The sequence below is a fragment of the Schistocerca americana genome, chromosome 11 (assembly GCF_021461395.2).
Source record: "Schistocerca americana isolate TAMUIC-IGC-003095 chromosome 11, iqSchAmer2.1, whole genome shotgun sequence".
Taxonomy (NCBI): Eukaryota; Metazoa; Arthropoda; class Insecta; order Orthoptera; family Acrididae; genus Schistocerca; species Schistocerca americana.
In genome coordinates this window covers 60,186,575-60,258,663 of record NC_060129.1, presented here as the reverse complement: position 1 = coordinate 60,258,663, position 72,089 = coordinate 60,186,575, and positions in this window count along the sequence as shown.

Genomic DNA, 72,089 nt, shown 5'->3' with positions numbered 1-72,089 from the left:
GGTGCTTTGTTAGTGAGAGTCCACTTGCCTCTCACATGTTGGGGTGCTTCATTAGTGTGAGTCCACTTGCCTCTCACATGTTGGGGTGCTTCATTAGTGTGAGTCCCCTTGCCTCTCACATGTTGGGATGCTTCATTAGTGTGAGTCCACTTGCCTCTCATATGTTGGGGTGTTTCATTAGTGTGAGTCCCCCTGCCTCTCACGTGTTGCGGTGCTTCATTAGTGTGACTCCACTTGCCTCTCACATGTTGGGGTGCTTTGTTAGTGAGAGTCCACTTGCCTCTCACATGTTGGGGTGCTTCATTAGTGTGAGTCCACTTGCCTCTCACATGTTGGGGTGCTTCATTAGTGTGAGTCCCCTTGCCTCTCACATGTTGGGATGCTTCATTAGTGTGAGTCCACTTGCCTCTCATATGTTGGGGTGTTTCATTAGTGTGAGTCCCCCTGCCTCTCACGTGTTGCGGTGCTTCATTAGTGTGACTCCACTTGCCTCTCACATGTTGGGGTGCTTTGTTAGTGAGAGTCCACTTGCCTCTCACATGTTGGGGTGCTTCATTAGTGTGAGTCCACTTGCCTCTCACATGTTGGGGTGCTTCATTAGTGTGAGTCCCCTTGCCTCTCACATGTTGGGATGCTTCATTAGTGTGAGTCCACTTGCCTCTCATATGTTGGGGTGTTTCATTAGTGTGAGTCCCCCTGCCTCTCACGTGTTGCGGTGCTTCATTAGTGTGACTCCACTTGCCTCTCACATGTTGGGGTGCTTTGTTAGTGAGAGTCCACTTGCCTCTCACATGTTGGGGTGCTTCATTAGTGTGAGTCCACTTGCCTCTCACATGTTGCGGTGCTTCATTAGTGTGACTCCACTTGCCTCTCACATGTTGGGGTGCTTCGTTAGTGAGAGTCCCCTTGCCTCTCACATGTTGGGGTGCTTCATTAGTGTGAGTCCACTTGCCTCTCACATGTTGGGGTACTTCATTAGTGTGAGTCCCCTTGCTTCTCACATGTTGGGGTGCTTCATTAGTGTGAATCCCCTTGCCTCTCACAATTTCAGGTGCTTAATTAATGAAATTAGCCATGAACAAATTGTGCAAAATCATCCCCATTTGCTCCAAAGAATAAACGCAATTGTCTGCGAAAGTTGTCCACAGTTGTGAGCAGCACATCCCATGGTATGACTGTACACTATCTTTGAATGCGTTGCTCCATATCGTTCCGGGTTGTAGGCTGTCTTTCATAAACAATATTTCTTTAATAACCCCACGAGAAAAAATCAGGAGATGTTAGGTCTGGTGAACGTGGAGGCCACTGAATTGGTCTGCCACGTCCTATCCACTGACCAGGGTGCCATAAATTTAAAACGTTCCTCACATTTTTAGCATAATGATGAACTTCTCCATCCTGTTGGAACTACATTCGTTGCCTAGTTTCTAAATCAACATCTTCCATTAGCTCCAACAAATCATTATGGAGAAGTTTTAAATAAGATCCCCCAGTAACATTTCGGTAAAAAAAATAGATTCCTATCAAGTACCGGTAACCGTTTAAAATTCCGCACCAGACCATTAACGACCTTTTGTGTTGATTGTCAATGGGTCTGAGCCAGTGTGTATTGACAGGGGACCAATAATGACAATCATGACGATTTAATTCGCCAATGTTTTTGGATGTGGCTTCATTGGTGAACATAACGCAACTAAAAAAACCATATCCACCTCTCATCATCTCCAAAGCCCATTGGCAGAAATTCGCGAGCATTTGCATATGTTTTGGTGTTAACGCCTGTGTCAGTGTGATATGACACGCATGATATGTATGTGCCTTCAAAACCCTCAAAACAATTGATTTCGGTATTCTTGTTTGTCTCTGAAGCTTTGAGTTTACGAACTTTTCTTACCCACTATTTTTACCTGATGTATAGTTTTCGAGATAATCTCATAGGCAACATCAGTTGGACCACCCTGTTTACAACGCAAGCCACCGTGCATGGAAGGGGGTATCCTGTACCACTGCCATCGTTTCCTCTCTTGTTCCAGTCTCAGAGAGAGAGAGAGAGAGAGAGAGAGAGAGAGAGAGAGAGAGAGAGTAAGAGTAAAACGAATGTCTATATGCGTCCACATGAGCCCTAATTTCACATATCTTCGTGTTGGCGGCAGTAGTATCGTTTGGCAGCCAGCTTCAAATACCGGTTCTATAATTTTCTCAATTGTGCTCCTCGAAATGAAGGTCACCTTCCGTTCAGAGTATCTCACTTGTATTCCGGAAGTATGTCAGTAAAACTTACGTGTTGCGCAAAACCTACCAGTAACAAATCTAGCAGCCCGCCTCTGAACTGCTTCGATATCTTTCTTCAGTCCCACCTGTTACGAATCCCAAACACTCGACGAGTACTCAAGAACAGGTCGCACCAGCGTCCTATAAGCCGTCTCCTTTGCAGGTGAACCACTCTTTCCTAAAATTCTTTCAATAAACCTAAGTCGGCCAATCACCTTCCCTGTCACAGTTCTCACATGCTAAGCGCAGATATCTAAACGACGCTAGTAATACTGTATGCGAACACTACAGGTTTGGTCTTCCTACTCATGGGCATCAACTTACATTTTCCCACATTTAGGGTTAGCTGCCATTCATCACGCCAACTGGAAATTTTGTCTAGGTCGTCTCGTATCTTCCTACAGCCACTCAATTTCGACACCTTACCGTACACCATGGCATCATCAACAAACAACGACAGATTGCTGCCCACCCTGTTCGCTGCCCTATCATAGTTGTGTTCAGCACTGATATTGTAAGGTGTCTAAAATTTCGCACCTTACAAGCACTCATTCACCTACTTTGCCGTGAACAACAACCACAATTAGGTTGGTTCAAATGGCTCTGAGCACTATGGGACTCAACTGCTGAGGTCATTAGTCCCCTAGAACTTAGAACTAGTTAAACCTAACTAACCTAAGGAGATCACAAACATCCATGCCCGAGGCAGGATTCGAACCTGCGACCGTAGCGGTCTTGCGGTTCCAGACTGCAGCGCCTTTAACCGCACGGCCACTTCGGCCGGCCACAATTAGGTATGATTTGATAGGTTGTACATCGTATATATGAATATTTGAAGGACACTGACATTGTCATGTAAGCCTTGTAAATAATTGTTAACGACTATTGCATGATAGGTGACTGATTGTCTTTATTATCAGAATGGCGTAATGAATGATTGCGTATACTAGTAGAGGTTGGAACGCCAGTGGAGATGAAACGGTAGGCGGAACTCAAGCTCTGGGTTGAAGGCCTGCACAGGTGTGTGTGTCGGTCCTGCTTAAACACAGGAAGTAGCAAGACAGTCGTCGTGGCACCTGAGCTCTGGAGCACAATAGGGTGACGGCCGGCCGCTATTCTAGTAGGATAATACTTCCGAACGCTGAAAATCTTGGACGCAGGTGAGAGGAACGAAGAAGCGGCACCTCCGAAACCACCCAAGCTGAGTTATTTCCAAGGATTTTTACTCACAAGGGAACCTCCCCATCGCACCCTCCTCAGATTTAGTTATAAGTTGGCACAGTGGATAGGCCTTGAAAAACTGAACACAGATCAATTGAGAAAACAGGAAGAAGTTGTGTGGAACTGTGAAAAAATAAGCAAAATATACAAACTGAGTAGTTCATGGCAGGATAGGCAACATCAAGGACACTGGGACCGCAGGAGCGCCGTGGTTTCGTGGTAACGTGAGTAGCTGCGGAACGAAAGGTCCTTGGTTCAAATCTTCCATCGAGTGAAAAGTTTAATTTTTTATTTTCAGTTTATGTGACAAACTCTTATGTTTTCATCACTTTTTTGGGAGTGATTATCACATCCACAAGAAAACCTAAATCGGGCAAGGTAGAAGAATCTTTTTACCCATTCACCAAGTGTACAAGTTAGGTGGGTCGACAACATATTCCTGTCATGTGGTGCACATGCCGTCACCAGTGTCGTATAGAATATATCAGATGTGTTTTCCTGTGGAGGAATCGGTTGCCCTATGACCTTGCGATCAAATGTTTTCGGTTCCCATTGGAGAGGCACGTCCTTTCGTCTACTAATCGCACGGTTTTGCGATGCGGTCGCAAAACACAGTCACTAACCTTATTACAGTGAACAGAGACATCAATGAACGAACGGACAGATAATAACTATGCAAAAATAAAGAATGTAAAACTTTCACTCGAGGGAAGATTTGAACCAAGGACCTCTCGTTCTGCAGCTGCTCACGCTACCACGGGACCACGGCGCTCCTGAGCTTACAGTGTCCATGATGTTGCCTATGTCGCCCATGGACTACTCAGTTTGTATATTTTGCTTATTTTTTCGCAGTTCCACACAACTTCTTCCTGTTTTCTCAATTGATCTGTGTTCAGTTTATCAAGGCCTGTCCACTGTGCCAACTTATAACTAAATCTGAGGGGGGTGCGATGGGGAGGTTCCCTTGTCAGAAGCGTACCATTGTAAGAGTATAGGTTCTTCCTCGCAAACTTTCCGCGCTGGACGAGAAAAGACTAAAATATGGTTGGTCGGCGTTCGGAAGAATCTGTAGAGAGGGAGAATATTCCGGGGTTTCGGGAATATGATTCGTTTTCGGAATTGCGAGGGTGGGTAGAGCCGAGCCTTGGTGGGAAGCCAATAGTGGAGAGACGAGAAGTCTTCCGTTGTGAGCGCCCGTGTGTGACGGTCGCTCGGTATCAGCTTTGTTGGTACGGACGGACATGCTGACTTTGGTCTCAGCAGAGTTTATAGTTAGAACAGTTAGGAACTGTAATGTTGCGAACCTATACGATTCTGGACTTCACCGCCGGGGTTGGAAGTCGTCGTTCAGTACGCAGCGTTCAGTAATTGAGAGCACTTCTTCTGCCTGTACTTACGTTGAGACCTTATCTGAACTCCGTCTTTGTGGCTGGGAGTTTGCGTTTCTCGTCCGTAGAACACAGAGAGAAGAAGACAGTATTAGAGTATATTAGTCACAGGACGGCCTTCTGCCATCCTAGTGTTTGAAAGAGTTAATTTGTGGCTGGAGTTCTTCCATCGTCACAGACGAGCATGAGAACCATCACTTAGACGCACCGGACGCAGTACATACGGTGATATCGCAAATTGCTTCAGATCATTGGGGCTATAAACCTTAACAGCTGTGATCACGTTAGTTTATTTCCACTGAGGTTCCACACCGGCGTGTGTGTTCTAGTGTTTGGTACGTAGATGACGTCAGTCATTTAGCGTTAGTGATATTAGATCGCGAAGTCATAATAAGGGGCAGTGTTTGGTTATTGATTAATAATTTTAGTTAGGAAATACAGACAATTACACTTAAAGGGTTAATTTTAATCTATAATAAATATATATTGAACAACAACGTTTATCATTGAAAGGTCTCTGTTGGATTCCTTTCATGTTAATTTTTTAAATCTGTTGTCATTTACGGCATAAATTCCTCTTCTAAATTTACTGTGGTGTTTCTGACTATCTGGGAGGAGACTGAGCAGTGAAACGTGTCACGCTACTACACTTTAAAACACAGTTTATATGTAATTCATGTCACACAGTCTCATACGGAACCTACATCCGCTTTCTTTTATATACTGTATATGATAAGATACTGTCATCCCCCTTCTGAGTGAGAGGATGAATGAGCAAATGTATTTCTAGTTGCATGCTGGATGGTAGCAGACAAGCCTGTCTGCTAGAGAACAGTAGGACCAACGTCGGAACAGGTAGCTACGCTTTCTAAAAGCAAAGAGGTTTCTATACTTAGTGTGGTCCTGTCCGTCCCTTGTCATGTTGGTATAGGAAGCTGCCTCTCTGGTCACTTCCGTTTTGTATACCGAAGCACCCTTGGTAGGAGCCCAGGTCAGTCTGTCCGCGGCGAGCGTCTGAAGTGGTAAGATCTTCGGCTAAGCGCGTGTCTGCTAATTCCATAGGACAATGGATTTCTTAAGTTCAGCCTAACTGAAAATTTAATCACCTTTATTTCAGGTTTAGCTCTAAAATATCTAATGTTATCTTAAATTGCACCACAATGTAATTCGCGTGTGAAGTTCAGAATATATTCCGGTAGTTGCTTTGTCACTACTTTGTGAGTAAAGTGGAACCACGTGTTGATCAGTAACTCTAACTAAGATCATCAATCTTAAATGTGAATGTGCGTGAGATTATAACGCCTCGTCTTGACAATATTTTTCAATATAGCAACTTTTCTTTATGTTCAACCCACGTGGGGTGTACTTTGTGAGACCAGTACCACGTGCTTATACAATTGTTTGACCCATCAGGTTAATAGTAAGAGGACAGTACCCAGTTCGAGGTTTTTCTTTTGTAAATTGCGTTTCGATGTAATCTATTTTAATTATCAAAATTATTGTGCAGTTACACTCTTTGTGTAAACCAAGTTGACCACGTGAAACATGTGGTGTAAGCATCAAAGTAGCCCTCAGCTATTCTCTTCAGGAAGATTTCACAGAGAGTTAGTATGAATTTAGTATACCAGTGTGTGGTAATCTCATGACGGACAGGATTGCGCTACGAACGTAACTTCTTTGGGTGAAAATTGAATCGGTTGGTTGTGGTTAATTTCGTCTTGCATATGTTTCAATGTTCTTCGTGTGTTATTTTAAGAATGCAGTGTTGTATGCAGTCTCCCAATCCTGGCTCCATATTTGATGTGTTCCGTAAGATTACAATCTCACATTTTCACAATCCTAAATAAGGCACCAGTTTAGTTAGGAATCAAGTTTAATATGCTGAAATTTCAATGATCAATGTTAAAATAAATTTCCAAATATAAACTGATTTATTTCTTTTTATTTAAATTCTCTTTATATATATATATATATATATATATATATATATATATATATATATATATCACAGGTTGTCGTATGACTATTAAAAGATTATAATTAATGTTAGTCTGGTTGGGAATTTGGTAAGCTAGACTGGATACCTGGTGAAACAGTTGCTCCGTAATGCAAGGTTAACTTCCCCACATAGCTCACAGCTTTTAACCCACTTTTATGGTCTTGAATATCAGCAAAGCTTTCAGAATAAATTAAGGCAACAACATTACATCATTTATTAGTATTACTTGCCTTCATCAGTCATTTATGTTTAGATTGTAATTTATATGTAAAAAGAGCGTTAATAGATGCTAAGATTTGCTTCAGTGGGTAGTCAGACAGGGCCAAATCATCATTTTAGAGTTTATTATTTTCCGTTGCGCACACTCATTTTTACATGTGCCTGGAGTAGCATCTTGGAATATAATAGCCCATGCAACTGTGACACTTGATCGACGTCATTTCCTTCACTGTGCTTTTTGCAGTCATTCACACTGCTATGAGTACTTCATTGAAAGTCACCAGTTCCGTTTGTATTTAACATATGCGCATTGCACAGCCTTCAACAGCGACATCTAGAGCACGCTTGCAGAGTCTTGGCCGGCCGGGATGGCCGAGCGGTTCTAGGCGCTACAGTCTGAAACTGCGCGACCGCTGCGGTCGCAGGTTCGAATCCAGCCTCGCGCATGGATGTGTGTGATGTCCTTAGGTTGGTTAGGTTTAAGTAGTTCTAAGTTCTAGGGGACTGATGACCACAGATGTTAAGTCCCATAGTGCTCAGAGCCATTTGAACCATTTTGCAGAGTCTTGCAGAAAAACAGCACTCACCAACACACTGAAAGGCACGTAATGGTCTTGCAACCAAAATTTCGTATGGAAACGTTCGTTCGAACGCAGATACTTTCCTTGCACCATAACTAAATTGTGACCACTCGTACTATCCTTCTCTGTGTACTTACAATGTCCCCTGTTAGTTCTGTTTGATACTCGTCCCAAGCGCTTGAGAAATAGTACAGCATGGATCAAAAGAGCTATCCCCTTTTCACACTCCCAAGATTTCCCTAGTATTCTACCAATGGGCAGAAGTCTGCTACTTGATTTACCTGCGAGTGAGCATACCTGACCACTCCATTTCATATCTTTTTGCAAAGTTGCACTTGCATATTTGAATGAGTTGATTAATGTTAGCAGTGCCTTATATATATTGTAGCCACAGCACATTACTTTTGTGCATTTTGTGAAGTGAACAATTTTACACTTGTGCATACTTAACCCTACCGTTATTCAGGTCAACGTGATACAGAAGGGAGGCAGTTCTTCTATATCGTTTTTGGATTTAAACGCTGGCGTTCACTAGTTGATCCCTTCGCTTTCTTTTACTTTCTGCATAGTTAATCCTCAAATAAAAAAAATAGACTCCCCCCCCCAACTCCCTTCCCTCAATTCCCCCCACCCCGGTCTTATAGCTTAATTTGATGGATTTGTGTCCCTTGGGTGTAGTATATATTACATGGATGTTTAAAAATTCATAACATATAGAAATGTCGGTAGCAAATGATAAGCTAGCATCTGTTTCTTCTGTGGGAATAGCGGGTACAAATGTAGCCTTAGACGAGCAATTGGTGGCTTTCTGCGAACGTTGTTCACTAAAGCGATAAATACCAAGTAGAGCCTGAAATAGGGAATACAAGCATGGATATCGTGCGCTAGTGCTAATTCTTGCTTCTGACAGCACAAATCCATACAACAAAGTCATCTGGCCAAAAACCTGGGAGAGAGGAGACGGATGTGACACATGAGCTAACAGGACAAAATGTCACATATCACAGCTTCCTCACATTCTATGCCTTGGGTGAATGACTTCTTGATGAGTTACAAATACCCCTACTCACGTGTTACCTGAAAGCAATAAGAAAGCTGCCACGAAACGAGCAATCAGCGATTATTCTTGGAAGCACGCAAACAGGAAGTTCTTCAGCAATGGTTCAAAGGGCTCTGAGCACTATGGGACTTAACATCTGAGGTCATCAGTCCCCTAGAACTTTTTTTTTTTTTGGTCATCAGTCTACTGACTGGTTTGATGCGGCCCGCCACAAATTCCTTTCCTGTACTAAATTCTTCATCTCAGAGTAGCACTTGCAACCTACGTCCTCAATTATTTGCTTGACATATTCCAATCTCTGTCTTCCTCTACAGTTTTTGCCCTCTACAGCTCCCTCTAGTACCATGGAAGTCATTCCCTCATTTCATAGCAGATGTCCTATCATCCTGTCCCTTCTCCTTATCAGTGTTTTCCACATATTCCTTTCCTCTCCGATTCTGCGTAGAACCTCCCCATTCCTTACCTTATCAGTCCACCTAATTTTCAACATTCTTCTATAGCACCACATCTCAAATGCTTCGATTCTCTTCTGTTCCGGTTTTCCCACAGTCCCATGTTTCACTACCATACAATGCTGTACTCCAGACGTACATCCTCAGAAGTTTCTTCCTCAAATTAAGGCCGGTATTTGATATTAGTAGACTTCTCTTGGCCAGAAATGCCTTTTTTGCCATAGCGAGTCTGCTTTTGAAGTCCTCCTTGCTCAGTCCATCATTGGTTATTTTACTGCCTAGGTAGCAGAATTCCTTCATTGACTTCGTGACCATCAATCCTGATGTTAAGTTTCTCGCTGTTCTCATTTCTACTACTTCTCATTACCTTCGTCTTTCTCCGATTTACTCTCAAACCATACTGTGTACTCATTAGACTGTTCATTCCGTTCAGCAGATCATTTAATTCTTCTTCACTTTCACTCAGGATAGCAATATCATCAGCGAATCGTATCATTAATATCCTTTCACCTTGTATTTTAATTCCACTCCTGAACCTTTCTTTTATTTCCATCATTGCTTCCTCGATGTACAGATTGAAGAGTAGGGGCGAAAGACTACAGCCTTGTCTTACACCCTTCTTAATACGAGCACTTCTTTCTTGATCGTCCACTCTTATTATTTCCTCTTGGTTGTTGTACATATTGTATATGACCCGTCTCTCCCTATAGCTTACCCCTACTTTTTTCAGGATCTCGAACAGCTTGCACCATTTTATATTGTCGAACGCTTTTTCCAGGTCGACAAATCCTATGAACGTGTCTTGATTTTTCTTTAGCCTTGCTTCCATTACTAGCCGTAACGTCAGAATTGCCTCTCTCGTCCCTTTACTTTTCCTAAAGCCAAACTGATCGTCACCTAGCGCATTCTCAATTTTCTTTTCCATTCTTCTGTATATTATTCTTGTAAGCAGCTTCGATGCATGAGCTATTAAGCTGATTGTGCGATAATTCTCGCAGGTCTCAGCTCTTGCCGTCTTCGGAATTATGTGGATGATGCTTTTCCGAAAGTCAGATGATATATCGCCAGAGTCATATATTTTACACACCGACGTGAATAGTCGTTTTGTTGCCACTTCCCCCCAATGATTTTAGAAATTCTGATGGAATGCTATCTATCCCTTCTGCCTTATTTGACCGTAAGTCCTCCAAAGCTCTTTTAAATTCCGATTCTAATACTGGATCGCTTATCTTTTCTAAATCGACTCCTGTCTCTTCTTCTATCACATCAGACAAATCTTCCCCCTCATAGAGGCTTTCAATGTATTCTTTCCACCTATCTGCTCTCTCGTCTGCATTTAACAGTGGAATTCCCGTTGCACTCTTAACTTTACCACCGTTACTTTTAATGTCACCAAAGGTTGTTTTGACTTTCCTGTATGCTGAGTCTGTCCTTCCGACAATCATATCTTTTTCGATATCTTCACATTTTTCCTGCAGCCATTTCGTCTTAGCTTCCCTGCACTTCCTATTTATTTCATTCCTCAGCGACTTGTATTTCTGTATTCCTGATTTTCCCGGAACATGTTTGTACTTCCTCCTTTCATCAATCAACTGAAGTATTTCTTCTGTTACCCATGGTTTCTTCGCAGCTGCCTTCTTTGTACCTATGTTTTCCTTCCCAACTTCTGTGATGGCCCTTTTTAGAGATGTCCATTCCTCTTCAACTGTACTGCCTACTGCGCTATTCCTTATTGCTGTATCTATAGCGTTAGAGAACTTCAAACGTATCTCGTCATTCCAAAGTACTTCCGTATCCCACTTCTTTGCGTACTGATTCTTCCTGGCTAATGTCTTGAATTTCAGCCTACTCTTCATCACTACTATATTGTGATCTGAGTCTATATCTGCTCCTGGGTACGCCTTACAATCCAGTATCTGATTTCGGAATCTCTGTCTGACCATGATGTAATCTAATTGAAATCTTCCCGTATCTCCCGGTCTTTTCCAAGTATACCTCCTCCTCTTGTGATTCTTGAACGGGGTATTCGCAATTACTAGCTGAAACTTGTTACAGAACTCAATTAGTCTTTCTCCTCTTTCATTCCTTGTCCCAAGCCCATATTCTCCTGTAACCTTTTCTTCTACTCCTTCCCCTACAACTGCATTCCAGTCGCCCATGACTATTAGATTTTCGTCCCCCTTTACATACTGCAATACCCTTTCAATATCCTCATACACTTTCTCTATCTGTTCATCTTCAGCTTGCGACGTCGGCATGTATACCTGAACTATCGTTATCGGTGTTGGTCTGCTGTCGATTCTGATTAGAACAACCTGGTCACTGAACTGTTCACAGTAACACACCCTCTGCCCTACCTTCCTATTCATAACGAATCCTACACCTGTTATACAATTTTCTGCTGCTGTTGATATTACCCGATACTCATCTGACCAGAAATCCTTGTCTTCCTTCCACTTCACTTCACTGACCCCTACTATATCACGGATTCAGCCATTGCATTTCCCTTTTCAGATTTTCTAGTTTCTCTACCACGTCCCCTACCCCGACTGGTAGAACGTTATCCTTTCGTTGATTATTCAATCTTTTTCTCATGGTAACCTCCCCCTGGGCAGTCCCCTCCCAGAGATCCGAATGGGGGACTATTCCGGAATCTTTTGCCAATGGAGAGATCATCATGACACCTCTTCAGTTACAGGCCACATGTCCTGTGGATACACGTTACGTGTCTTTAATGCAGTGGTTTCCATTGCCTTCTGCATCCTCATGTCTTTGATCATTGGTGATTCTTCCGCCTTTAGGGGTAATTTCCCACTCCTAGGACAAGAGAGTGCCTTGAACCTCCATCCGCTCCTCCGCCCTCTTTGACAAGGCCGTTGGCAGAATGAGGCTGACTTCTTATGCCGGAAGTCTTCGGCCGCCAATGCCGATTATTTATCAAAATTTAGGCAGTGGCGGGATTCGAACCCGGGACCGAAGACGTTTTGATTATGAATCGAAGACGCTACCCCTAGACTTGATTATGAGTCAAAGACTTAGAATTACTTAAACCTAACCAACCTAAGGACATCACACACATCTGTGCCCGAGGCAGGATTCGAACCTGCGACCGTAGCGGTCGCGCAGTTCCAGACTGTAGCGCCTAGAACCGCTCGGCCACCCCGGCCGGCGGGAAATTCTTCAACACGATGTTCCAGTGGCCCGAATCTTAACTCCAAATGTGCCACATGCAAATTCTTTCCATTCTGTTGTGACGACAGAATCAGTATGATCTGCTCAAACTGTGAGGAACGAGATTGTAAGAAGATCTAGATTTCGTCTAAAACGTAGTCGTTATCGGTGCTAAAACACAAAAACAGATAGAATCGAGAATAGGTAGAGCTCATTTTACGAACCACTTGCGGCGGCGCGGTTCCTTTCTTGCTTTTTTCGTGCACCTAACCGCGAACTCGTTCAGCAGATCGCCGATAGGAAAGCCGAGCAGAAACCTACCGTACTGCAACTCGCACCAAGCTGCATAAACATAAGTACTCCAAGAAACTGGAAAAGGTGTTAATTTTGAATGAGAGGTGAAAATTCTGGCTAAACTTCGGTATATTCTGATCCTTGAGATGTAAATTTCCACTGCCAAGCCCGTGCTAATCTTAAAACAGTGATGCACAAACCCTTTCATTCACATTATCAAGTTGATAGTAACGTATTTCCCGAAATCTGAACAGTTAGTAAGCACAGAGTGTTCTTAAATGAAAATACTCGCCTTAGTATTAAGTTTATCGGCGTCTAATGCACTCGAGTTTTTAGTCAACAATCTTCTCAACATGCCACGCGGAATTACTGTCTCTTCTCGTACACAAAATTACTTTAAAAATCCATACTTCCTAAAAGACACTCTGGAATTAGTATGCCTCCACTTTAAAACACTTTCGGAACATGTAGCACAACTAAAACCGGCAAACTATAACTTCCTTCGGAGCTCATACTACACACGACCGTACCATTGAAAGGCTGGACTCTGACCGCTTTAGACTACTGTAAGCATTCTCTGTCTCCAAGACAGAATACGCACCAACAATACTCCGCTCTGATTGTTCAGATTTCTTTAAAGCCAATAGAAAAATATCATTCTCCCGCGTTAGTCAGCGGTTTTCGCGACTAATCATTCAACAAATAACACACTTTCGAACTGTACTTTTTCCCGAAATAAATATTTAACATTCTGATATCTTGTTTATACTTTACGTCATTAATTATTACCATAAACTTCGTTAACATATTATGATACAAAATTCCCCGTCGTCTGCATTCACACCGTCTCAAAACTTTCTCACACTATTTCGTACAGCCTTCATCAGTGGAACAATAATCTACATAGTTACTTTAGATGATATTCACGCATCATTCACACTACTAAAACCATATAAAAAACTGTACGAACATTAATAAACAGAAAAGCCTTCAAAAAATAAACAGAATAAAAAAAAATGGTTCAAATGGCTCTGAGCATTATGTGACGTAACTTCTGAGGTAATTAGTCCCCTAGGACACAGAACTACTTAAACCTAACTAACCTAAGGACATCACACACATCCATGCCCGAGGCAGGATTCGAACCTGCGACCGTAGCGGTCGCTCGGTTCCAGACTGTAGCGCCTAGGACCGCACGGCCACTCCGGCCGGCTAAGCAGAATAATTTACAAAAACATTCTGTTGATCTGTTTCTTGAATGTCTCTGTGCGCTATGGTCCTCTAGACGATGAAAATTAGAAGTACTTACACACTCGGGGGATGCCGCTTCAGACCATCTGTCACTGTACGCGCATGAGCCATTCTCTCGATACACCGGCTCCAGGCAGAAGCGATATAGCCCGCCACGCCGACACTGTTCACATTGAGGAATGACAGTCTGTACTAATGGTTAGTTGAGGCCGCTAAGAATTTGCATATTATAGCTGTTGCAGTTTCCCATCTTACTGGCAGCTTCTAATTGGTTCATTCTCAAAATTAGTACACGAAAACTCTGTTTTACACCTTTGATATGATTATTACATTCTTCCTGTAATATCTATTTATGCCATATAATTTCCTAATTACATTTACACTAGTACACGATGCTGAATTATCGTAATTGTAATTTTCACCATAAGTTAGTCGACAATTTTGTGTTTCCTTCCTCTTCGAACTAAGCTAAACTCAATGTTGCTACGTCCCATTGGCCTTCAGAGCCCTTCGATTACCCGAACGACGAGAATATTTGCTTTTTTTCTTTGTACACGAGTGACTACTTCTAATGCTGAAAAACTGTGTAAGTAGGCTGTTTAGGGTTTTGTGCTGGTAACGCCATGTAGCGCTCTGTATGACAATCACTGACTGCTATGAGCAGTCTGTGGCTGGTTGCCTTTGTAGGAATATTCGCTATTGTAGTGTTGGGCAGTTGGCTGTTAACAGCGCGTAGCGTTGTGCAGTTGGAGGTAGAGTTGGGCAACACGCTTCTTTTTCCCGATTCGATTCCTACGATTCAATCTCACATTGTGAATCGATTCCTACGATTCGTTCACGATTCTTTCACGATTCATTCTAGTCTGTGATGGCACGATTCTTACGGAATGCAAAAAGTTCTATATCTTACTCACAGATGGCAGGATATGTCTGAAATTTTCAATGGGGTTAGAATCGAACTGTGTCTTGATAAGATATGCCAGAAATAGTTTATTTATGAGTAAACATGCATATAACGTTACAAGTGTGATTCTCGATTTATACGTGTAATGCCTTAATTGATGAAAGGTCACGTTTGATTTGATTGCATCTATTGTTTTATTTCAGTATGCCAGGAAAGAGATTTGTGCGAAAGGTGGTGCAAAATTGCTTCCTTTGTTCACACGCATCCTCCACTTGACTGCCATCTGGCGGTCGTAATCATTCGGCATGATTCGGAAGTTGCCTTCGAAGCATATAGCGTACTAAGAATCGATGAATCGTTGGAACTTGGAATCGTCACGACTCGGAAACACGCAATCGTTCTTACGATTCTTTTGAACGACGATTCGTCCGTATCACGATTCGATTCTTGCGATTCTTTATTTAGAGTCGTTCAAATGAACGACTCATTCACGAATCGACACAACTCTAGTTGGAGGTGAGCCGCCAGCTGTGGTGAGAGAGATGGCAGAGATTTGAGCGTACGATCTGGACCTGTGTCCGTTAGAAAATGGAAATTTGTTTAATTGGATGTCACAAAATATATATATATATATATATATATATATATATATATATATATATATATATATATATATGACTGGTAAATACATTGTTTGTTCTCTATTAAAATCTTTCATTTGCTAACTATGCCTATCAGTAGTTAGTGCCTTCAGTAGTTTGAATCTTTTATTTAGCTGGCAGTATTTTGGCTCTCTGTATTGCAGTAGTTCGAGTGACGAAGATTTTTGTGAGGTAAGTGATTCATGAAAGGTATAGGTTATTGTTAGTCAGGGCCATTCTTTTGTAGGGATTATTGAAAGTCGTATTGCGTTGCGCTAAAAATATTGTGTGTCAGTCTAGTGATGATCAGAGTAAGTAAAGAGGGAACTGTCTGAGTACGTTCAGTTCTGCTCAGCTGTCTTCGTATCTTTAATAACTTAGAAGTTTACCAGCACAGTCATTCGTAATTTATGTAAGGGGACTTTTCAACTGTTTGTTTGGTCCGCGAGGCTCAATAGTTTCGTCAACGACTTTCTCCATTACACGTCGCGTATGAGAAGTGGATCATAGCATAGTTTCGAAACTTGGTTTCGCAGTGTAGTTTCACTTCGTAAACAAAATTTTTGTCACAAGTTACGCTTCCGTTACTTGTATTCTCGTGACTGCTTCGGACGAGTTCTGACGCAAGCCACTGGGCGTATCTATGGAGATGCTAACTAAATGAGACTCATACCGAGTACGCCAACAGAAAGATGCCCCAGATGCTGCTAGCGTATATTGCTCCATTGTGGGCGACGCTTTTAGAGAAATGTGCTGAAGGAAAGGCGTGGGCCGAAGAAATGAAAAATACGCGCGTCACTGGTCGTAACAGCAGATGTGACAATATTGCAGGCCAGAGAAATGAGATGCGTTTTCTGCAGGAGACGGCTGACTTCATTTGACTGCATACTCTTTCACCTCCACTGCCGCTATTGCCATAAGACTGAACCGTAATATCGAAAAATGTCATCTCGTAGCGTGCCCTGCGTCATGTTATTTTGTGTGACCTCGAGGGAGAGTCGCACGTCGATGCTAAGTTTCGTCTCTGTCGCGCACCATCCATTCTCTCCATTTCAGTACAACTCCTGTCTCCCATCACACTTCTGTGTTACTAAATGAATAGAATGGTCCACCGATCACCGTTGCACGATGCCTATCTAACGGATTCCAAGAGCACCACGTACTTTATTTTCTATCTACATGAATAAAAGTGTAAATGTTCGTTTGTTGAAAATCGTAAATTACGAAAGTTCTTCACCGATTGCTTCGAAAGTTTCGCACAACGAAATTCGAATACGCACGTTTTCGTATACCTGCTCGAGAGTCACATAAAACATATAAATACATGTGTAATAATTATAGGCGAAATCAATATGGTCCGAATGGCTCTGAGCACTATGGGACTTAACAACTGAGCTCATCAGAACAACTTAAACCTAACTAATCTAAGGACATCACACACATGCATGCCCGAAGCAGGATTCGAACTTGCGACTACAGCAGCAGCGCGGTTCCGGACTGAAGCGCCTAGAACCGGTCGGCCACAATGACCGGCGGAAATCAATAAAAATGTAAATGATCGTTTGTACAAAATCGTAAAACTCCGAATGTTCTTCACCGATTGCTTCTAAATTTTGACACGACATTGTATTCGAATATGAGCCTGTTTTTATATACGTGGTAGAGGGCCACATATACTATACAAGTACGTAATTTAATAATTATAGGCGAAATCAATAAAAATATGTATGTTCGTTTGCACAAAATGGTTCTTCTCCAGAATTCTTCACCAATTACTTTGAAATTGTGACAACGTTGCATTTAATATACGCGTCTTCTTACATGCCTATTTTGTAAATATATGTATAGAATATGAAAATAAATATGTAGTATGTAGAGGGGGAAACTTTATTACAAAAACTCTCTAAAAGTTCGTGACTTACTTACTTTTAATTTTTTCACAATACTCAAATGAAGATTCAGACAGGTAAAGTGTATATAAACACTGAAACGTTGTTAGCAAACAGGAAAGTTGTATTTATAGCTTATTGGTCCATGGTTAGAATACTATTAGAGAATATGAATATGCAATAACAGTAAACAAGGCTCAAGGCCAGAGAGAGTGACGAAGAGGAGATGGGCAGAGGGGTAGGAGGAAATTGAGATAGAAAGCGGTAATTAGGAGATGCACAGAGAGAGAGAGGGCAGGAGAAGATGGACATAGAAAGGGGGAAGAGTTGATGGACAAACAGAGGATTAGTGAGAGGGGGCAGGAGAAGATGGAGAAAGAGGAGGCAGGAGAAAGTGAGGATGGGGTGGTGCACAGGCAGAGAGATGGGGGAGAGAGGAGCAGGAGAAGATGGAGAGAGGAAAGAGGAAGGAGAATACGGATGGAGGGAGAGCGGGAGGTGACGGACGGGGAGAGAGGAGGAGGAGGAGAGAGAGGGGATAGGAGAACACGGAGAGAGACAGGGGGGGGGGGGGGGGTGAAGGACGCATATCCAATTCCCATACATATTACAATTTCTTTTCTATTAAAGCAGACTGAGTCACAGCAACATGTGGCAGGTAAGAGCTAGTATTCCTCATAATTACAGAATGAATATAAAAATTTACTCTCATAATCTACCCACTTCAAGCAACAATCTTACGTTAAAAGTTTAACACAATAAGTCAAATCTTAAAGGTAGAAAGTGTGTATATGTGTTGAGACAGTGGAATTGATGACGTGCAAATTACCCACACTATACCCCTGAAGATGGCATAGTAACTCGCCGAAACTGGTAGCCTAATGAAAAATAACAGTTTGGAAATTAGGCGCCTGAAATGTGTTTGATTTGATATCCTGTACTGAACAGACGAGTGCCGCAATCATCTCTGAAAAGATGGATATACAGAGACTATTCGTGCAATGTTTCATATAATGAGAGCAGTTAGAAATTTCCAACAAACTGTACACCTACTCCCAAACATCATCCAAATTTTCCTCGCTAACACACCCTTCAAAATAACAGAAGTAAAACAGCTTATCGTTTGCTTCATATCGTAGAATTAAGCATGGTAGGGTTAGTTCTGACAGTTTCATTATTCTATGGGTGATTGATCCGAAACTAATAAAAGCGAAATAACTACAAATTATCTACCTCAACCCCAAAGGTTTTATGTATTTAACATCTAATATTTAACATAGCACTCATTTGCAAAGTAGTCAGATAGTTGGAGCTGTCTTATATATGGCAGCTCTATCTGAGGAGTTTGGGTGGAAGGGTGGGGAGGATTAATGGTTGTATACGATCTGCCTTATACAGAACCAGTCAACCAAATCTTACTCTCCCCTCTGATTTCTGAAAAATTCGAGAAATAGAAACAATATTTGCGGCAAATGAAATCACATAATTTTGTTGCATATTTAATTCGTTTAGCTCTCAAACAAGTACCGAGGCAACTTTACTTTCTTCATGTCGAACTATATAATTTTTAATTGTATTAGAAAGCTCTTGAAAAATAATGTATCGGTTGTTAATGTTGATGTGTCCGGCCCGGTAGCTGAGTGGTCAGTGCGGCGGTCTCTCACGCTAAGGGGCTCGGGTTCGATTCCCGGCTGGGTCAAAGATTTTCTCCGTTTAGGGACTGGGTGTTGTGTTGTCCTCATTATCATTTCATCATCATCAGTCGAAGGCAACGGGAAACCACCACTGGAACCACTTCCCTAGACGCTCATGCGGTGGACCTCTCTGACGAGGCTTCCCCCATCACAAGGCCTGTCGTACGGCAGGACACAAAGTTTACGTTTAAATGTTGATGTTGAACGTTTTCGCAAAAATATCTTTGGCAACCAATAGCACCGTTGCTAAAGTGGAGATAGTCAGCGACATTCTGTTATGGCTCCTCTAGCGACGTGCAACGGTATTGCAGCGTGGGTTTTTCAGTGCGTACCAGGCCAGCATGCATCTACCTGCCAACAAACATAAGATTAATTACGTATGTTGTCTTTTACGAGTTGACAGCTTAAACCATATGAACATTTGTAATTACGTATGTTGTCTTTTACGTGTTGACAGCTTAAACCATATGAACATTTGGTATTCACGGTGTCATACCAGCCTGTATGAAGGTGATGAGTGACGTTGCTTGTATATATACTGACGGAAAGAAATCGCAACAGCAAGAATGAGCGATATAAAGAGAAACTGGTAGGCGTGTTTCTACAACTGAAAGATGATGTGTAGTTAGATTTCACCCCAATCCAATAATACACTCATAAATTAAGGATACTTGCTGAATGTGATGCCACACTACGTGGCACTACATAAAACTGGCGCTAATAGCATAGGCACATAGGGAGCACACACGGCACAGATCTGTAAGTCCACGGTATTGGTGATAAGTTGAGAAAACTGTCCCGAAACACATTTGCTACAAAACGCCACTGTTTCCCGCTCATGTACCCCGACATCAGTACGGGATATGATCACCATGCACACGTACACAGGCCGCACAACGGGTTGTCATACTCTGGATCAGGTGGTCAAGCAGCTGCTGGGGTATAGCCTCCCATTCTGGCCCCAGTGGCTGTCGGAGCTCCTGTAGTGTCGTAGGGGTTTGAAGACGTGCAGCGATACGTCGACCGAGAGCATCCCAGACGTGCTGGATGGGGCTTAGGTCTGGAGAACAGGCAGGCCACGCCTTTCGCCTGATATCTTGTTTCGGGGTACTCAACGATGGCAGCTCGGTGGGGCCGTGCATTGTCATGCATCACGAGGAAGGTGGGACCCACTGCACCCCTGAAAAGGCGGAAATATTGGTGCAAAATGACAGCTCGATACACCTGACCTGTTGCAGTTCTTCTGTCAAAGACATGCAGGGGTGTACGTGCACCAATCATAATCCCACCACACACCGTCAAACCACGACCTCCGTACAGGTCCCTTTCAAGGCCATTAAGGAGTTGGTATCTGGTTCCTAGTTCACGCCAGATGAAAACCCGGCGAGAATCACTGTTCAGACTATACTTGGACTCGTCCGTGAACATAACCTGAGACCACTGTTCCAATGACCATGTACTGTGTTCTTGACACCAGGCTTTACGGGCTCTCCTGTGACCAGGGGTCAGTGGAATGCACCTTTCCGATTTCCGGGCGAATAAAGCGTGTCTGTCGACTGTGTGTCTGGAGACAACTGTTCCGGTGGCTGCGGTAAGGTCCCGAGCGAGGCTACCTGCAGTACTCCGTTACCGTCTGCGGGCAGTGATGGTGAGATATCGGTCTTCTTGTGGTGTTGTACACTGTGGACGTCCCGTACTGTAGCGCCTGGACACGTTTCCTGTCTGCTGGAATCGTTGCCATAGTCTTGAGATGTGGGAGGGCTCGTGCTACAGCCTGCTGTGTTTGGACAGCCTCCACTCGCCCTAGTATTCTGCCCCTCATAACGTCATCAATATGTGTTCTTTGAGCCATTAGCACGTCTGAAAACGCCTGCACACTTCCTCGCTGCACCGTACTCTGACATGCACCAACACACCTCTACGTATGTGGACTGCTGCCAGCGCCACCGTGCGACGACCGCAGGTCAAATCCACCGCATGGTCATACCCCGAGGTGATTTAAACCCGCAAACCGACCACCAGAGCGTTGTTTTACCATGTATCAACTTTATCCTTAATTTATGAGCACGAGTGTAGTTGCGCTAGTAGCACCACTGTGTGAATGTAGATCAGGTTTGCTTTAAATACAAGCTGCAACAGTCGTGAGCGTTAGTTATCTTTGAGATTGGACGCGGTAACTTGAAGTTAGTCAAGAATGGCTTTAAGGCGACTAAGACGGCGTTATCAACATCTCACTGAGTCTGAACGAGGTCGTGCAATAGGGCTACGAGAAGCTGGATGTTCGTTCTGCAATACTACAGTCAGACCTGGCATGAACGTAGCCACTGTACATGATTGCTGGCAGCGGTGGTCACGGGAATGTACGGTCGCAAGAAGACCGGGCTGTGAATGGCCACGTGGCGGTACCGAGAGGGTTGGTTCAAATGGCTCTGAGCACTATGGAACTCAACTTCTGAGGTCATAAGTCTTCTACAACTTAGACATCACACACATCCATGCCCGAGGCAGGATTCGAACCTGCGACCGCAGCTGTCGCGCGGTTCCATACTGAAGCGCCTACAACCGCTCGGCCACAGCGGCCGGCTACCGAGAGGGAAGATCATCGTGTTCGGCGTATCGCTCTGGCGCATCATACAGCATCTCCAGCAGTAGTTTAAGAGGAGACAGCAGGCAAGTGGGCTTCAAAAATTCGATTTTTAAATTTTAGCATATTTGAAGTGCCTGGTCTCTCCTGTGTGAAACGGTTTTTGTTTTATATAAGTACAACAATTTTTTCGTGAGGCATGATGGTTTTCCTTACGCTGTGTGTAATCTGGCATTTAAAGGCCATGCCTGCCTTTTTGCAGCATGCAAAGATAGTGCACAGCATTCTTTTACTCCTTGTATATTATTTCATGCTTCTATTGTTTTATCGCTTCAGTGTTTCCTACCCTGTATCTACTATCGATATACTTGTCTGTTAGCACTCACAACTTTGCTCAAACGTCGCTGCTCTCGATCGTTAAGTCCAGGCCGTTGTTCTGGTGAGAGGTAATGCCTGTAACTTGGTATCCTCGGCTTGGCCGTGAGAAGAAATGTAGGGATTTAGAAAATATCAAAAAATCTGTATGGACTATATTTTTCCATAAGCTTTCCACAACTGAAAATCCAGAGCACGGTCTTTGCCCGAATGATCGTGACACTTGGTGCAAGTACAGGAGAAGTGCCAGATATGACCGCAAACATTCTTTACCTGCATCAGTAATGAATGAAATTAAACCCATACTTAGAGACATTTGTAAAGTTACCTTGTTGATGAAATGTCTTCATGGGAAAACCCAAAATTTAAATGAATCTTTGAATTCTACCGAAAACTGTATTTGTTCAGCTTACAACCCTCAAATTTGGTGTTTATGATGCTATTTTATCCTACAATGATTGTGTAATTAGAAAACTGGATGTTTTGGAATTATTGGGCTTAAAATCTGCTGGAAATACTGCAAAATCCTCAGTGCAAACAGATAAAGAGAGAATCCGCAAAGCAGATATTGCAAATTTGAAATGCACTAAAGAAGCCAGACAGAAAAGAAGAGGCGCCAAGAGAAGAAAAGGAGATCAGTATGATTCAGATGATGCTCAGTATGGTGCAGGAAAATATTAGTGGTAAGTAATGCTCATCAGTAGCTATACTAGAATTGCAATATTAAACTTTAAATGAATTTTTCTTAAAAGTACTTTCAGGTAACATTATTTGATAAAATAATGCGGTTAGAAACATGAAATTTGGTCAATTTGTACTGTTGTTGTTGTTGTGGTCTTCAGTCCAGAGACTGGTTTGATGCAGCTCTCCATGCTACTCCATCCTGTGCAAGCTTCTTCATCTCCCAGTACCTACTGCAGCCTACATCCTTCTGAATCTGCTTAGTGTATTCATCTCTTGCTCTCCCTCTACGATTTTTACCCTCCACGCTGCCCTCCAATGTTAAATTTGTGATTACCCTCCACGCTGCCCTCCAATGCTAAATACCCTCCACGCTGCCCTCCAATGCTAAATTTGCGATTCCTTGATGCCTCAGAACATGTCCTACCAACCGGTTCCTTCTTTTTGTCAAGTTGTGCCACAAACTCCTCTTCTCCCCAATTCTACTCAATACCTCCTCATTAGTTATGTGATCTACCCATCTAATCTTCAGCATTCTTCTGTAGCACCACATTTCGAAAGCTTCTATTCTCTTCTGTCTAAACTATTTATCGTCTACGTTTCACTTCCATACATGGCGACACTCCATACAAATAGTTTCAGAAACGACTTCCTGACACTTACATCTATACTCGATGTTAACAAATTTCTCTTCTTCAGAAACGCTTTCCTTGCCATTGCCAGTCTACAGTTTATATCCTCCCTACTTTGACCATCATCAGTTATTTTACTCCGCAAATAGCAAAACTCCTTTACTACTTTAAGTGTCTCATTTCCTAATCTAATTCCCTCAGCATCACCCGATTTAATTCGACTACATTCCATTATCCTCGTTTTGCTTTTGTTGATGTTCATCTTATATCCTACTTTCAAGACACTGTCAATTCCGTTCAACTGCTCTTCCAAGTTCTTTTCTGTGTCTTACAGAATTGCAATGTCATCGGCGAACCTCAAAAGTTTTTATTTCTTCTCCATGCTTTTAATACCTACTCCGAACTTCTCATTTGTTTCCTTTTTTGCTTGCTCAATATACAAATTCAATTTGTACTGCGGATGGTAATACGTTATTACAAGTAAACTGAGAACCACCAAACAATCAGAAACTGTTTTACAATAATTAATGTTCAATTTTACTAGTGAAAGAATAAATTTTTTTCTTCAAAACCACAAGAGGTGTTATGTTAATTTTACTTGTAAATTGAATCATAGATGATATGTATGCAGAATAAATTACATTGTTTTATCACTTATAGTTCTTTTGAAAAGTGTACCTATTGAAGGGGTAGAACAGCATTGGCAGAATAGGGTAAAAATTGCCTTCCGTCTCCCCTTAAGCATCAGTTGGCACCACAGTGACACAACTAACTTGTTACAAATAGGTTTCTTCGAGGGCAGCTCCGAGCCTCTAGCGCGCATTCGACTGACCCCAAACCACCACCATTTCCGCCATCAGTGGTGTTAAGCGAGAGCCCGTTGGAGGGCAGTGTGAAGGTCCGTTTCGATTTCTCACGAAAGCTGGTTCTACCTCGGTGCCAGCGATGGCCGTGTGTTGGTTAGGAAGAGGCCAGTCGAGAGCCTGCAAACAACTAGCCAGCGTGCTGTACACCCTGGACCTACACCTGGAGATATGGTGTGGGGTGCGATTTCACATGACAGCAGGAGCACGCTCATGAATATCCCACGCACCCTGACTGCAAATCTGAACCTCAGTCTGGTGAAGCGACCTGTCGTGCTGCCATTCATGAACAGCATTCCAGGATTCACTTCCAACAGGATAACGCTCGCCCACATACCGCTTCTGTAACGCAACACACTGTACAGAGTGTCGACATGTTGCCCCGGCCAGCTCGATCACCAGATCTCTCTCCAGTCGAGCACACATGGCATATCATCGGACGAGAACTCCAACGTCATTCACAAACAGCATTAAGCGTCCCTGTATTGACCGACTAACTGACGTGCGGCATCTGTACAGCCGAACGCCTGCATGGCAGCATGCTCACATTCAACATTCAGGTGGCTAAGCATTTCACATGTGCAGTGGTTTATTTTGCGCTTACATTAACATCTTGCAATGTTAATCACTCAATTATGTTACCTAGACAAATGTTTATTTCCCAAATTTCCTTATTATACATTTACCATTTGTTCGAACATTATAAATTATCTCGAAAGAACTGACACACAGCCAACATGGGTTTAGAAAACATCGTTCTTCTGAAACACAACTAGCACTTTATTCACATGAACTACTGAGTGCTATTGACAAGGGATTTCAGATCGATTCCGTGTTTCTGGATTTACGGAACGCTTTTGACACTATACCACACAAGCGGCTTGTAGTGAAATTGCGTGCTTATGGAATATCGTCTCAGTTAAATGACTGGACTTCTGATTTCCGGCCGGCCGCGGTGGTCTAGCGGTTCTAGGCGCGCAGTCCGGAACCGCGCGACTGCTACGGTCGCAGGTTCGAATCCTGCCTCGGGCATGGATGTGTGTGATGTCCTTACGTTAGTTAGGTTTAAGTAGTTCTACGTTCTAGGGGACTGATGACCACAGATGTTAAGTCCCATAGTGCTCAGAACCATTTGAACCATTTTTTTCTGATTTCCTGTCAGAGAGGTTCGTAGTAATTGACGGAAAGTCATCCAGTAAAACAGAAGTGCTTTCCGGCGTTCCCCAAGGGAGTGTTTTACGTCCTTTGCTGTTTCTTATGTATATAAACGATTTGGGAGACAATCTGAGCAGCCGTCTTCGGTTGTTTGCAGATGACGCTGTTGTTAATCGACTAATAGTCATCAGATCAAAACAAACAGGAAAACGATTTAGAAAAAATATCTGAATGGTGCGAAAAGTGGCAGTTGACCCTAAATAACGAAAAGTGTGAGGTCATCCACAAGAGTGCTAAAATGAACTAGTTAAACTTCGGTTACACAATAAATCAGTATAATCTAAATGCCGTAAATTCAACTAAATACCTAGGTATTACAATTACGAACAACTTAAATTGGAAGGAACGCACAGAAAATGTTATGGGGAAGGCTAACGAAAGGCTGCGTTTTATTGGCAGGACACTTAGAAAATGTAACAGACCTACTAAGGAGACTGCCTACACTACGCTTGTCCGTCCTCTTTTAGAATACTGCAGCGCGGTGTGGGATCCTTACCAGGTAGGACTGACGGAGTACATTGAAAAAGTTCAAAGAAAGGCAGCACATTTTGTATTATCGCGAAATATGAGAGAGAGTGTCACAGAAATGATACAGGATTTGGGCTGCAAATCATTAAAAGAAAGGCGTTTTCCTTTGCGACGGAATGTTCTCATGAAATTCCAATCACCAACTTTCTCCTCCGAATGCGAAAATATTTTGTTGACACCGACCTACATAGGGCGGAACGATCAACACGATAAAATAAGGGAAATCAGAGCTCGTACGGAAAGATATAGGTGTTCATTCTTTCAGAGCGCTATACGAGTTTGGAATAATAGAGAATTGTGAAGGTGGTTCGATGAACGCTCTGCCAGGCACTTAAACGTGATTTGCAGAGTATCCATGTAGATGTAGATGTAGATGTTGGTGTTGTGATGTCTTTTCTTTCAGTGTACATATACGGGGTATTCAAAAAGTCTCTCTGCAGTGCCGTCGGATTGTTAGCCGCGCGTGCCGTACGGCGCAGTGAATATACCGAAACCAAACTCAGTGAAATACAAGTTATTAATTTATTGAATATTCATTTTTACTTATAAATTTTAACATTAAATGTTGAAAGTGTGTCCCCTACCCCCTGTTGTTGAATACACAATTCAATTCGTCTAATCATGTTTCCAAACACAAGCAGTCACATTTCTTCTGCAACAGAATCAGTGAAAGTCGATATTGCAGTTTTCAATTCATCGATGGATTTTGGATGGTTTTTATAGACAGTTGCTTTCGCTGCACTCCAGAAGAAAAGTCAGGTGGTGTTAGGTGAGGCGATCGTGGAGGCCAAACAAAGTCCCTGTGAAATTATGCGATCACCAAAAACATCAGCAAGCAGTGACATTGAAACGCGAGCTGTATGCGCATGAAGTTGTTCCTCATGAGTACACAATGGATTTGCAGTGCTCCACGTACGAGAATTTTGCGAGTTCATGTACCCGGATAAATGAAAGCACGCCTCATTAGTGAGAAATGTTTCATTAAGAATATCCCTTCCATTTTGATGAACGAAATTTTTGAACCATTGACAATAATGCAGTCTCTTGCCGTGATCAGTATTTTTCAGTTCTTGCACGGATGTCACTTTGTACGGGAAAAGTTCTAATTTTTTTCCTTACAGCTGTGCAGGCCGTTCCGACACTAACATCGATTTCCTGCGCGAGTTTTCTTACTGGCTTGTTCGGAATCGTGGACATTTTATCGGAAATATCGAGTAGTTTATCCTCGGACAAAACGCTAGGACGACCACATCTCGGTGCATCTGTCACTGAACCCGTACTTCGAAATTTGTTAGTCAAATCTTGCACAGTATCACGATGTGGGAGTGTTGTCTCCGGTAAAAGTGAATTAAATGTTTGACGAACTGAAACTGTGTATTTACCGCCAGCTTTGAACACTTGTTCGACTAAAAACACAAGTTCTTCAATGGTTACCATTTTAACAGTGACAAAAACGAAACAAACGAACAAAGGAACTAAACCTAAACGTTCACGTCAACTCGTAACGACACACACCAACGATACTACCGACTCTGGCTGAGATAAACGAAACAGTGGAATGTTGGGAGAAGGGGAGTAACCCAGGCAGGCGAACAGTCATACGGCACGCGCGGCTAACAATCATGCGGCACTGCGGAGACACTTCCTGAGAGCGTTACAGATATACTAAGGTGACCAAACGTCCCGGAAAACCGGGATTGTCCCGATTTTCATCCCTGTGTTCCGGTGTCCCGAAAATTTGTTTCGGGACGCTCAAAAGTCCCGGAATTCAGTTTTTAAATACATTTCGTGAAACTTTCTCAAATTTTTGGGATTTCGCTATATTAAAGGAAATACAACACAAGAAATTAATATATTTTAGCTGGTATGCCGAAACGTGCCTGCAAGTTCAGTGACTGTTATTCCAAGGAATGGAATTTCATTAAGAAAGGTCGTTTTGATTACGAAGCAGAGTGTTCCGTATGTAACTGTTTTATTAGTATAAGTCATGGTGGACGTTCCGACATAGTTGATCACATCAGGTCAAAGAAACTCATTAACAGATACAGTGCACCGAGCTGCAGTAAAACTCTACAAAATTATTTTGTGAAACATCAGTCAAGTGAAGGAAAGTTCGAGCAGCCGAGCTTACACTAGCCTACCACACGGTAAAACATCACCAAACTTTAGATCTAGTGATTGTACTAATAAGCTTAACAACATTATGTTTGATGATTCTTCCATTGCAAAAAAGTTTAGTTCAGCAAGAACTAAAGTGTCAGCTTTAGTGAAAGGAGTTATTGCTCCCCAGAGTGTAAAGGAAAGCCTTGAATACATCAAAAAGTGTTCTTTCTACGGGATATCCACTGATGCCAGCAATCATAAGGCCGCTAAAATATTTTCGTTTGTTGTTCAGTTTTTCGATATTAATCAGGGAATTCAGACCAAATTGTTGAAGGTGAGTTCCCTACCGAATGAAACATCTGACGAAATTTCAAGATTTTGTATGAATACTATCGAAATGTTTGATGTTGAGAAAACAAAATGTGTGGCATTTTGTGGAGACAACACCAACACAAACTTTGCTGGTTTAATAAGACAAGGCAAATGCAACGTATTAACCAAATTAAAGGCGACATTGCATGAAAACATTGAAGGCGTAGGGTGCCCTGCACATGTTTTACACAATACCGTGCAGACATCTGCTGACAGTTTAAGCTGTGATGTTGAAACTACCGTCATGAAGGTATACTCTCACTTTTACATATATACTGCCAGAACAGACAGGCTTAAGGAGTTCTGTGATTATGTGGGAACTGAATATATGAATGTAATGTGTCACTCGAAAACCCGCTGGTTATCACTGTTTCCAGCAGTTGAAGAGTAATCCGCCTGTTTGAACCGTTAAATGATTTTTTCCTAAATGAAGACAAAGCCCCCAAAATATTGGTTCGGTTTTTCAGTAACCCTTTAAGTGAAGCCTACTTATGGTTCATTCACAGTCAGCTTAGCACTTTGCAGCATGGGATAAAGGAAATTGAGAGAGGCACGAAAAGTCTAATAGAGGTAAATGATGTTTTGAAAAATACTCTGGAAACTGTTACTAAGAGGAGAGAACAGCAGTTCATTTCTTTTAATGCTAAATCTGTCCTTAAAAGAGCAGAAGTATCAGAAGCAGCGGAAATGAGTTTCAGAGAAGAAGTTAACAAGTTTTATGACACTTGTGTACAATATCTCAACAAGTGGAGCGCCTCATATTTACCCTCATCGCCGGTGTTTGATTGGATGTAACTGAAGAGAGTGCCAAAATGGGAAAGTGTTGAAGAGACAGTTTCTTATTTGAAGAGTAAAGAGATTGAAATCGATGATTCCATTGTCTTTGATCAGTTCGGCATACTGACAAATTTTGTTGAAGAAAATGAGTTTTTTTAAAAGTTGTGACTGTCTTCAGCATTACTCTGAGTTGGTAATAATTGCAAGGTATTTATTTGCAATCCCAGCCCATAATGCCAATATGGAAAGAATATTTTCGTTCATGAATATCCAGTGGACTGATGAAAGAAACAGAATGGAGATGGACTCTCTTGAAGCAATCCTGTAGATCCTGTACAACTACAAAATGGATTGTGCCGAGTTTTATCACTGTGTCTCAAAGAACAAAGACATGACCAAGAAGGCTGGAGGCGGTGAAAAATACCCTTTTCCCAAGGACAGTCAATTCCATCTACAAGTGGTCAGTAATATTAAAGCTCATGTTAATATTAATTGATTAAAAGTTGAATGGCTGTAAAATTTTGTAAAATCGTAATACATTTATTTATTACTGTATACGTTTAATAAATGTCATTAATTATACAGATAATCAAGATTATATCAATCTTTTGTATACTCTTATTAGTTATAATAATCGGGTTAACAAAATGTATCAACAAAACATTAATATTAAGAAACCTGGGTACATGTGGAATGAGATGTCCATTAGCACCCGGGTGAATGTGTCCCGGTTTTCACCGAAAATAATTTGGTCACCCTAAGATATACTCAACAAACACTAGCGACAGACGTGCGATCTGAAGTTTTACGGCGTATTTCCAAATTGAACAGTTCTCGGGTATCTGACCAGGTATAATTTTAATTAATATTGTGTTTATACTGGTTGCTGGTGAGGAGGAAAGTTAGTTATTAGTATTCTATTAATGATCTCATTCATAAGCAGCCATATCACAGGCATCACAGTCGCTCAAGAAAGTTATAATTAAGCTTTACTTGTTTAATCAGAATCGGACGATGACTCTCCATGTCCGCAGTCTCGATGATTCGAAGCGACCTGCAGTCCTGTGTAAATAAAATGTCTTGGCCACACCGGCCGGCTATTGGCTTGTTCTAGTGCCTTCTCCTCGAAATTCACACTAGCGACAGACATTACAGTACATCACAGACAGTTCTATAATTGAAATTTCAAGAGAGCGCTTTTACGGGAAGAGTAGGAAAACGTACTCCCACATATTGCTCGCGAAATGAGCACAAAAAGGAAAATCAGGGAAATTACAACCGATGCATATGTTGTGTTGGCAGAAGAGCCAACACCCGTGTTACTAATGGAGGCCGAAATGCACGCGTTCTAGCTCACGCAGTCTGGCGTGAGGAGGGAAGGACTATACTGACGTGAGGTCTGGAACATGACAAGGAATTAGAATTCAGAAAGCGGACGTAGCTAGTTTGATACTTAACTTTAATCCATTAATGATGAACGTCGCTCTTGACGGTACATGATTCACAATATTATCTGTTCAGAATACATTCATAGTTACTGACAAGGGAACCTCCCCATCGCACCCCCCTCAGATTTAGTTATAAGTTGGCACAGTGGATAGGCCTTGATCAACTGAACACAGATCTATTGAGAAAACAGGAAGAAGTTGTGTGGAACTGTGAAAAAATAAGCAAAATATACAAACTGAGTAGTCCATGGGCAACATAAGCAACATCATGGAAAAGGTGTGCTTAGAAGCGCCGTGCTCCCGTGGTTAGCGTGCGCAGCTGCTGCACGAGAGATCCTTGATTCAAGACTTCCCTCCACTGAAAATTATACTTTCTTTATTTTTGCATAGTTATTATCTGTCCGTTCGTTCATTGACATCTCTGTTCACTGTAATAAGTTTAGTGTCTGTGTTTTGCGACGGCACTGCAAAACCGTGCGATTAGTAGACGAAAGGACGTGCCTCTCCAATGGGAACAGAAAACATTTGATCGTAAGGTCATAGGTCAACCGATTCCTCCACAGGAAAAGACATCTGATATATTCTATACGACACTGGTGACGGCATGTGCGTCACATGACAGGAATATGTTGTGGACCCACCTAACTTGTACACTTGGCGAATGGGGAAAAAGATTCTTCTACCTTGGCCAATTTAGGTTTTCTTGTGGATGTGATAATCACTCCCAAAAACGTGATGAAAACATAAGAGTTTGTCACATAAAGTGAAAATAAAAAATTAAAATTTACACTCGATAGAAGGTTTGAACCTAGGACCTTTCGCCCGTCAGCTGCTCACGTTACCACGAGACCACGGCACTCCTGCGTTCATATTGTCCTTATTGTTGCTTATCTTCCTTTGAACTACTCAGTTTGTATATTTTGCTTATTTTTTCACAGTTCTACACAACTTCTTCCTGTTTTCTCAATTGATCTGTGTTCAGTTTTTCAAGGCCTATCCACTGTGCCAACTTATAACTAAATCTGAGGGGGGTGCGATGGGGAGGTTCCCTTGTGAATATGGCGCCTTGCTGGGTCGTAGCAAATGACGTAGCTGAAGGCTATGCTAAACTGTCGTCTCTGCAAATGAGAGTGTATGTAGACAGTGAACCATCGCTAGCAAAGTCGGCTGTACAACTGGGGCGAGTGCTAGGGAGTCTCTCTAGACCTGCCGTGTGGCGGCGCTCGGTCTGCAATCACTGATAGTGGCGGGTCCGACGTATACTAACGGACCGCGGCCGATTTAAAGGCTACCACCTAGCAGGAGTGGTGTCTGGCGGTGACACCACAGTAGAAGTTTACCGACAATCATTCTTCCTGAATAAAATGTTCTCGGGTTTCCAACCGCGTCAATTGGTTAAACCTACACGAGCTTTCGGCCAAGCACTCCTTGGCCATTGTCAGGTGTTATGACTGCCAGTGGGCTGTTGGTGCGCCCTTATATACGCTAGCTGCCGGCTGTGACGTCACTGGTGCCCGTGACATTGCCATATATGGGCATGTTTTGAGTGGGCGTTCGATGCGCCCTCTTCAACCGCGGGACCGCTGGATCACAAGCAGCGCTGAGCTGCAAGCCACCGTCTCTGTTCAGGGTGTTTGTGGTCACACGGACGCGAGAAATTAGACGAGATTTTGGAACACCTCAATGGCACTAACAGTAATATCCAGTTCACCATGGAGGTGGAAAAAGGTAACGCATTGAACTTCCTCGACGTCCTTGTCCACCGTAAACGAAATGGGTGCTTTGGCCACAGCGTCTACAGAAAACCCACGCATACAGACCTGTACCTGCACAGAAGCGCACAGTATTGCAAACATTGGTGCATCGTGCAAGAGTAATATCAGACGACGACACCCTGCCCCACCAACTGAGCCACCTACGCAAGGTTTTCAGGAATAGCGGTTACAGCACCCATCAAGTGAAAGAAGTGATTTCTGGGAAATATCAGAATAAGACCAGCGACGACGAGCAGGAAAAGAAACTTGCTTTGCTGCCATTCCGTGGCTCTGTGTCGAGCAAGATAAGCCGCCTGTTGAAAAGACACAGGATCAAATCGATCTTCAGGCCTTCAACGAAAATCCGTCAATTACTGAGACCAGTTAAAGACGCAGTAGGTCTCAGAACACCTGGAGTCTACGAAATACCTTGTGAGTGTGGGCAGAAGTACATCGGACAAACAGTGCGCACTGTGGAACAACGCAGGAAAGAACATGAGAGGTGTTACCGCCTACGTTATCCAGAGAAATCTGCGTTAGCTGAGCATGCGTTAGAAAACGGTCACCACATAACATTTGACGATACCTCTGTCGTGGCTCGCACTAACGACATCTGGGACAGTTTAATAAAGGAAGCTACTGAAATAAAAATTACCGAAAACACCCTGAACAGAGACGGTGGCTTACAGCTCAGCGCTGCGTGGGATGCAGCGGTCGCGCGGTTGAAGAGGGCACTTCGAACGCCGACTCAAAACATGCCCATATATGGCAATGTCACGGGCACGAGTGACGTCACAGCCGGCAGCTAGCGTATATAAGGGCGCACCAACAGCCCACCTGACAATGGCCAAGGAGTGCTTGGCCGAAAGCTCGTGTAGTTTTAAGCAATTGACGCGGTTGGAAACCCGAGAACATTTTATTCAATGTCATCGTCGCGAGACTCTGCTTTAATAAATAATTCTTCCTATGCGCCATTCGCGAATGGAACAGCGAAGAGAGGGGTCAGACAGTACCCTCTCCCACGTACCATAACATTGATTTTGGAGTACGGGTGTGGACGTATTAGACGTAGGTAAAAGAAGCGGAGAGTCGGGCAGTATTGTGTCCCACAGTACAATGGACGCATCCTCGCCGCAGGTACTTGGCACAGTGTTGACTTCCCACGCGCGGGGGCCGTTAGTCAGTCTCGCATCCAACCTCCGGCGCGCAATTTGCTCTGCCGCCCACACCGCATTGTGGCGGATACAATTCTGGCTCGACAAGGGCGCGCTGTGACGGAGCACGGGATGAAAGCAGCGTCGGAAGGCCTTGCGGTGTTTCCAACAGGTAGCAGCTGGGGGTGAGGTCGGAAGGGAGGGTAGGAGGGGAAGCGGGAGTGAGGGGGCACACGTTGGCGGGCACTCCCACCCCTCGGCACAAATTGCCCTCTCCCGCCACCTTCCGACCCTCTCTGGCCCAGAGAGCTACTGCCAATTAGGGAGCGGACAAATAATGGACACGTCTCTCTGGCGCAGTCGAGATTGCAAGATCTCAGACGTGGGCGTCCGTGCGGGGTGCAAAGAGTCGCAGGTGCAAAGTAATTTTGACGTGATGTATGCGAAACGTCTCACATGGCGACACGTGCCAGTCAACATCTACGTCATCTACATCTACATCTACATACAGGGTGTTTCAAAAATGACCGGTATATTTGAAACGGCAATAAAAACTAAACGAGCAGCGATAGAAATACACCGTTTGTTGCAATATGCTTGGGACACCAGTACTTTTTCAGGCGTACAAACTTTCGAAATTACAGTAGTTACAATTTTCAACAACAGTTGGCGCCGCAAGTGATGTGAAAGATATAGAAGACAACGCAGTCTGTGGGTGCGGCATTCTGTACGTCGTCTTTCTGCTGTAAGCGTTTGCTGTTCACAACGTGCAAGTGTGCTGTAGACAACATGGTTTATTCCTTAGAACAGAGGATTTTTCTGGTGTTGGAATTCCACCGCCTAGAACACAGTGTTGTTGCAACAAGACAAAGTTTTCAACGGAGGTTTAATGTAACCAAAGGACCGAAAAGCGATACAATAAAGGATCTGTTTGAAAAATTTCAACGGACTGGGAACGTGACGGATGAACGTGCTGCAAAGGTAGGGCGACCGCGTACGGCAACCACAGAGGGCAACGCGCAGCTAGTGCAGCAGGTGATCCGACAGCGGCCTCGGGTTTCCGTTCGCCGTGTTGCAGCTGCGGTCCAAATGACGCCAACGTCCACGTATCGTCTCATGCGCCAGAGTTTACACCTCTATCCATACAAAATTCAAACGCAGCAACGCCTCAGCGCCACTACCATTGCTGCACGAGAGACATTCGCTAACGATATAGTGCACAGGATTGATGACGGCGATATGGATGTGGGCAGCATTTGGTTTACTGACGAAGCTTATTTTTACCTGGACGGCTTCGTCAATAAACAGAATTGGCGCATATGCGGAACCGAAAAGCCCCATGTTGCAGTCCCATCGTCCCTGCATCCTCAAAAAGTACTGGTCTGGGCCGCCATTTCTTCCAAAGGAATCATTGGCCCATTTTTCAGATCCGAAACGATTACTGCATCACGCTATCTGGACATTCTTCGTGAATTTGTGGCGGAACAAACTGCCTTAGACGACACTACAAACACCTCGTGGCTTATGCAAGATGGTGCCCGGCCACATCGCACGGCCGACGTCTTTAATTTCCTGAATGAATATTTCGATGATCGTGTGATTGCTTTGGGCTATCCGAAACATACAGGAGGCGGCGTGGGTTGGCCTCCCTATTCGCCAGACATGAACCCCTGTGACTTCTTTCTGTGGGGACACTTGAAAGACCAGGTGTACCGCCAGAATCCAGAAACAATTGAACAGCAGAAGCAGTACATCTCATCTGCATGTGAAGCCATTCCGCCAGACACATTGTCAAAGGTTTCGGGTAATTTCATTCAGAGACTACGCCATATTATTGCTACGCATGGTGGATATGTGGAAAATATCGTACTATAGAGTTTCCCAGACCGCAGCGCCATCTGTTGTTGAAAATTGTAACTACTGTAATTTCGAAAGTTTATCTGCCTGAAAATGTACTGCTGTCCCAAGCATATTGCAACAAACGGTGTATTTCTATCGCTGCTCGTTTAGTTTTTATTGCCGTTTCAAATATACCGGTCATTTTTGAAACACCCTGTAGTTACTCTGCAATTCACACTTAAGTGCCTGGCAGAGGGTTCATCGAACCATTTTCATACTACTTCTCTACCATTCCACTCTCGAATGGCGCGTGCGAAAAAGGAACACCTAAATCTTTCCGTTTGAGCTCTGATTTCTCTTATTTTATTACGATGATCATTTCACCCTACGTAGGTGCGTGTCTACAAAATATTTTCGCATTCGGAAGAGAAATTTCGTAAATAGATCTCGCCGCCAAGAAAACCGCCTTTGTTTCAGTTACTGCCACCCCAACTCGCCTATCATATCAGTGACACTCTCACCCCTACTGAACGATAACAAGAAACGAGCTGCCCTTCTTTGCACTCTTTCTATGCCCTCCGTCAATCCTACCAGGTAAGGATGCCATACCGCGCAGCAATATTCCAGCAGAGTATGGACAAGTGTAATGTAGGCTGCCTCTTTAGTGATTTTCTCACATATTCTCAGTGTTCTGCCAACAAAGCGCAGTCTTTGTTTCGCCCTCCCCACAACTTTATCTCTGTGGTCTTTCCAAGTTATGTTGCTCATAATTGTAATTCCTAGGTATTTAGTCGAATTGACAGCCCTTACATTTGTGCCATTTATCGTACACCCAAAATTTATCAGATTTCTTTTAGTACCCATATGGATGACCTCGCACTTTTCTGTGTTTAGTGCCAATTGCCACTTTTCGCACCATACAGAAATTACCTCTAGATCATTTTCTAATTGGAATTGATCGTCTGATGATTTTACTAGACGGTAAATTACAGCATCATGTGCCAGCAGTATCTAAGGGGGCTGCTCAGATTATCACCTAGATCATTTACGTAAATCAGGAACAGCAGAGGGCCTATGACACTACCTTGCGGAACGCAAGATATCACTTCTGTTCTGTTCGATGATTTACCGTCTATCACTACGAACTGTGACCTCTCTGAGAGGAAATCACGTATCCAGTCACACAACTGAGACGATACTGCAAATGCAGGGAATAAAGACCTGGCTTTGTTGCACAAGAACGATATTTTCTGAATCCCTGTTGGTTATGTATCAATAAGTCATTTTCTTCCAGATGATTCATAATGTTCGAGCACAGTATATGTTACAAAATCCTACTGCAAATTAAGGTCAGTGATATGCGTCTGTAATTCAATAGGTTACTCCTATTTCCTTTCTCGAATATTGGTGTGACCTGTGCTACTCCCCAGTCTTTAGGAACAGGCCTTCCTTCAAGTGAGCGGTTGCATGTGATTGCTACGAAAGGTGCTATTGTGTCTGCATACTCTGAAAGGAACCTGATTGGTATACCATCTGGACCTTTCTTAAGTGATTTGAGTTGTTTCGCAACACCTAAGATATCTACTTTTATGTCACTGGTTTCGATTTCTGGAATATTTTCTTCGCCTACTTTCGTGAAGAAATTACGGAAAACTGTATTTAGTAACTCCGCTTTAGTGGCACCATCATCGGTAACTTCTCCATCGCTATCGCGCAGTGACGGTATTCACTGTTTTTTGCCACTGGTGTACTTTACATACGACCAGAATCTCTTTGGGTTTTCTACCATATTTTGAGACAATATTTCATTGTGGAAACTATTAAAAGCATCTCGCATTGACGTCCGCAGTAAATTTCGAGCTTCTGTGAAACTTAGCCGCTGGCCGATGTGGCCGAGCGGTTCTAGGCGCTACAGTCTGGAGCCGCGCGACCACTACGGTCGCAGGTTCGAATCCTGCCTCGGGCATGGATGTGTGTGATGTCCTTAGGTTGGTTAGGTTTAAGTAGTTCTAAGTTCTAGGGGACTGATGACCACAGCAGTTACGTCCCATAGAGCTCAGAGCCATTTGAACCATTTTTTTGAAACTTAGCCAGTCTTGGGGATTTTGAGTTTCTGAATTTGGAATGCTTGTAAGGAATGGCGACACTCTCTTAGGAAGGCATCAAGTGAATTTTTATCTGGTGCTTTGAACAGATATATTTTGAGTTTATTTTTAGAGGTTTTAGTTGATACGGTTCTGAGCCTCGCTACAATGACCTTGTGTTCACTAATCCCTGTATCCTTCATGGCCCTCTCTATTAGATCAGGATTATTTGTGGCTAAGAGGTCAAGTGTGTTTTCGAAACCATTTGCAATTCGTGTGGGCTCATGAACTAACTGTTCAAAGTAATTCTCGGAGAAAGCATTTAATACAATTTCATAAGGAAGTAACGACGTATAGGAGTACAGCAACCAATCGCAACTTGCATTTCTGGTTTTATGTTATAAATACACATTTTCAGTGGCAAAATACAAGAAAATTACAGAATCAGAACTGATTTCCATAGAAAAATAACCAAAACGTCAGGTTACTCTATAGAAGTGATCCATTTCAGTCAACGTAACATTTGACTGAGTTACACTCCAAAGAACTTCCATCACTACATGTTACCATACGGTATTATGGTATACAGTCAAGAAAACAAACGTTTTTGTTTATATAACAAGTGCAACAGACTCTGTTTGCGCCATGTCTGCATCTACAAGGATACTCCGCAAATCACACTTAAGTGCCTCGTAGATGGTTCATCGACCCACCACCACAATAATTCTCTATTATTCCACCTTCGAAGAGGGAGCAAAAAAAAAAAACGAACACCTTTATATTTCCGCGCGATCTGTGATGTCCGCTATTTTCTTATGATGATCGTTTCTCACTATGTACAACAAAATAGTCTTGCATTCTGAGCACCACAAAGTTGGTGAGAAGATTCCGCCGCAACGAAAAACGCCTTTCTTTTAATGATATACGCCCCAAATCCTGCATCATAGCAGTGCAGTCCCCTATTCCTCTATAACACAAAACGTGCTGCTCTTCTTGGAACTTTCTCTATTTACTCCGTTATTCATATCTCTAAGAATCCCACACCACGCAGCAGTACTCTAAAAGAAGACTGACAAGCGTAGTGTAGGCAGTCTCTTTAGCACATCTGTTGCATCTTCCAAGTTTTCTGCCAGTAAAACGCGGTCTGTGCCTTCCCTTCCCCCACAACATCTTCTGTGTGTCCTTTCCAACTTAAATTATTTGTAATTGTAATTCCTAGATATTTAGTTGAATTTAAGACCTTTAGATTTGACTGATTTATCGTGTAACCGAAGTTTAAACGATTCCTTTTAGCACTCGTGTGGATGACCTTACGCTTTTCGTAATTTAGGGTCACTTGCAAATTTTTGCACCATACAGATATCTTTTCTAAACCGTTTTGCAACTTGTTTTGATCTTCTGATGACTTTACTAGTCGCCTGCAAACAATCTAAAAGGGCTGCTCAGATTGCTTCGTAAACCGTTTATGGAGGTAAGGAACAGAAAAGCACCTATAGCACTACCTTGGGGAACGTCAGAAATCACATCTGTGTTACTCGATGACTTTCAGTCAATTACTAACAACTGTGACCTCTCTGACAGGAGAACAAGAATCCATTCGTATAACTGAGACGATACTCCATAACCACGCAACTGCACTACAAGCCGCTTGTGTGGTAAACTGTAAAATGCCTTCTGGAAATCAAGAAAAACAGAATCAATTTGAAATACAGTGTCAATGGCACTCAAAACTTCGTGCGTGTAAAGATCTAGTTGTGTTTCACAAGAGCGATGTTTTGTAAATCCGTGTTGACTGCGTGTCAATAGACTGTTCTCATCGAGATAATTCATAATGTTCGAACAAAATATATGTTCCATAATCCAGCTGCTTATCCACGACATGGGCCTGTAATTTAGTGGATTACTCCTACTACCTTTCCTAAATATTAGTGTGACCTGTGCAACTTTCCAGTCATTAAGTACGGATCTTTCGTCAAGCGAGTGGTTGTATATGATTGTTAAGAATGGAGCTATTGCATCAGCAAACTCTGAAAGGAACCTAATTGATATACAGACTGGACCGGAAGACGCTTTTATTAAGTGATTTAAGTTGGTTCACTACTCTGGGAATATCTACTTTTGATTTACTCATGTTTGGAGCTGTTCTCGATTCGAATTCTGGAATATTTACTTCGTCTTCTTTGGTGAATGAATTTCGGAATGTGGTGTAACGCCCTCTGTATCCCAAAAACTAACTAACCCAGTGTTTTTGATAAAGCAGATTTAAACCCATTTCTTTTTTTATATAAAATCAGTAAGCGTATTGGCATATCACTTTTAAAATACATCAGCAAATCCCGATTTACAATGTATTTATTCATACATTTGTGTTCTATAGGATTCAGGTCAGGACTCTGTGCAGGCCAGTCCATTACAGGGATGTTATTGTCGTGTAACCACTCCGACACAGGCCGTGCATTATGAACAGGTGCTCGATCGTGTTGAAAGAAGCAGTCGCCGGCCGAGGTGGTCCAGCGGTTCTAGGCGCTCAGTCAGGAACCGCGCGACTGCTACGGTCGCAGGTTCGAATCCTGCTTCGGGCATGGATGTGTGTGATGTCCTTAGGTTAGTTAGGTTTAAGTAGTTCTAAGTTCTAGGAGACTGATGACCACAGATGTTAAGTCCCATAGTGCTCAGAGCCATTTGAACCATTTTGAAAGAAGCAGTCACCATCACCGAATTGATCTTCAACAGCAGGAAGCAAGAAGATGCTTAAAACATCAATGTAGGCCTGTGCTGTGATAGTGCCACGCAAAACAGCAAGGGGTGCAAGCCCCCTCCATGAAAAACACGACCACGCCATAACACCACCGCCTCCAGATTTTACTGTTGGCACTGCACACGCTGGCAGATGACGTTTACTGGCCGTTCCCCATACCCACACCCTGCCTTCGGATCGCCACATTGTGTTCCGTCATTCGTCACTCCACACAACGTCTTTCCACTGTTCAATCGTCCAATGTTTACGCTCCTTACACGAAGCGAGGCGTCATTTGGCATTTCCCGGCGTGATGTGTGGCTTATGAGCAGCCGCTCTACCGTGAAATCCAAATTTTCTCACCTCCTGCCTAACTGTCATAGTACTTGCAGTGGATCCTGATGCAGTTTGGAATTCCTGTCTGATGGTCTGGATAGATGTCTGCCTATTACACATTACGACCCTCTTCAACCGTTGTCGGTCTCTGTCAGTCAACAGACGAGGTCGGCCTGTACGCTTTTGTGCTGTACGTGTCCCTTCACGTTTCCACTTCACTATCACATCGGAAGCAGTAGTCCTAGGTATGTTAAGGAATGAGGAAATCTCGCGTAGATACGTGTGACACAAGTGATACCCACTCACCTGATCACATTCGAAGTCCGTGAGTTCCACTGCTCCCTATTCTGCTCTCTCACGATGTCTGATGACTACTGAGGTCGTTGATGTGGAGTACCTGGCAGTAGGTGGCAGCAAAATGCACCTAATATGAAAAACATATGTTTTTGGGGGTGTGGGCATACTTTTGATCGCATAGTATAGGTGGAATAAATTAATACTTGTAAAAGATCAAATGTTGATCACATGTTACAGTGTATGACAGCAATATGATGATCCATATAATTAGTGCGTCATTTGAACTTCTAAAAATATACGGAACTAAACAGGTACTCTTGTCCAAGACATGGTTTGTCCAATTTGTAATCCGTGTAAGTGTATCAAAGAGTATCTACTGATACATGTTTCTTATGAAGCAGAAACGAAAGCAATGATACAACTAATACTTCTTCACGCAAAAGTTACTAGGATGGTACATAATACATTGATTCTGCATGTAAGAGTAGAATAGAAATTTTACTTTGAATTTAAAGATCAGTTTTACATGTTTGTAATGTAACTGGAAAGTAGTAACATCTCAGCAACAACAGTATAAACATGTGCAACGTAAGAATAATCCACAATAGCTGGTGATAAATAAGGAAGACGTGACTGGCTGCATCACATGAAAGAAAAACAATTTCACCGAAGATGTGTAATAAGTATTGCAGACTTTTTTCCGTGTGTAGGTAATATACAGAATCATTTTTCCTCAAGAATAAAGACATAATACAGTTAATAGATATATGTGTGTGCAAACATTACAATCAACATAAATGAAAACTAGCGTTTTTGTAGACTGCATACTACTGACAGGAAAGGGGCCCTGAAATCTTTCTTGTCGTGTCTACAGTTAAGATGTCTAAAATCTAACATAGTAGTAGATTGGAATCATGATGGACATATATGTGTAAGGAACAAAATGGCAACTGACCCACGTAAATAGTGTTAAGTACGGTCAACATAAATGCCTGCAGTGTAATGTCTGTCAAATTATCATAATGAAGTAAACCTATGAATTTAGCGTAAGTCTGTGTAATCGAGCCTGTTTATAGAATTAAAAAAATTCTGTGTGTACAGTTCGGGTCGACACTATAGATTTTACGTGAAAAGTCGGGATAGCTAAATGTTTCGTATTAATACGTAATTAAGTTCAAATAAAATGGCTCTCAGCACTGTGGGACTTAAAATCTGAGGTCATCAGCCCCTAGAACTAACTATCCTAAGGACATCACACACATCCATGCCCGAGGCAGGATTCGAACTTGCGACCGTAGGGGTCGCGTGGTTCCAGACTGTAACGCCTAGAACCGCTCGGCCACTCCGGCCGACCGTAAATGAGTACTTACTTCTTTAATACGGGGGTTGCACAGAACTAAATATGGTTGCAGAAGAGAGAAAGCACAAGTTTGGACTGTCATGGCTGCCGTGTGATGGTTTTTCTCATTTCCTTTTAGATGTTACCGTAGCTGTCGGATTTGGCCAACGCTGGACTTTTGGGCATTCAGGATTGCTTTCGCTGCGCGCTTTCATCTGATTTGCTTTTCTATTAATACCAGCATATTTGCTAATCGTAACAGCTGATATCTTTCGTTATTTCGTAATTTTCAATTTAATACCTATTTTCACGTATTTTCCGGCCAACTTTTTCTTTTTTTTAGTTTCACTTTGAGTTCGGGCACAACGGCTTCCAAATCGATGGCTTTGCTAAATTCTTTTGCACATTACGCAACTTTATAACGTTAGACGAAGCTAAATCGTAATAATCACGCTCATGTAACTACAGTGGTACAATGAAGTCACAGACAAAACAAAAGACTGCACGACAAACACTTACAAAGAGAATGTATTATTTCTGGGCTCAGCCATTATGCATGCCATCCAGCTCGGATTTCGAAACGATCGATCATATGAAATCCAGACCGCACTTTTGTCGCCTAACGTACTGAAAGCTTTCGATCAAGAAAGTCAGGTAGCTGCAATTCTTGAATTAGTATCACATCTACAGATACCATCAAAAGTACGAGGGCAGTTCAATAAGTAATGCAACACATTTTTTTTCTGAAACAGGGGTTGTTTTATTCAGCATTGAAATACACCAGGTTATTCCCCAATCTTTTAGCTACACAACACTATTTTTCAACGTAATCTCCATTCAATGCTACGGCCTTACGCCACCTTGAAATGCGGGCCTGTATGGCTGCACGGTACCATTCCACTGGTCGATGTCGGAGCCAACGTCGTACTGCATCAATAACTTCTTCATCATCCGCGTAGTGCCTCCCACGGATTGCGTCCTTCATTGGGCCAAACATATGGAAATCCGACGGTGCGAGATCCGGGCTGTAGGGTTCATGAGGGAGAACAGTCCACTGAAGTTTTGTGAGCTCCTCTCGGGTGCGAAGACTTGTGTGAGGTCTTGCGTTGTCATGAAGAAGGAGAAGTTCGTTCAGATTTTTGTGTCTACGAACACGCTGAAGTCGTTTCTTCAATTTCTGAAGAGTAGCACAATACACTTCAGAGTTGATCGTTTGACCATGGGGAAGGACATCGAACAGAATAACCCCTTCACCGTCCCAGAAGACTGTAACCATGACTTTACCGGCTGAGGGTATGGCTTTAAACTTTTTCTTGGTAGGGGAGTGGGTGTGGCGCCACTCCATTGATTGCCGTTTTGTTTCAGGTTCGAAGTGATGAACCCATGTTTCATCGCCTGTAACAATCTTTGACAAGAAATTGTCACCCTCAGCCACATGACGAGCAAGCAATTCCGCACAGATGGTTCTCCTTTGCTCTTTACGGTGTTCGGTTAGACAACGAGGGACCCAGCGGGAACAAACCTTTGAATATCCCAACTGGTGAACAATTGTGACAGCACTACCAACAGAGATGCCAAGTTGAGCACTGAGTTGTTTGATGGTGATCCGTCCATCATCTCGAACGAGTGTGTTCGCACGCTCCGCCATTGCAGGAGTCACAGCTGTGCACGGCCGGCCCGCACGCGGGAGATCAGACAGTCTTGCTTGACCTTGCGGCGATGATGACACACGCTTTGCCCAACGACTCACCGTGCTTTTGTCCACTGCCAGATCACCGTAGACATTCTGCAAGCGCCTATGAATATCTGAGATGCCCTGGTTTTCCGCCAAAAGAAACTCGATCACTGCCCGTTGTTTGCAACGCACATCCGTTACAGACGCCATTTTAACAGCTCCGTACAGCGCTGCCACCTGTCGGAAGTCAATGAAACTATACGAGACGAAGCGGGAATGTTTGAAAATATTCCACAAGAAATTTCCGGTTTTTTCAACCAAAATTGGCCGTGAAAAAAAATGTGTTGCATTACTTATTGAACTGCCCTCGTAGAATCATATGTGGTGTCAGTCGACACTTGTGATTGGATTGAGAATTTTTTTGGCACGAAGGAGAGTCAACAACAGATGTAGAAAAATCTACCTGAATGTCCAGGAAAGAGTGTTGGCACCCTTGCTGTTCATGTTTATATCAGTGACCTAACGGATGATATTAACAGTAACCTCAGACCTTTCATAGAGGATGTAGTTATCAATGATGCAGTAGTAACTGAAGTAAGTTGCACAATTATTCAGCCAGATTGATAAGATTTGAAAGTGATTGAAAGATTGAGAACTACCTGTAAATGTTCAGAAAGGTAGAAGTGTGCACTTCACAAAACGGAGAAACGTTGTATCCTATGAACAGAATGCCAATGACTCACAAATGTTACTAGGTTACTAGCCAAATCATACAAATACCTGAGTGTAACACGCTATAGGGATATGAAATGGAATGATCACATAGGCTCACATGGGTAAAGCTGGTGGCGGGTGGTAGACTTCTGTTTGTATAATTGTGGGGAAATGCAGTTAGTCTAGAAAGGAGATTGCTGACAAATCACTCTTGCTATTCATCGTAGAATATTGTTGAAATGTGTGGAACCCATGCCAAGTAACAATGGACACAGAACGCTCACAGAGAAGACGTTTGACCTACGGGAGGGTGTCTCAGGGGTGCTCAAGAAACGGAACTAGTAGAGTCTTGAATATGGGCGTATACTGTCCCGAGAAAGTCTATTGACAAAGTTTCAAGAAATAGTTTTGAACAATAACCTCGTTACGGAAATCGTGGGGACAAGAGTCGATTACTAACAGCACACATGGAGGCAATTAAATAATGACTCATGACGAGTTCCGTCTACGTGTACGTCAACACTGCGCCAGCCACCTGACGGTGTGTGGCGGAGAGCAATTCTGCTACCACTGGTTCTCGCTGGTTCCACTCGCTGATTGCACGCGGGAAGGAAGATTGTCGGTAAGCCTCTGTAACTGCTCTAATTTCTCGAATTTTACACTCGTGGTCATTACGGGATGCGTATGTGGGAGTAAGTAATACGCTGTGCGACTCTTCGCATAAAGTGCTCCTCCGAAATTTCAGTAGTAAACCTGTCAGTGATGTGCAGCACCTCTCTTGCATCGTCTGCCAGAATAAACCATCCAGTGAGGAAACGCCTCTTCTATCAGTCGTATCTGTATCCCAGATACATGAACGATACTCAAGAATCGGTTGCACAACCGCTATGTTCGTGGACGAGTTGCATTTTCTTAAGATTCTTCCTATGAATCTCAGTCTGCCCATCTGCTTTTGCTGCTAGTTGTTTACGAGGTCGTTTCACTTAAGGTCGCTCTGGATAGAGTTACTCCCAGATATTTTACGGTACGTACTGCTTCCATAAAATTGTCGTCAATAATGTAGTGGTACTGCAGCGGATATCCTTTGCTCTGTATGGGCGGTATGGTACATTTATTTACGTTCGTGGTAAATTGCCAACGCCTGCACCGTGCATCAATGCTCTCTATGTCATTTTGCAAATCGCTACTGTTTTCTGGCGTTGCTGCTTCGTTATAGCCAACCGCACCATCTGTGAACAGCCTTAGAGAGCATTCGACGCTTTCTGCTGGATTATTTATAAACATTTGAGCCATGGAAGGGGAACAAGGGGGAAACAAATGGTAGCACAAAAATTTTTCTTTTAACAGGGTGGCTTTATTGGAGTGAAGAGTTACACTAATTCTCAATCTTTCAAAATCAGCTTTAGTTCTTTAACGCAAGCAGCTGCGATTAATCAAAACAACAAACACTTTTAATAAAGGGCAAGCTGAGAAGACAATGAAATTTAAATAACAACTCTCCACAAATATGGCTTCACAGGTGAGATTAAATTTATGATTGTTAATTTTTTTTAAAAAAAAGTTCAACAAATGTCCCTTAATACCTTTAGTAAAACAATAAGTGATAGGCCTAACGAGAAAGTGTAATCCTCCCCAACATTTCCATAGATCATAGACACAAGTTGCACAATTTAACCCCAAGGATTTACCAAGATAAAATTTCCCCAAAATGTAAAAGATAAATCCTTACACTAAAATACTGCATCATTTATCAACATAAAAATTCACAAGGAGTTCAAGGCTAGATTTTAACATTTCTGACATCGCAGCAGTAGGCAAGACAAAATTAGCTCAGTTAACAAAATACAATCACAGCAAAACTCAAATACAAGTTAAAATTTAACACACATGGTGACAACCGCCAGCTTACAATAGTTCAAAACATTATTGAATCTCATAGGTGCGCAGATGTCATTACCAAGGGGAGTGTGCGAACCAACGTGAAGCAACTATAACATGGTATAGACCAACAGATTCGGCAGTCAGTGCAGAGGAGTGGGTAAGAAACGGTAAACAAGTCAGGAAACGATCACAGAGGAGCCAACCGTAAGCCAGGGACATTGGACAGACGGGGTGGAAAAAAAAAAAAAAAAATATGGCGCGAGGCCCACAGAACCACTGGATGGGAACTACCAAAATTCGCTCACTTTGAACTTTACGTACGACGCCCGGGCGAGGCAATGGGAAATCGTACGGGCACCGGCCAGCAAAAACCCCACAAAAACGCACAGAATCCCATAAATTCCAAAACATAATTTAATCAATTATCCCCCCCCCCCAAAAAACCACGGAACTTGGCACAAGCGAAATTACAGGCCACAGGACCCAAAGGCACTCTGCAGAAGAGTAAGGAAGGAAAAGGTTAAACAAACCAAAAACCAGTTGCAGGATAAAAATTTATTAAAATTCTTGACCAAGGTTTCGGTACATATAAATATACCTTCATCAGAAGTAAAAAATCTGAAATTACATCATGCAATGGAGATTAATAAAACAATTGTGCCAAAGGCGTCGTCAATAATTAAGACATCTTCTCCATTTGTACAATATGACGCCTTTGGCACAATTATTTTATTAATCTCCATTGCATGACGTAATTTTAGATTTTTTACTTCTGATGAAGGTATATTTATATGTACCGAAACCTTGGTCAAGAATTTTAATAAATTTTTATCCTGCAACTGTTTTTGGCTGTCATCCATTATCGTGAAGAATTTCAACAGTTGCTGCTGCAGCCATGTTTAAAATCTTGAAAGGTTAAAGAAAGTTCTGCAACGGCACAATAGAACGGCAAGAAAAACACACTAAATAAGGTACATCACCCCACAGAATGCCGAGAAACACGAACACTGTGGTTTGCCCACGTTTCCGACACAATCATAACAATGAATATAATCTTCTTCATCCGGCCATAGCACGCTGAAACACACAAACAGCACCAGACTTCCGAGGACGGAAAAGTACTCCCCTGTAAGCTATATCCGGGAGCAGCACAGCCACAAGCTCCTGCCGAGGCGCGGCCCAGGGAAATCGCCGCGAGAAAGGTGATCCGGCACTAGAGTGTCGTCACCCGGGCCTCAGCAGGGCGCAGTCAGACAGGGCAGGAAAGCTGGTAACCAGGCCGACCCGGGGATCAGCGAGTAACACCAGGCCCAGCGAGCGACAGCTCGGGGGGACCCAGCGTCCGACGCAAAAAGGCAACGCTCGCGCCCCAACTTGACTGCCCGCGCACACAACACGCCACCCGCCGCCAGGTGGCGCCCCGCAACGGAGAAAGAAACACCACGCGGAGTCACAACGATCGAGAATCGATCGGGATTTCCGCCGCCAGGGCACAACATTATTAACAGTACGGCACCTGTGATACTTCCTTGGGGTACTTGTGAGATTACCTTCACATCTCTGGATTTTGTTCCTTTAAGAGCTACGTGTTGAGTTCCGTCTGCAAGGAAGTCTTCAGTGCAGTCACAGATCTGTCCTCTACTCGGGAAGCTCGTATTTTCTTCACTAAACGGAGAGCCGTACGGTGTCAGATACTTTCCTGAAGTCAAGGAACAGGGTCTCAACCGGAGCGCTGTTGTCCATATCGCTATGTGTCGTCTCACGGAGGAACACAGCGAGCTGTGTTTCTCACGATATATGGTTGTGAAATCTGTATTGATTTTTTTACAGAGGCGACTTGTAACAAATAAAAAGTATAATCAGAATGAGATTTTCACTCTGCAGCGGAGTGTGCGCTGATATGAAACTTCCTGGCAGATTAAAACTGTGTGCCCGACCGAGACTCGAACTCGGGACCTTGCCTTTCGCGGGCAAGTGCTCTACCAACTGAGCTACCGAAGTGCTTCGGTAGCTCAGTTGGTAGAGCACTTGCCCGCGAAAGGCAAGGTCCCGAGTTCGAGTCTCGGTCGGGCACACAGTTTTAATCTGCCAGGAAGTTTCAAAAAATATAATAATAATAAAATATATAATAATAATTTGTAATAATAATATTTGTTAGTTTGGATAAGTAATTGAGGGATTAAAATTTTACGCCGTGAATTAATCGAGCTTCGCACGTCCGAAGATGTACGGAACGTAGCCAGGGCTCATTATGTATTTTTTTTTTGTAGACAGAGTCTGATATCTGACCTCAGCATCAATCATGAAAATGGAGTGACTAAAACTACTAAAACAAAGCAAAGCATACCATTAAATAAACATATATTCATTCCAACATATACATTACGATATAAATTGCACTTACGTAAAATTCTAGATAAATAATGGCAGATCATTCACAAATGAGAGCGACTTATGAAGTCTGCGCCTCTTTTCTGCTAATAAATATCAATATGGCTAACTGTGGAGCCGCACAAAATATTAAATCCTTCTAGGACAACGAATGACATGAGAGTGTTGATGCCTACTGGCTGTGACAAGACAGCGGTGTTAATTGCTTTATTTTGCATTCTCTTGTCTTAAAAAATCGACACATATAATCTAAGTTAACTAAATTAAATATTGTCTGTGCTCGAGTGCAAATGGTTCCTTAAAGACTCTGATTCCCCAAAAACGTCGTAAGTATTGGGCATAAAACATGTTCCATAATGCTGCAACAGACTGACATCAACGATACGAGCGTCTATTATGTGCATGTCTCCTACGACCTTCCTTGAAAACGTGAATGATCTGTCCTTTTTTGCCAGTCACTAGATACCGTTCGTTGTTCCAGTGCTCTACAACTGTTGACAGAGTGGGAGCAAGTTCTTCCCCATAATCTTTGTAGAATCTTATGTGGCGCTGATACCATTCCACTACTAAGCGACTGTACCAGAAATTGAACATACCGCTTAAGCCAGGCTCATCCAAGAATTGCGCCCGCGGGCGCAAGGCAGTCTAGTTCAGCGCCCCGTCCGCGACCGTGTGTCGCCATAGGAGACAGAGAGAGAGAGAGAGAGAGAGAGAGAGAGAGAGAGAGAGAGAGAGAGAGGGGGGGGGGGGGGGGGGTAGCTGCGGAGCGAGTGAGACGGAACAGTCAGATCCAGCGCAAACAACAGAGGAAGCGCACCTCTGTAAGAGCGGCCGATGAGCGGTAAAACAAGCAAACCACTTACCGTTTAGGTGGTGGTGGTTGTTGGGATGTTTAAGGGGGACTAAACAGCGAAGGTCATCAGTCCCTACCGTTTAGGTAACAACTGGTGTTCGTGTGGCAGTATTACTACGCAAAGCTTTAGACAACAATATCCAAAACAAGAATCGAAGAACATCTTAGTTGTTTTCTGAACCACAGGTTCATTCTATTAGCACTGAACATGCACACTCGTCATATGTACCATAGGCGTCTTCTGAAAATTATATCAGTTTCTTAAATGAACTAGTCATAATTACTCTATTTCACAAATAACTTTATGTAAGGGATATAGAGTCTTATTATTACTGTTAGCAGTTACAAGTAAATATTTTTTGTTATACTTTGGGCTACATCTCTTTGTATCCCTTTTCAGAGTTTAGAATTCGGATCCTTAGTCTGCTGTTTTGTACGTAATAATTTTAAACGACCAAGTCTGAAAACTTATTAAAAATAGAATTAAGGTTATAAAGCTCTTTAATTCTTACACTCAACATAGTTAAAGAAGAACTAGTCATAAATATTCTATTTCACAAATAACTTTATGTAAGGGATATAGAGTCTTATTATTACTGTTAGCAGTTACAAGTAAATATTTTTTGTTATACTTTGGGCTACATCTCTTTGTATCCCTTTTCAGAGTTTAGAATTCGGATCCTTAGTCTGCTGTTTTGTACGTAATAATTTTAAACGACCAAGTCTGAAAACTTATTAAAAATAGAATTAAGGTTATAAAGCTCTTTAATTCTTACACTCAACATAGTTAAAGAAGACAATCAACATATTACACTTTTTTCTTTTTTCGAGGAAACGGTTTTGTCAATGTTTGGTACAATATTCTCTGAGATTGATAATCTCAAAGAATTAGACAAATTCTTATCGCCAAGTAATGAACGGTTCTTAGTTTTAGCAAGATTTAAAAGAGAGAAAAAGCTTGTGCAAAACAGGGTATTTCTCTCGTGGAAGACAACTGTGAAAGTCATCAAAAGTTTTACACATAAGAAAGCGGTCCTTCAGGCGCATATCGCACTGCAGGTCAATCAGCTCTAGTTGAAGCACTTGTGAGACGTCGTCTGCCCGAAAGGAAAACGGACGAACAAATATATCTAAGGCCGGTTGAAGCTCACTTATCTCCAAAAATCTGTTTTCAAACCGTTCTTGTAATTCGCAAGTGATTGCAACATAATCTCAAAAATCCGCATCTTCTTTAACGCTGTCTAGTGCAGGAAAGTGTCCACAATTCTTCTCGCGCAATTGTTTATCCTACAAAATATTTTTTTTTCTTTTCAAATCTTTGAATCGTCTACACTAAATCAACGACATAGTGATTTTCGCGTTGGAGTGAAATGTTCAAAGTATTTAAATGACCAGTAAGGTCGCTCAAAAAAGCCAAATTCGCCACACTCTTAGGATCACAAAGTAATTCTCCTGGACGTCCTTTCATTTCCAAAAAGGTATTTATTTCGCCCCTCAAGGAGAAAAACCGATGAAGCACCTTTCCTCTGCTCAGCCATCTTACATCGGTGTGGTAAGGGATTTCCGGCTATTTCGCTTCGATATCAGCCAGAAATTCTTTAAATTGGTGATGTGTGAGTCCATGCGATCGAAGATAATTAACCGTTCGAAGAACTGTGTCCATAACATTTTTTGTGTTGACAGTCTTCGCACGAAGTGCCTCCTGGTATATCAAACAATGGACTGCCGCGAATAAGGAACAGCCGACTTCTGCCATTTTTGACCTGACGTAACCCAGGAATCCAGTGGGTATTCCTCGTAGCGCAGGGGCTCCATCTGTTGTTACACTGGTCAGACGTTCCCATTTTAAACCCATTGACTGAAACACGTTTTCCACGGCTAGAAAAATATCAAAACCTGTGATTGTGTCTTTTAATGGTATAAGATTCGATACCTCGAATGAATATGACGAGCTGAGATCCTGCAACGTCCGCGGACTCTTCAAGAGCGATAGAAAGTGAAATGAAGCTTGCCGCTCTCTCCATTAATTGCTGCTCCGTATCTGAGACCATATCTTTGACTCTGTGAGCAACAGTTTGAGGCGAACGAGCTATTTTTTCAAATTTTTCCGTGAGGTCTGGTGGACAAATACAAGCCGCCGATTCGACCAGGCAATCCTTGATGACATTCCCAGCAGCAAAGGGTTTCCTTGCTTTCCCAATTCTCAGCGATCGTTTGTACCTTGCGCACAAACTTTGCCCACCTGTTTCCTGCTCGTACCTCGCCAAAAAAAAAAAACATACAATAAATTTTGTACAATCCTGTTGTTAAATCACTTTTATCACTTATCGTTCATTGAAACTCGAATAAAGAAACTAACAAAAAAGATTGGTTTTAGATGCGTTTTCCCCAAGTTCCGCTGAAAAGAACAGCGATGTGTGGTCGCAAAATAAATTTTTATCTATTGCAATATTTGCGTACAGCGGCATGGTGAGGCTCGGCGGGCGGTCTGCACGGCCAGCTGAGCGACACGGCTCGGCCACTGCGACAACACACGAATCCGCCCGGGGCGCTGGCCGCGGGCTATCGCGGACGCTGGCGCCCCAGGAGCACAGTTTGGACGAGCCTGGCTTAAGCTGTAAGATTTTTTTAAATTTTCAGTGCTTAGACCACGACCAGTTTCTGGATTCAAGTGAAACCCGGACACTAGTGTAAAGCAACGGTAACGACTTTGTTGTTGTTGTTGTGGTCTTCAGTCCTGAGACTGGTTTGATGCAGCTCTCCATGCTACTCTATCCTGTGCAAGCTTCTTCATCTCCCAGTACCTACTGCAACCTCCATCCTTCTGAATCTGCTTAGTGTATTCATCTCTTGGTCTCCCTCTACGATTTTTACCCTCCACGCTGCCCTCCAATGCTAAATTTGTGATCCCTTGATGCCTCAAAACGTGTCCTACCAACCGATCTCTTCTCCCCAATCTTATTCAATACCTCCTCATTAGCTACGTGATCTACCCACCTTATCTTCAGCATTCTTCTGTAGCACCACATTTCGAAAGCTTCTATTCTCTTCTTGTCCAAACTGGTTATCGTCCATGTTTCACTTCCATACATGGCTACACTCCATACAAATACTTTCAGAAACTACTTCCTGACACTTAAATCTATACTCGATGTTAACAAATTTCTCTTCTTCAGAAACGATTTCCTTGCCATTGCCAGTCTACATTTTATATCCTCTCTACTTCGTCTATCATCAGTTATTTTACTCCCTAAATAGCAAAACTCCTTTACTACTTTAAGTGTCTCATTTCGTAATCTAATTCCCTCAGCATCACCCGATTTAATTTGACTACATTCCATTATCCTCGTTTTGCTTTTGTTGATGTTCATCTTATATCCTCCTTTCAAGACACTGTCCATTCCGTTCAACTGCTCCTCCAAGTCCTTTGCTGTCTCTGACAGAATTACAATGTCATCGGCGAACCTCAAAGTTTTTATTTCTTCTCCGAGGATTTTAATACCTACTCCGAATTTTTCTTTTGTTTCCTTTACTGCTTGCTCAATATACAGATTGAATAACATCGGGGATAGGCTACAACCCTGTCTCACTCCTTTCGCAACCACTGCTTCCCTTTCATGCCCCACGACTCTTATAACTGCCATCTGGTTTCTGTACAAATTGTAAATAGCCTTTCGCTCCCTGTATTTTACCCCTGCCACCTTCAGAATTTGAAAGAGAGTGTTCCAGTCAACATTGTCAAAAGCTTTCTCTAAGTCTACAAATGCTAGAAACGTAGGTTTGCCTTTTCTTAATCTTTCTTCTAAGATAAGTCGTAAGGTTAGTATTGCCTCACGTGTTCCAACATTTCTACAGAATCCAAACTGATCTTCCCCGAGGTCCGCTTCTACCAGTTTTATTAACTCAAAAAAGTAGTTATACACTGTACGCATACTCAAAACTAGTCGCCAAAACTGTTGGCACATTTATCCCATTGCGACTCTAGCCGGTCGATTCCCTCCTTGAGGAGGCTAGTAGGCTGCTGTCGGATCCAGGCCTGAACCCAGTCACACATTTCGTAGTCCGTTGCGAATTGACGTCTGTAAATAGCTTGTTTTAGAGGTCCCAAACACGTGAAAGTCACACGGTGAAATGTCGTGACTGTACGGTGGATGTTCCAGCGTTTCCCGCCGAGACTGCTGCTGTGTCATCTTCACCGCATTGGCCGCGTCTGGGCGGGCATTATCATGCTAGGGGATAACGCCGTTGGACAACACGCCTCGCCGTTTCGTCTTGATGGCTCGGCTAAGGTTGTGTAAAGCGGCTTGATAACGCTGGCATTCATGGTGGTTCCATGCTCCAGGAACTGGACAAGCAGTGGGCACTCGTGTTCAAAAAAGAAGGGCACCATGACCTTACCAGAACTGGTGCGCACGGCCTTCGATTTCTTTGGAGGTGGTGAAGTCGCCCGTTTCCATTGCTTGCTCTGACGCTCGCTTTCCGGTTCAAAATGGTGACACCATGTTTCGTCACCTGTGACGAGCCGTATTGCTCTTCATAATAACGTTTCAGATGACTCAAAGACTGCACCATTCGAGTATTGAGCTGTTCGCCGGTCAGTTGGTTGGGAACCCACTGTGCACAGATTTTTCGCAAGTTCAAGTGTTGATGCATTATGGAGTGGGCGGTGGCCACGCTAATACCCAGTAACAAAACGATCTCGCCCACGGTGATTCTGCGGTTGTCCGAGACTGAAGCATTCACTTCCGCAACCATGTCCGGTGTGATGACACGATGAGCAGGATGAGCATCGTCTCCCAGTGACTCGCGCCCCTCAAGGAATCGTTTGCGCCATTCCACAACACTTGAACGACTCTGACTGTACTCTACGTGCACAGCCTTCATCAATCGATACATTTCACGGCCCCCAACTCCCTCCGACACCAAAAATCGAGTCACTCCTCGTTGATCCAGCTCACTCGCCTGCATGTTCGGTAGTGGACGGTAACTTGTATGACCACCTTCTCTTCGGCGTGAAACCACACTGGCGTTATGCACCATCAAACGATGCGCACGCGTCAGTCTCTTTACCAATAAATGGCGCCACCAAACGCACAGTTACGTGGTGCTACCTTACATGTAAGCCAAAGGTAGACGCACTGACCAGGTTTCATGCCCATCACCTGGAATCACAATGAAAATAAACGACAGACATAGGCTAATAATAATATTTACACACAGTATTGCACACGAGAAAACAAAAAGGTAGCTGATGTGGCAACTCTGTAGCAGCAAGTAATTTTAATTGTACTCTGGTCTTGTGGTTACTAGCGAAACAAATCTGGCGCTATTCTGAAACACAACTCTCCCACTCTCACCTACCTAGGACTCACCATTGACTGTCATCACACCTGGATGCCTCATCTCTGCTCTATCCAATCCAAAGCTCACAACCACCTCCAACTCCTTAAACTCCTCTCTGGCAAGACATGGGAGTTGAACCCCTCTACCATCCTCCACACCTACAAATCCTTAATCCATCCCATCCTCTGTTATGGTTGTCCCACCTCGATATCGCCCCCCTGCTCCCCAAATTATATGAGTCCCTCCAGATCCTCGAGCGCCATGCACTCCACCTCACCTATCGTATATGCCTCCTGTCCCCCATGCGGATCCTCTGAGACCTGATTCCTTTCCCCCAACTGCTGCTCAAACATATCTGTGTCCTCTACACCTCCCACCAACTTGATCCCCCCATCCCCCGGTTGCCCCTCTGCTCTCCAACCCCCGCCCACTGCCATGCCATCACCAGTCTATCCCCCCTACTGTTCTCCTCTACGCCCTCCATCTCCTATCTGAAGGTGGCCTCTGTCAACTCGCCCTCCTGAATCACCCTCCCTCCCGCCATTTATCCTTCCTATCAACTCTGATCCTCACCTCCCTCTCTTTCCCTCTGACCTATTCTCAGGCTTCCTCTCCCCCCTTCTTTCATCCTGTTTACTTTTCTGCACCTACCCTCTGATTGCTTTCCCTCACCCAAGTCCTTTCGCTTTCCCCTCCATTGCCTTCCTAACTCCTAGCACCTCCCCTGCACCCCCTTTTTTTTGCCCTCTCCTTCCATTGGCTCACCCCATTTCCTGCTTTTCCTCGCCTCCCCCCCTTTTTCCCCCTTCCTCTGTATAGGTCCTCCCCCCACCTGCCTCCAATCTGCATTTGTCCCCTATAGAGCAATGTACTGTGAGCGTTCAGTGTTGTGCGTCCCTATTTTTAAGTGTGTTGCTGTGTTTTTTTAATTGTGTCTAATTACTACGTGCTTTAACCAGCATCGCCCATCCTTTGTTTTTTATATTTTCTTCACAACTTTTCACCATGTTTGTTTTTAACCAGTCGTCGTGTTATCACCAGTTTTTTATTGTTATATCTCATCATTATGTTTTTATTTAACTTTCCTGTCGGCTGCAGAGCGGAGTATTACATTGCTGCCAGCCATCCCCCTCCCCCACTCTGTGGGGGAATCGAAATCCAGTAAGGAAAAAAAAAAATAAACACAAGAAAATTTTATCGAAAAGCGAACGGCAGATCCTCGAGCGTCATGCACTGCACCTCACCTATCGTATATGCCTCCTATCCCCCACACGGATCCTCTGTGGCCTGATTCCTTTCCCCCAACTGCTCCTTTTCCTCAAGCATATCTGTGTCCTCTACACCTCCCACCAACTTCATCCCCCCATCCCCTGGTTGCTCCTCTGCTCTCCAACTCTCGCCCACTGCCGCGCCTTCACCATTGTGTCCCCCTGCTGTTCTCCTATACACCCTCCATCTATCTGAAGGTGGCTTCCATCAACTCCCCCTCCTGGATGATGCCCTGTCTCCCTCCATTTATCCCTCCTATCAACTCTGATCCTCACCTCCCCCTTTTTCCCTCTATCCTTTCCTCAGGCTCCCTTCCCCCCCGTCTTCTATCCTGTTTCCTTTTCTGCACCCACACTCTCTTTGATTGCTTTCTCTCCCCCAAGTCCTTTCGGTTTCCCTCCACTGCCTTCCTAACTCCTTCTAGCATCTGCCCTGCACCCCCTTTTTTGTGCCCTCTCCCTCCATTGGCTTACCACATTTCTTACATTTCCTCGCCTCCCCCCTTTTTCCCCTTCCTATGAGTCCTCCCACCACCCCCCTCCCATCTGCATTTATCCCGTATATTGCAATGTACTGTGAGTGTTCACTGTTGTGCGTCCCCCTTTTTAGGTGTGTCGCTGTGTTTTTTTTAATTGTGCCTGTCTAATTAATCAGCATCGCCCATCCTATGTTTTCTATATTTTTTTCGCAACTTTTCACCATGTTCCTTTTTAAGCGCTCCCGTTTTATTGTTGATAATTCTTCCAGGTTTTATGGCCGTGGTCCATGGAATTCTTCTATTCCTAACGTTTCGTCCAATACTACGTTGGACATCCTCAGAGGTATGTCTGGTCATGTTGAGTCCTGCGTTAGGAATAGAAGAATTCCATGGACCACGGCCATATAACCCGGAAGAATTATGAACAACAGTACCATCCGGTCGTGAAAGCCTTCATTGTTTGCAAGTCCCGTTTTATCACCAGTTTTTATTTTTATACCTCCTCATTATGTTTTTATTTAACTTTTCTGTCGGCTGCAGAGCGGCGTATTACATTGCTGCCAGCCCCATCCCACCCCCTCCCACTGTTGGGGAATCGAAATCCAATAAGGAAAAAAAAAAAATAAACACAAGAAAATTCGATCGCAAAGCGAACAGCAGAATTTTGAGTTCTTATTTTTATCGCTGTGTGCTGACGCGGTCGGTGTGTCGTGTGTGTGTTGCAGGCCTGGTGGCGATGCTGGTGCGTCCGGCGATGAACGAGCTGTACCTGCTGGCGGTCTCGTACGTGATCCTGGCCACGTTCCTGGCCGTGATCCTGGCGCTGTGCATCGCGCCCTCCATCACGCAGTGGCAGCAGGACGGCGCCTCTGAGGGGAAGCCGGAGCCGGAGCCGGAGCTGGAGCTGGAGCTGGAGCCGGTGGCGGCGGCCGTGCCGCGGGCGACGGCGGGCGCGTGGGCGGCCGTGCTGTTCACGTACGTGACGTACGCGCTGCTGCCCGTGCGGCTGCAGGAGGCCGTGTGCGCAGGCGTGCTCATCGCCGTGCTGCAGCTCGGCTGCGGCCTCATGCTGTCCCAGCCGGGCGCCGCGAACGCGCTCTGGCAGCAGGTAACACTTCCTCACTCATCTTACTCAATTTGCACAATTCCCCTCTAGTACACCTGCATCACGTCATAAAATCTCCACGGTATTCCAGCAAACACACTTGTAGCTTAATAAAACTTTCTCGGGATTCCAGCCGCCTCAGTTGGTTAAAATCCCACGAGCTTTCCACCGTGCTCAAGTGCTAATACGTCGGCCATATAGTACGCGCTGTGGAGCAATGCCGGATGGAACACGAGACGTGCTTACGCCTATGCTATCAGCCGTGCCAGATAATGCCTTAGAAAATCGAATTCTATTCGACGAAACATGTGTCGTTATGAAGACGAAGGGATTTTGGGATAGAGTCATAAAAGAAGCTACTCAAATAAAAACCGCTGAAAACACTATCAACAAGGACGGCGGTTTGCAACTCAGCACAGCCTGGGATTCGGCTATTGTGATGTTAAAACGGGCGCTATGGACGCGGAATGAAAGCATTACCGTATATGGCGAGGAAGAGAGCACCAGTGACGTCACGGCCAGCAGTGCGGCTATATAACGACGCGGCCACGGCGACACAGCAGTCAGTTTTACCACTTGACAATGACTGGGGAGAGCTCGGTCGAAAGCTCGTGGGCTTTTATCCACCAGACGCTCCTGGAAGCCCGAGAAAATTTTATTAATTTATATCGCCGCGAAACCACCCATTCAAACACTTGGCTATTTTCACGTGGTTCGTGATGACTGCTACTCACCTCGGCTTGACATCCGATGTATGAGGGACACTCAGATGAAAACTGAATACCCTCTACAATGGAACCGTGGAATGGTTCCATTCCAAAATTAACACACGCTATAAGACATTTATCCCCACTGGGACATGAGGCAATCAATTCCTGTTTCGCAGAAAGTGGTCAGCAGCTGATGGATCGACAACCACACCCACTCTTGCACTTTCTTGTTCGACTGAAACCGACGTCCATGCATATCTTTCTCCAGGTCGCCAAAGATGTGAAAAACCACACAGTGTAAGTTCTTAGCTGTATGACGAGATCTGTAGTGTTTGCCAACCAAATCGCTGAAGCGTTGCATTCATCTGATTCATAGTGTGGGGCCATGCACGATCATGCAGGACCATTCCGTCTGACAGCATTTCTGGCCATTTCACTTTATTACACATCGCAGGCTCTGCAAAGTGTCTCCATAGTGCTGCACATTGATTGTGGTTCCATGCTCGAGTAACTCGACAAGCTGAAGGCCCCTGCAGTCGCAGATGGAGGTCATCGTCACCTTATTGGAACTTGTGTGAACAGCTCTGAATTTTTTTTGGCGAGGGAGGTATGGGATGTTCCCACTGTTCGCTTTGCCATTTGCCCTCGGGCAAATGGTAGCACCCGCTTTCATCCCTTCTGATGACACAGGTCAGAAACGCGTGCACATTCTTATGATATCGCAGCAGATGACCCGTACTTGGCACAGTTCTGTCCATCTTTTGTACCCCCATCAGCTGGTTTTACACTAGCTGTGCTCAGATTTGGCGGTAATGCATGTGGTCTTCTATGATGACATGCTCGGAGCCATGGACAACATCAACACGAATTTCATCCTCTGTGATTGGTCAGTCTCCCCAGATAAGGCCATCAATCCACCCCATCCCATCAGGGGTGATGGCAAGAAGAGCATGTTCAGCACGTGGATCGTCGTACAGTGATGTATCCCCTTCCTGCAATCTCCTCTGCTATGCTTGTACACATGTCAGGCACATGCAGTGCTGATGTATGATGAAGAATTTCGCGTGTTCCAGCACCCTCCCCCAGCAGGAAACGAACTACACCTCTCTGCTGTTCTTTGCTCGCACCCTTGTCAACGGCTGGACAAACACACTACACCAGTCTGCCAACTACCAGAGTACTAACACAACAACTGTGTTCAACTATCATTGACTGTGCAGCTGCCACATTGCATGGTGGTGGTGGTTCTGGCGGTGGTAGTGGTTGTGTAGAGACTGGCAGCACCTGCCTTTAACTGCAATCTCAAGCCTCTGTGCCATCGCCATCGGGTATGGGCATCACTGTGTGAGCACACTAGCTTTTCCTTAGCTCAGTGCAGGCTCCATCGTGTTTGTGGATCATTATCTTTGTTACTTACACAATCTTTGGCCCTACTTTCTATGGCAGTTTTAGTTATGGGCTCAATGAAGCAAAAGATTGCCAACAGTATGGCCATTTTTTGTACTAAGCTCAGCCATGGTTGAATTGATGGTCTGGCATAATTTACTGTGGCGTGTATGTTCAAGGAATCTCTCTTCAATTGTCCATACAGTCTTCCCAATATATGCCTTGCCTCACCAGTATGGAATTTGGTACAACCGCAGATGGCGAAAGCCCAGACCATTTTTTGTTGAACCTAGTAGTCTCAAGATCAAATGGATGATTGAAATGCGCATTTGACACTGTGTCACTCCAAGATTCTACTCATGTTTATGAAGGTGTTGCCAAGAAACAGGACGAACACCAGTAATTTATGCACCTGATTCCTGCTGCTATCTAGGTACAAACTGTCTAAACTGCAATACTTAGGCAATGTTCCTCCTTCTGGAATGCTTGAGTAAAAACGCCATTCTAATTAGGACATGGACGGTGACCAACAACTCTGTCGGGCACTGAGCCAAGAGAAAGCAAGGCAATCCCATGCAGTGAGATGTGCAGATAATGGCCATAACGTGGGTACTGACGTCGCAACCCCAATCCACCACCACTAGCATCACCACAACCAACTCCAGCAGCTGCATGTGCTGCAGGGGGTAATGACCTACATACTCTGACCAGCCAGAACATTATAACCACTGACCTACTATCGGTATAAACCGGTCCAGGCGATAGCAGCGTCATTTGGCCAGGGATGCCTCCCAGTCAAACACACACACACACACACACACACACACACACACACACACACGGTGCACATAGTATCAGTGACCGTGATGCCCATGCATAGAATGGGGAAAGCGCGCAATCTGAGTTTTGCAGAGGGAGGATTGTGATGACTTGGAGGCTTGGCACATGCATTTCAGAAACTGTGAGACTTGTTGGGTGGTTGAGGAGTGCTGTGGTGAGTGTCTTCAAAACGTGGCGAAACTAAGGTGAAGCCACGACCAGGTGTCGTGGGGTTGGGTGGCCACCCCTCATTACAGATGTCAGACATGTTAAGCTGGCGAGACTCGTAAAACAGTACAGTTGGCAAACTGTGGTGGAACTGACATCAGACTTTAGTGCTGGGTAGAGTACAAGTATGCCTGAACAGACAGTGCACCGAACATTCCTAATGACGGACCTACGCAGCTGACGACCCGGGCAAGTGCCAATGTTAACACCCCGATCTCCACAGCTACGACTGAAATGGGCGCATGACCATCGGTACTGGATGTTGGCCCAGTGGCAGAGCGAGGCACGGTCTGATGAATCTCTGTACCTTCTTCATCGTGGCGGTAGAAGGCCTCGAATCAATCGTATACCAGGGAACCAGCTCCTTGACACCTGTACTGTGGGACAGAGACAGGCACGCAGTGGCTCCATTATGCTCTAGGGAACATTCCCGTGGCCACATGTTGGTCCAGTGGAGCTCGTGGAAGGCACCACGGCGGTTAAGGAGTCTCGTACGCAGGTCGCACATCAGGTACACCCCTTCATGTAGATCACGTATCCAGATGGCAACGGCATTTTTCATCTAGATAACGTTCCATGTCACAAGGCCGTGGGTGTGATTGACCAGGGGAACACAGTGGCGACTTCCAGTTCATGTGGTGGTACCCCAACTCACCAGATCTGAACCCAATGGAACGCATCTAGTATGTGAATATATGTGGCATCAGAGCTCATTGCCCACCTTCCCAGAATTTACGGGAAGTAGGTGACTTGCCGGCCGGAGTGGCCGAGTGGTTCTAGGCGCTACAGTCTGGAACCGCGCGACCGCTACGGTCGCAGGTTCGAAACCTGCCTCGGGCATGGTTGTGTGCGATGTCCTTAGGTTAGCTAAGTTTAAGTAGTTCTAACTTCTAGGGGATTGATGACCTCAGAAGTTAAGTCCCATAGCGCTCAGAGCCATTTGAACCATTTGAAGTAGGTGACTTGCGTGTGCAAACGTGGTACCAACGCCCTCTAGCTCCCTACCAAGGCGTCATTGCTTCCATGCCACGACGCCTCGCCACTGTTATCTGTGCCAAAGGTGGACATACCGGATCTTACGCAGGTGGTCATAATGTTCTGGCCGAACGGTGTGTATAGGATGCTGAGAAGAGCAGAGAACCATTTATCAGGAAGCATCTGAAGGTGGTAACGAGTCTGTCTGCCGAAACATCGTGGAGACATGACGTTGGTGGGAACCCGAGAATTCTGCAAACTTTCTTAATTGCTAATAGCTATATTTGTCCTCTTCAAATCTCACAATATGTGTTTAAGATTCTCGAGTATGACCAAGAGACGACACAGTTCCTTAGGTAAGGCCTCAATGCTTACCGCTACTATCCAGATACACATTCTGAGTTGGTTATACGTCATATTCATACACTTCAGCCCTCGACCAGTAACGGCTCCACAGTCTCAAGATTTTAGAAGCTAATGATATTGCTCAACAGGTACGGGTGGAAAGCTTGGCTCTCCTCTGAAGACATAGACTTTACAGTTCACAATATGGTGTATTTGCCCTGTTCAGTCTCATCTTGGGATGGAACCCATTCTCACTCATCGACGCTGCTCTCTGTATAGCCGAAGCTGTTAATGTGCCAAATGTGAACCCTCTAAACAACAGATAGTGTTTGTTATTGAACAGGCTGCTCGAACTTTTTTCTAATTACTGATATATGGATATTCTGTCAACTGCACCAAAGAAGTCAGAATTCAGAGAAGAGTGAAGAAGAAGAAAAGAAAAAAATAGGTATGACTCGTATGATGCTGATACGGAGCAGAAAAGCATTAATTCAAAAGAATGCGAGTAAAATTTAAAAGTTAGAAGTACATAAAACTTCGAAATACTTTTTCCTATACGTCTTCTGGTACTATGCAACAGAAGTACTTCAGTTTTTTTCTGGCTGTTTCTGCACCACTAATGAACAAACAACCTTGAAAATGCACTACGTTTGATAAGGGAACACAGCACCATTATTCCTTTAAATTGCAACGCAAATATTTACGTGTGTTTCAACAAGAATCTTAAACTTCAGTGAATATTAATTTCAAGTAGGTTGAAGCAATGGATGCCTACAATGTCCTTTGCAAATTTCAAAGACTATGTTTGATAATTTCACAACCGGTAGCTTAACAACTTGACAATTATCATTAGGAGTATAGCTGTTTTCGGTTGTCCGCATGTTCTCAATGACAGTCATGTAATCAGGGTTCCCAAAGTTTTCAACACCCTTTGTCACCGTGGAAGCAACTACATATGTCATTCAGCCAGTACACTTTCTCACTGTTGAACATTTCTCTTCCTTCTTGGAAAGCGGAACAATACATTAAGACAAGAAATTCCACAAATAAAAAGACGTAAGCGATTCATTAGTGAAAAATAGTGGCGTTAAAATTGCAAATGAAACAAAATACAACAAAAGATAAGAAAATTATAACAAAAAACGTCAAAATAACAATGTGCTAGGAATTTTAGGTGTTAGTTGTGAGACGTGAAGCAACGATTATGAAATAAGAGCAGTTTTGTGGAAGATTGTACAAGAATACTCCTTCCTCCACTGGGTTTGTGGCATGACTGTTTTAACTTCTCGGTGTGTTATATGTACATTGTCTATAGCTACTATTTTGCTCCAGTTATTTGTTGAAGGTGAAGCAGCGAATAAGTATGTAGTGTTTAATGTCAGTATGCATATTACCGTATGAATATGTTGTGAGCATTTTCTGCGCGCTCATGTAGATGTGTGTGTGTGTGTGTGTGTGTGTGTGTGTGTGTGTGTGTGTGTGTGTATGTGTGTGACTGTTTTAACTTCTCGGTGTGTTATATGTACATTGTCTATAGCTACTATTTTGCTCCAGTTATTTGTTGAAGGTGAAGCAGCGAATAAGTATGTAGTGTTTAATGTCAGTATGCATATTACCGTATGAATATGTTGTGAGCTTTTTCTGCGCGCTTATGTAGATGTGTGTGTGTGTGTGTGTGTGTGTGTGTGTGTGTGTGTGTGTGTGTGCGTGCGTGCGTGCGTGCGTGCGTTCACGTGTTTGTGAGAGCGGCAAGTACATCCGCCGGTCAATTCGTACACTTTCCGAACATTGTGCAAAACACTATCATGGCATTAAGAATCGTGATTAAGAAAACTGTACGATTCCTCAGCACACTATCACTAATATACACAAATCCATTTACTGCTGGAGCAAAAATCTGGTCCCATCTGGGACTCGGCATCAGAGAGGCCACAGAAAGGAGGACTTCCAGCGATAACTCTAACTGGGACAACCCACATAATTTTAACGGTGCGTAAAAACTCTCTCGATGTAGAGAAACTACTGAGAAACTACGACATTCCAGTGCGTGTTGTGCTAACAAGAAAGATGCACTGTTCCTCCAGACATGAATGCATCGTGCTTCTTAACAACATGGGCACTGGAATATTGCATTTATTCGCCAATATAGGGCAGCGATTTTCAATTAAAAGTGTCCACCCCTGTACGGGAATTACAATACATAATGTGTTTACGAGAACAGTTTGTGACGCAGGATTGACGACCTATGGAAGTTTGGGTGTGGCCGTGACTCCTTGACGAATAGGCAAAGCGGTTAAGGCGGTCGTCCGTGTAAAGCGGGAAATCTGAGTTCGAGTACCGGTCCGGCACAAATTTTCATTGTCATAATTCCTTATGGAACTGATGATTGTTCGAATTCGCAACTGCGAATACATTTCATGTAATACAGAGAAAATTTTACGACTTGCCTTCGTTTCGCCTGGAGGCACTAGCGTCGCAGATATCGACACGACCCGCGGCAGCCCGACGTCAGATATTCGGCTCCACGGGCTGGCCACGCAGTCTATGATACAGGACTGTGACTTCTTCTGCACCGCAGTATTCTTCAAACAGTTCACCGCACAGGGAGTTTGAGGGGTCTTTATTGACGAATCTTCGCCTAGACCTATCTTTTTGGACAGGGTCCGCCTTCAGCAAAACACAATTTTGTTTTTTAACCCAAACACGTTTCACTGCAGTTGCAGCATCTTCAGCGGGCTTTTGTTTTATGGCTGTTAAAGCCTGTTCTTTGCTGTCTGTATACATGTAACTATCAGTTTTTAAATCGTAATTACAGATATTTGGAAAAACACATAAAATTATGAATTCGTACTTTTTAGCACATGGTGTGGTTTTTCTACAACTACATCCGCCAGTCAATTTGTTCACTTTCCGAACATTGTGCAAAAAACTATCATGGCATTAAGAATGGTGATGAGGAACAATTCCTGAGCACACTATCACTAATATGTACAAAGCCATTTACTGCTGGAGCAAAAATCTGGTCCCGCAAACCTACCACCTGGGACACGGCATCAGAGAGCCCACATAAAGGAGGGCCTTCATCAGAGTGACTGTTTTGTTCCACAGTTTGTCATCTGCAACCACTTACACCTTAAAGTAGTTAAATTGAAAATTGTTATTTCTATACCGGAAATGTGTGTGTGTCTATTTACATTATGTTTCACTTATGCACTTATGTTTTCTTTTTCGTCATCTTCATCACTCTGAAACACTATGTATTGAGTTGCCACTGTTTCACTGTAACGGTTTCGCTGCTTTACCAGCTGTAAAAACAAACATGGCGGGCAGTGGAACAGTTGAAGGTGTAAAAACAAGATGGCTGACAGTAGAACAGTTGAAGGTGCTCCTGGCGGTTGTTCTGACTCTTTCAGAGGTGTCTGTGATTTTGGGGGCGAGAGCTCTATAGGTTGGTCTTGTCTAATAATTCTTTGAGGGCAGAGAACAGAGTTCCATTACAGAGAGCTGTGTATTCAATTATCACTTGTTTTCCTTCCACTATGGCTTTTTGTATCTGATAATTTTCTTCAGTTATTAGTTTTTGCAGGGGGCTGTTGCTGCATTAGTGAATTTTCAGATCAGTACTGATGTTTGTTGGGCTATGTTTCTTGTTTCTTTTGCTTAAGCCGGACCCTATCCAAAAACATACATACAGGGCTATTACAAATGATTGAAGCGATTTCATAAATTCACTGTAGCTCCATTCATTGACATATGGTCACGACACACTACAGATACGTAGAAAAACTCATAAAAGTTTTGTTCGGCTGAAGCCGCACTTCAGGTTTCTGCCACCAGAGCGCTCGAGAGCGCAGTGAGACAAAATGGCGACAGGAGCCGAGAAAGCGTATGTCGTGCTTGAAATGCACTCACATCAGTCAGTCATAACAGTGCAACGACACTTCAGGACGAAGTTCAACAAAGATCCACCAACTGCTAACTCCATTCGGCGATGGTATGCGCAGTTTAAAGCTTCTGGATGCCTCTGTAAGGAGAAATCAACGGGTCGGCCTGCAGTGAGCGAAGAAACGGTTGAACGCGTGCGGGCAAGATTCACGCGTAGCCCACGGAAGTCGACGAATAAAGCAAGCAGGGAGCTAAACGTACCACAGCCGACGGTTTGGAAAATCTTACGGAAAGGCTAAAGCAGAAGCCTTACCGTTTACAATTGCTACAAGCCCTGACACCGATGACCAAGTCAAAAGCTTTGAATTTTCGGCGCGGTTGCAACAGCTCATGGAAGAGGATGCGTTCAGTGCGAAACTTGTTTTCAATGATGAAGCTACATTTTTTCTTAATGGTGAAGTGAACAGGCACAATGTGCGAATCTGGGCGGTAGAGAATCCTCACGCATTCGTGCACCAAATTCGCAATTCACCGAAAGTTAACGTGTTTTGTGCAATCTCACGGTTTAAAGTTTACGGCCCCTTTTTCTTCTGCGAAAAAAACGTTACAGGACACGTGTATCTGGACATGCTGGAAAATTGGCTCATGCCACAACTGGAGACCGACAGCGCCGACTTCATCTTTCAACAGGATGGTGCTCCACCGCACTTCCATCACGATGTTCGGCATTTCTTAAACAGGAGATTGGAAAACCGATGGATCGGTCGTGGTGGAGATCACGATCAGCAATTCATGTCATGGCCTCCACGCTCTCCCGACTTAACCCCACGCGATTTTTTTCTGTGGGGTTATGTGAAAGATTCAGTGTTTAAACCTCCTCTACTAAGAAATGTGCCAGAACTGCGAGCTCGCATCAACGATGCTTTCGAACTCATTGATGGGGACATGCTGCGTCGAGTGTGGGAGGAACTTGATTATCGGCTTGATGTCTGCCGAATCACTAAAGGGGCACATATCGAACATTTGTGAATGCCTAAAAAAACTTTTTGAGTTTTTGTATGTGTGTGCAAAGCATTATGAAAATATCTCAAATAATAAAGTTATTGTAGAGCTGTGAAATCGCTTCAATCATTTGTAATAACCCTGTATTGTTAAATCAAACACGGAAAAAAAGAGCTTCAAACCCAAGATGATTATTGGCCTAGACAATCCAGCACCGGCTCCTCGAACTTTACCGCTGCGATAAACTTCTTCAAATAAATATCCTACGCCGTTACTGATTTCCATTTTATTTTTTATGTAGCCGTTTTCAGGTAGAGTACGCTCTACGTGCATAAATGATCTAAAAGAGGGGATGAGCGTTAATGCGCGGCTGTCTGCTGATGACGCGTGTAGTGTGCGGGAACGATTGGTCGTTGGGTGACTGTAAGGACTCAGGATTACCTAGAATTTCTATTTGATTTGATGAGTGACGGCTTGCTCTAAATGTAGAGAAGCTGTAAGTCCATACGGATGAGTAGGAAAAAAAGTCCGTCATGTTCGAGTACAGTATTAATGATATGCCTCCTGATACAGTCACGTTGATTAAATTAGTATTTAGGCGTAACTCTGCAAAGCGATGTGAAATGAAACGAGCACGTTAACGGCTGTAGTAGGAAATGGGAATGTTCGGTTTATTGGGAGAACTTCAGAATTTCAGAATTAATTTAAATTCGGTCAATAACAACATGAAATATTGAAAATCAGATTGATGTAGCCCCTGAAATTTGTCAGCCAGACACCCTGCATTTGCGATAGGATTAGCCTTTTAGTAACATAGATGGCAATAGAACGACTGCATTGAAAGTCCGAAAATAAATACTGTTAACTACAGTAAATGATATAAGGCTATGTACTATTGTAAGACACCTCTCATCTTACATACAGAATGTCAGAATTCGTCAGAACAAGAGGATACCAGATAAGGAAGCAGGGGGTGTACTAGAGTATGCACTAAGAAATGGTTGTCGACATGAAGAGAGGACACCGACTACTTCAAATATGAAGGCGACCGGCCATGGAAACACTGCAGAGTATAATTGTACTGAAAACTTTTATTTGTCATAAGATGCAAGGCGAGGGACAAACGGGAAACTGAAACGAGCGCGGAAACCTAAGGTACGCTGCTTGATACTGCGTGTGAAGCAGTACAGGAATTTACATTACTCTTCACAGTTGGCAAAATAACTGGAATTCTACTGTGCGAACAGCTCTTTGTCGGGAAACTGTGCCAGCGCTCTGCAGCTTGGACATTCCAGCTTTCCTTGCTTTTCTATCCAAGGCGATGAATTTCTTCCAGTTAGGAGGACAGCAGTCGCATAGCTTACCTCTCTACATTCCTTCTACGCTCCGAGCACCACGTAGCTCGGTATTTAAGGCACGACACTTCGTACGTATATGAATGGTTCAGGCATTCAAAATATTGCAACCAATAGAGTGCCGCCAGATGCAAGTGTTTCAACCTAATTGCGAAATCTTACATCAAATGCAGAGTGACGGGCGCACATTGTACTTTTCTTTTAATAATTTTGTATTATTCCTAGGGACAGAAAAATTCCGCGAAAACTGTAACGCGAAAAATGACGCGAAATTTACAGTTCTCTGCAAAATATCAAGATTCCGATCATTTTTACGAAATAGTCTGCAATCTGTCCTTTCGCAGGACAAGAAAATGCTACAATTCTTAGGACGAGGTTACCTACATTCATAATTGAAAGTCATTGAATGTTAAAACTGTATTTTACCTTCTTTTCTCTCAAAGCCGAGGTATGTGTTTATTCTTAAAATGACAGTTCATTTCCCGCGTAACGAAATAAGTTGTGACGTCAAGAAAATCACCAAAACTGGCAAAAAACACCGAATTGTGCAATAAACGCACCAAATTTAGCTACAAACTTATCGAAATTTACAAAAATACAGTGAAATTGACAGAAGAAACAAATTTGGCAAAAAACTTTGTATCTCGCAAAAAAAATTACCGTATCTGGAAAAAATGTAACACCGAATCCGGAAAAATTTAACATGGAACTCGGCAAAAATTATCACCTAATTTGCCAAAAAAGAATGCGAAATTTGCTACAAAGCAGTATTGAATTTACCAAAAACAGCACTAAATTTGCCAAAAAATAACACCAAAATTGCCAAAAGAAATGCTAAATTGCCAAAAAAATAACACCAAAATCGTCAAAAATAACACCAAAATTATGAAAAGTATGACTCAATTAGAAAAATAACACTGAAATTGTAAAAAAAAGACATGGAAAGGAGAGAAAAGTAACACCAAAATTGGTAAAAATAAATCGAATTTCTTAAAAAATGGCGTTTAATTTGACAAAAAAATACTACTGGCAGTAGAAAAAAATAACACGGAAATTGGAAAAAATAACAATGAATTTAGCAAATGATAAGACTGAATTTTGCTATAAAACAAAACAATTTTTTCCTGTTCCTGATTATTCCCCATTCCTTAATCTATTTTGCTGCATAACGTTCAATAGCTGTCGCAGTAAATACTTCAATTTTCCAGTCGGTTGCTGATTTGAGGATTTAAACTTTTTTTTTTTTTAACACAGTCGTGATTTATTGCACAGCAGTCTGAATTTTCTTCTTCTCTGAGTTACTTGCCCCAATGTCAAGCATGTTGTATCTCTAATGCACATGGTCCCACTACTGATATTAATAGTTTGTTTATAATTTTAGCATATACTTACAAAGTATGTCTTCTAACCTTTTCATGAAATGTAAGTGTCGATACCTCAAGTTATCGATACATCTTTTTGGATACTCTTATGTGTACGATTATTTTGTCAACGAAATAAACATGCCAAATTTAAAGGAAAGGAAAACCCCCAAGACGGGATAAACCTTTACGGAATCTCGAAATATGACGCGAATTTCAATGCGAGACGCTTTTAATAGATTACACAAGGCAACTCTGTCTCGAAATCTGGCAGAAAATCGAAAGAATTTCTGGCCGTATGTAAAGCACATCAGCAACATGACACAATGAATACCTCCAGTGTGCGATAGAGAAAGTAATGTTACCGAAACAGTGTCACTAAAGTGGAGTTAGTAAATACGGTTTTCCAAAATTCCTTCATCAAAGAAAACGAAGTAAATATTCAAGAATACGAATCAAGAATTGCAGCAAATTTGAGCCATATTTTTCGGATTAGAAAACGCATTATCTTCTTCGAAAAGTTGTTTCCAAAATTCAAGTGCGTCTTATATTCGAAATTAACATAAAAATGTCCAGTGTTCCATTTAAAATTCCCGCCAGTCTTAAAAATTGCCATATATTCAGTGACGCAGGAAAGTTGCGGGCTTTCACAATCTTGCTAACACTGTTTCCTTCTCGCCGCGCCATCACAAACCCGGAATACTGTCTAGCTCATGAAGGAGTCATTCCAGTCTACGGTGCCAGTGAACTTGAACTGAAAGTAATTTGTGTTATTGCTAATAGTAGAATTTTTTTTTAAATTGTTAGTTTCGTAACGGAAAAAATAAAAAGTATTGATAAATGCGTGCTATAAACTGAAAGTAATAGCATATGCAGAACATGGAAACAGAGCGGGTGAGCGGCATTTCGGCCCCCCAACAACAGAAAAACCATTCGCGGTTGGCGGGCTGGTTAAGGAGAACTGAAGAAATTAGTGCAAAAGTGTTTCAAATACAGGCTCGTAGGCTAGCGTTATAGCGGAACTTACCATACTTGAAGGGTGGAGTTGGGCTCATATAGCGTCATGGAGTCAGGGTGCGAACCAAAACCAAAATATCTCAGAAAATGCAACATGAGTATTAAGAGAAAATACAGCGTCCGACTGAAAAATGTATACGCACTTTAAAGAACGAAAAGTATTACTTTTTTGTTTATTTTACATTTAATACACTACTGGCCATTAAAATTGCTACACCATACAAAGAAGAAATACAGATGATAAACGGGTATTCATTGAACAAATATATTATACTAGAACTGGCATGTGATTACATTTTCACGCAATTTGGGTGCATAGATCCTGAGAAATCAGTACACAGAACAACCATCTCTGGCCGTAATAACGCCAGTGCATTGAGTCAAACAGAGCTTGGATGGTGTGTACAGGTACAGCTGCCCATTCAGCTTCAACACGATACCAGAGTTAATCAAAAGTAGTGACTGGCGTATAGTGACGAGCCTGTTGCTCGGCCACCATTGACCAGACGTTTTCAATTTGTGAGAGATCTGGAGAATGTGCCGGCCAGGGCAGCAGTCGAACGTTGTCTGTATCCAGAAAGGCCCGTACAGGACCTGCAACATGCGGTCGTGCATTATCCTGCTGAAATGTAGGGTTTCGCAGCGATCGAATGAAGGGTAGAGCCGCGGGTCGTAACACATCTCAAATGTAACGTCCACTGTTCAAAGCGCCGTCAATGCGAACAAGAGGTGACCGAGACGTGTAACCAGTGGCACCCCATACCATCACGCCGGGTGATACGCCAGTATGGTGATGACGAATACACGCTTGCAATGTGCGTTCACCGCGATGTCGCCAAACACGGATGCGACCATCATGATGCTGTAAACAGAACCTGGATTCATCCGAAAAAATTACGTTTTGCCATTCGTGCACCCAGGTTCGCCTTCGAGTACACCATCTCAGGCGCTCCTGTCTGTGATGCAGCGCCAAGGGTAACCGCTTCCATGGTCTCCGAGCTGATAGTCCATGCTGCTCCAAAGGTCGTCGAACTGTTCGTGCAGATGGTTGTTGTCTTGCAAACGTCCCCAGCTGTTGACTCAGGGATCGAGACGTGGCTGCACGATCCGTTACAGACATGCAGATGAGATGCCTGTCATGTGA